Here is a 57,963-nt window from a genome sequence, read left to right as displayed (position 1 = left end):
TGGTGCTCCTCTTGGGGAGCACTGTGAATGCTCAACTTCTGCCAACTTTTACTCCAGATCTTGCCCTCACCTCCCCAACATTGTCAACAACGCTGTGCATTCCGCCATTGCCAAGGAAGCACGTATGGGTGCCTCCCTCCTTCGCTTGTTCTTCCATGACTGCTTCGTCAATGTAATTTGTCTCTTCAACTTTTCTTTCATCTTCATTTATTATCCCATGTACTCTGAACCCAATTGACTATGAATCAAGTTCCACGTGTCATAGTTAATGGAGATTGACCCAAAGAATCTCATTTATGTTTTCTTCAACTTATTAAAAAAATAATTAATAAATACTCTAAGGATTTACACTTGTCGTCGTTATCTTGAAGGAGTCTCCATCCTCTTCCTCATGTAAGTTGTGTTGTAAGTTTTATGAGAAGAAATTCACCGTGAAAAACATGAAAAGCATCATTAAAGTAGTGAAGATGATGGTGACAAATTATAATGAAGCTCATAAAGGGTTGGTTGGTATGTTTAATTATGGAAGGGATGTGATGGCTCGGTTCTGCTGGATGACACCTCCAAGTTCAAGGGAGAGAAGGGCGCGGTGCCCAACAAGAACTCAGCTCGTGGCTTCGAAGTGATCGACGCCATCAAGTCGGAGGTTGAGAAAGCCTGCCCCGGCGTCGTCTCCTGCGCCGACATCCTCGCCGCCGCTGCCAGAGACTCCGTTCACCTTGTCAGCCTCTCTCTCTCTCTCTCTCTCTAGTCTCTTCTCACATTCTCATTAAACATTTCATGATCCTCACATACAAATGATACTTTCAGCTTGGAGGGCCTTACTGGGACGTGAAGCTCGGAAGAAGAGATGCAAGAACCGCCAGCCTCTCTGCTGCAAACAATGGAATCCCAGCTCCCACATCTAACCTTAACCAGCTCATCTCCAGATTCTCCTCCCTCGGCCTCTCCACCAAGGACTTGGTCGCTCTCTCTGGTATTTTTCCTTTCCTTTCTTCCCAACATCATTAATTTCCTCGATCGTCACTTTCTTGAGTTTCTTCTAACGTTAATATATATATAGGTGGGCACACGATTGGACAAGCGAGGTGCACCAATTTCAGAGCGCACATATACAACGAGAGCAACATAGAAGAGGTGTTCGCTCGCTCGAGGCAATCCAACTGCCCAAGGGCTTCGGGTTCTGGGGACAACAATCTGGTGCCGCTTGATTTACAGAGTCCCACGTACTTCGACAACAGCTACTTCAAGAACCTGATTCAGAAGAAAGGGCTTCTTCACTCTGATCAGGTACTCTTCAATGGCGGATCCACCGACTCCATCGTGCGAGGCTACACCGCCAACCCCAAATCTTTCTCTGACGACTTCGTTCAAGCCATGATCAAGATGGGCGATATTTCTCCCCTCACTGGCTCTCAGGGCGAGGTCAGGAAAAACTGCAGGAGGGTCAACTAATTAATTACTTTCCTCTTTATGCCTTGATCCATTTGCCATCTAATAATCGAGTTGTTTTTGCGCTATCCTTCATTTCTTTGTTCATTTTATTTGACTTAAGTGTGCTTATTTTAAGATGTAAGCGTCCTTCATTTTGATTTTACAATACGTCATATGTTCTCTCTTAATTTTCCTGATATTGCGTTCGTGTGTTTTTCCCTTCTTAATTAACTGTAATTTGAAAGAGACAGTTACTTTACCCTCTATTTGTTTTTATTTTGTTTCTTTCATAGCAAGGAACTGATGTGATGACATCAATTTCTACTGTATATATGATAAGTGACAAAAAGAACAAAATTAATGGATTGCTTTAGAGATCGTTAGCTCCTTACTTGGGAACTAAAAGAACCAAATTAAAATTATGATGATATATTTTCAACCAGAAAAAAAAAAATTCTGATGATATATAAAACTAAAGAGGCGAAACGTCTATTCAAATCTTCAATTTATTTAGATCGATTTGATGCATAAAATATATTGTTGTCGTCTTCTTTAAACCAAAAAAACTGAACGACAAAATTGTTGGCTAGATCTAATGGCTGAAGAGGATGATCTTGGACCTTCAAATGCTTGGTTCAGTGAAAGCTGTAAAAGGCCGAATAAATTGGGCTGAGGAAAAGCCCAATATGTTGGGCTTAATTCAAACCCAAATTATTGGCTTTAGTCATGCCTAATCCTTACACTGAACAAACCCTGTAAAAAAAAAAGGCAGTGTGCATGCCCACACACAAGCGTCACATTTCATATATATCCATCCAATAACAAAAAAATTAGAACGCTTGTGTGATCTGAGATATTGGTTTCCCCAGGGTCATGACCAACAAATATGCTATTCATTTTTGAAGTTACAAGAGAATCTTTTCGCGGTTTGATTTTTTTTATTGAAACATATCGGTCAGATCACAAAGTGATGACTTTTTTTTTTTTTTTAAAGGGGAAAAAAATTGCATTTGGAATCTTACATAAATATGCATCATAATCAGTGAAGCTGTGTTTTTGTTTAAGTGAACACTGGAAACTGCCGGTGAGATATTTAGTATGATTAACGGTGACAACTCCAGATGTATATTTTATAATTATCTATTAGTCAACCCTCATGAAAGTAAATAAAACCATACATGGCGCTGCAGGAAAACCTCAGATTTCTTCCAGGTCATGTGGCCACGAAATTTTTAAGTCCATCGTCATTAAATAAAAGGATCTTTAGCCTGTTTGATTAACTGATTTTTTTTTCCTTAATTTATTTTTTAAACTGTTTTTAAATACTTTTTTTTTTTATTATATGATACTCATAAAACATCTCTCGGTTATGTTCCTTCTCTTTGACTTTTGTTTCGACTCTGGGGCACTGTATTCATATAGGTTGGAGTTGGGCATATGTATGTGACTTTAATTGCTTTTACTCACCTAACCTAAAAAGGTTTCAATAAAGAACTAGCACCCGCTCTACTTAATTAAAACTAATCAATCAATTTAACAGCAATTTTCGTTAATCATTACTCAGAAATCATGGTAATGATTGAGATGATTGCCTCAATAAATATATATATATATATATATATTCACGCTGCTCGACTGATATAACAGTTATATAAAATTTAATTTGGAGCCAATTGGTTCCCACGATTTTCAAGAGAAATTTCATTTTCAAGATGAAATAAGGACAAATTGCATCTAAGTTTTGTAGAACAGACTTATTTATAAATAAATCTTGTGAGTTTTAAAAATTATAGCAAAATTTTTTAAAATTTGAGTGTAATTTAAAATTAATTGCAATACTTACATTAATTAAATAATTAATTTATAATTAATTTATCAGTAATTTATAAATATAATTTTAAATTTTTGCAATTGTAATTTTACATATTTAATAGGTAATTATTTTATTAGTAATTTACAACTACAAATTCTTGGATATATAAAGTTACAGTTATAATTGTAAATTATTGATAAAAATATTGTAAATTATTTGACTGATATAATACATATATGATTAATATAGACATTTATTATCTTTTCATCTCAATTTTAAATTACACTTAGGTCTCAATTGATTTAGTTGTGATTTTAAAATTTTATGGGACTTATTTATAAATAAGTATTCTTCAAAGAACTTATATGTAATTTTTTCATGAAATAAGTTGTATAAGAAGGTTCCCAGTTGGGATCGACCGTGGACGTATGCATATAATCTAACGTGATACTCTGTCTTCATATTGATCACTTTCAAATATGACATCAATACACACACGTATATATATTCTCTCATCATCGAAAGACAGATGAAATAAATAAACTAATTAAATTAAAAGAAAAGTTACTTGTTTGCATCATCTTTACTGGACTCCCTTGTTGTTGAGGGCTTGCTTAACTTCAATCTACTTTATATCTTAAACTTATAATTTTTTTTTAAACTTATTCTTATTGATTGCAGACATTAATTGAAGGAGGTCTCCATCAATATATATAGTTTTCAGTATAAATGATTAAATAATGTATTTTAGAAAAACTGGCAAATATTATGTACGAATAACTAATTAACTGAACTAATTGTCTTAAGGGAAAATTACATATAGAACCCCTCAAGTTGACTTATTTATAAATATAAGTCTCTTAAGACTTGAATGTAATTTAAAATTTGGATAAAAAATATAATAATTTATAACTATTTTATCAATAATTTACAACTATAACTTTAACTTTTTATAATTATAATTTTATATATTCAATAATTAAATTAAATTGATTAATTTAACCACTGAATATGTAAAGTTACAATTATAAAAAGTTAAAGTTAAAGTTATAAATAATTAATGTTAAAATTTATTAGTAACACATGATTGTTTAACCATTGATTTTGTAAAGTTATAGTTATAAAAAGCTAAAACTATATTTGTAAATTACTAATAAAATAATTATAAATTAATTATTTGATTGATGTAATGTATGTTTAATAGAAGTATTATTGTCCATGCAATTTAATTTTAAATTATACTCAAGTTTCAAGGGACGCTTGGCTGTGGTTTTTAAATTTCATAGAATATATTTGTAAATAAATCTGCTCCACAAAATTTGTACATAATTTTCTCTTGTTTTAATCTCTGTAAAACTTTTCTAGTTTCCACACGTTTTTTTTAATAAATTAAGAATGACGTGACCATGTCACAGTCTTAGCTTTGCAATTAAGGCATAACGATATGACAAAACCCATTCAACCTTTTTCTTGTCCTCTTGTAATTCCCAGTAATAGAGAGTACATAATATATGTTGCGCATATCGATTGTCTACCCTTGTGATATTATTGGAAGCATATATTAAATTTAATCTTATATATTTTTTCCTTTAACCACCCAATATTTATCGACCACAAACTAAATTTGAGCAGCACCACGTCCTAAAGAACATCATATTATATTTGTTCTACTCAACTCAATTAATGACAACATTAATATATGTCAATCTTGTACTTTTAAATTGTCATGCAGAGAATATGAAAGCACAAATAGAATAAACAGGTCATGGATGGATTAAGTATATTGAATTGATGATTCATGATCGATAAACATAGTTAATGCCTCCAAATCTAATTGCATGATCCGTTGATGAAATCAATGTAGTAATTATTATTGATAATATGCTGGCAATAGGAATGAGAGTTGAGTGAGATCCAAGAGTATGCATGCTCTGTGATCAATAGCTTAAACCTTGGGAGTCCTCCATCACATGCATTCGACTGGTTCGAGACTCAAAAAATAAATGATCCAGCTAAACCCAACTCAATCTACCCAATTAGCTTAGCTTGGCTTAGAAATTTAAATATCAATTCAACTATATATATTATTTATATCTTTCCTAGCTTCCGAACCGAATATATACTGATATTTACAGTCATACATATATATTATATTATATTGTTCAAGGGCGATGACTTTCAGATTCATTTCCCTTAGTTTTCCCAGGCAGGCAAATGGAGAGAAGGCAAAAAACCTATATAATAGGGTTAATTTATAAGGAAGAAAGTTACATTTGGTTCAAATACAAGGAATGAAGTAGGGTTATGTCAACACCAGAAAGATGCCACGAGTTTAAGCAATCATGACACGGGACCAATACATGTCACATCTCGAGAGAGAGCCCTTTAATAAGGAAAATTATTCTGAATCATCAGCTAGGTATTTGTGTTATTATTTGAATTGTTCACATCATGCTGAAAAAGAAAGGTCTCTGTGTGTGTGTGTGTGTGTGTGTCCTGGATTAATAAAATAGAAAAGTGTAATATTCTTTTCTATGTAGTTCTTGCTTATACGATTAGGTCTTCCTCTTCGGAAGCTGGCTGAAATCCTCACGCCAAGGAAGCCCTTATATGTAGCTGACATCAACATGCTTGTAAATTGATATTTACTGTAACATGGAACCTTGCTGTTTGTCTCAATTATAATCATCAAACATAAATACATTCACATTATATGATATACACCAAGTAAAATTATTTCTTCTTTTTCGTTATATTCTGAGAGAATATTTTAGGAAATTAGTCGATGTACATATATATATATTCCAAGTTAACAGGAGACAGGTTTTCAATGAAATCTATCCCTAATATATGTTCTAAATCTAAAGATTTCGTTTAGTCAATTAATTAACAAAGCGAAGTTCTCATTAATTTTCAAAAATGTCTCCTAGTGCTACTGCTCTATATATACTGACATTTCATGTCTGATTCGCAGGTGTGAATCCCACTTTTATCGGTGCTAATTAAGAATATACAAGGGAACTTTGAAAGATAGTTGACATGCGTAAGCAAGAAAGTAAATCAGTAGAAAACCATTAACTGATATATGAAGATTTTGCTAGAGACGCATTAATATCTGCGTGTCATTTCAATGATCGCTATCATATAATAAGCACCAAAAGCTAAAAATAATTATCAATATCGCCAACTCTTTACTGTTAAGAACAATAAAATAAGAAGGATGGAAACAGTGAAGTGACAGCTAGTATAGCAAGCTATCTAATTAATCTGGAACAGAAAAAAAAAAAAAAAGCTGAGCTGTTTGTGCTTCCCATATTAACATATATATGGTGAAGATCACAAGTTCACACAACCTTACCTTTTGTCTCCCGCAACTTCAGACAGCAATTTAGATACTTCAATGGCACGGATTAGCATGCTTGACGGTCCATATTAAACCAGAGAGTCAGAGATGGCACGTGCCAATTTATTTCCAAACCCAACAATACAAGCAAACTCTCTCGCCCGTACATGGTTTCCAATATTCAAATTGCAATAGCTTCTGTATCATTAATTGTGCAAGGTTTTTCCTTTTTCTCGCTTCATCATGAAGTAATGAAGAGACTATTTGTCTGCCTGAATCTTGAATGGGACTGTAGGGAAAATAATGCAGAAGGGGATGGACAGAAATCACAAACAATGAGGCAAGTAATTAAAAGGAGAGAAGAAAATTTACACTAAATTAACCATGTATAGAGGGGAAAACTTGGGCATAATCATGGATTAATTAAGACAGTATAAATAAAAATAAGAAGAAGAAAAGTTTACAGCCCATAACAATTAATCTCCAATAATTATATTCTCATCATTTTCTCCCTTACTTTATTCCCCCAGCTGGTGCCTAGTAGAGATGGAAAAATAAATGGAATATTATTATTTGATGTCTGGAAATTTAACCAAAATAGGAAATATTATCACTTGAAATTGTGGTATAATTGGTGGGAGGCCTCTGCTGGACTTGGGTATACATGGAAGAAGAGGAATCAGAAGCAGAAGGAAGAGAAGGCGGCGGCGGCAGAGGTGGTGGAGGTGGTGGAGCGGCGATTGACACGGCCCGAGAGGAATTAGGGAGGACAGGAATATGATGAGGGGAGGGTATGATGTTAGTAGCTTCCCTAAGTTTGTATTTAAGTATTTCAGCCCTTACTGCATTAAGTTCAGCTTGTAAAGATTGAACTTGTTGCTGCAAAGCAGAAATTGCGCCCATGCATCCGTAAACTGGGTCTCTAAGCCTCACATTTGCCTCATACACTAGACTATTTGCTGCGTCCGCTCTTTGACTCTCTGGTACCTCCTATAAAATAAAACATATACAAGCCATATATATTCATTAATTTCTTTTTGCTCATAGAGAAAGTTTTATTCTTAATAAAGCAGTTGGTAAGTATTAATCTGGATTGTATATATGGTATACCATGAGCATCTTGGAGACGTTGCTAGCACCGAAGACTTTGTGAACAGAAGCAAATTTCTGGGGCTCATGAGGGGAAAGTAAGGAGAAAAGGGACATTCCTGAGCACACCTTCGCCTCAAGAGCTTACATGCTGCACAAGGGGTTATGGTGTTTAGGGTTCCAGGAGGGCCCAACATGTGTCTTCTTCCCATTTGCGATGAAACATCTCCCTCCCTCTTGATCTTCTTCCCTATCTCTTCAAAATTTTCCCTGCATAAAGAGCAATCACAAGATTAATCAGCAAAATTAAAAAAAAAAAAAAACCCTATATCAGACTGTTTTATTTGTGTGCAGTACATAATCTTAATTATTGTAAGGGGAGAAAGCTACTGGAACATTAGTTTGATCGCCATAGCTATATCCATCATAAAAAGAACTAAAACTTAGGTCTAAATATATACAATAGAGTATCCCATATGTTTGAGAAATTTTGACTTAAGATGGAGGGATGAAAGGTTTCTAGTAATTAAAACAGTAGGAAGGTATCTGTTAAGAAGGTATAATTAAGAGATGGAGGGAGATCTATCATGCTTGTGTGACTGATTACCTTTCTCTGGACATTCAGGCATGCTCTCTCGGTTCGGACTATGAAGTAGGAGTGAGCTTGGGAGAGAATAATTAGAAAGAGAGATAGAATCCAAAAGTGTAGAGGAGAGGAAAGGAAAATAGGAGTAGAAAATGAGTGTGCTTAAAAGGCAAGGTATACATAGCGGTCCAGCTATTTTTAATTTCAAAGAAATAGACAAAAAGGAATATATATTACATCAGTTGCATAAAAAGACATAGATAATATAAATAGTTTGCAAGATAGCTTAAAGAGAGTGAGAAGCAAAAGATGAGTGTAATTGAATTTCAGGAATTATAGACTTTTAACTATCAGAATATTAAGTTGTGTACTCTCTGAAAAAGTTCAATCATGAAGAGGAAGAGGAAGAAGAAGAGAGAGGGAGAGAGGGATCGAAGCGTTTTTTTTTTTTTAAATATATATAATTGTTATGGTGTATATATGCCAGCTCTATTACTGGTTGCTCACGTGTGAGTTCTTAAATGTGTTTGACTTTCTTAATAAACTTTCTGATTCGATTGCCGCCATGCATGTGGTACTTGCTTCTTACTGAGGCCAAACCTCACCAACTTGCTAGTCTTTTTATATACTATATATTATCAAGAAGCTGAGCATGTTTCTGTGTTCATATATTGCCTTCCACTCAGACTTCATGTGTCATATGTTCAAGTGATTCGCCATTAAAATATCAGTAATTAACCAACTTGGATCAAGAGTGTATCAACGTTGACCTGGGATTTTATCTTTATTCAAAGGTAATTTAGTGACTCCATTTTAGTTTTAGATCAGTAGTTTTTAGTATCCTCATTCTTACTGAGGAAATATCTGCTGCCATATATATTTAGAATTCTACTTGGGACATAGAGATTAGTTGAGTATTTTTTTTTTTTTTTTTGGGAACTAAAGTCTTCAAAGCAAAGTAATTTCTTAGTTGGATTTCGATTCATACATCATAAACTTCCTGATGGATATAGTTTTGGAATACAATCTACTATTATTTGGGTCTCAGAGAGAAATTAAAACAAGAATTTCCCCTCCCTTGTTTTATTACATATACTTATTCTTAATTTGCAGAAGTTTCTAGTTTTCCTCCTCCTTTGATTGATATATCTTAAGTTCAATGATAATAGATACACTAGCAGCAGTTCATGATTACTAAATTACTTATTTAAACTCTCTGATTGAGAACAATTCTTCTTTTAAATGATCACTGCATTAACATACAAGCATATGACATTAATTAAGGGTTGAGGGAAAAGATTGGACACCTTTCACGATAAGTTGATAATCTTGTTAGTGATAGAAAATGACTTTTGCAGTGTGATGGATAATTGATGGATAGAGATATGCTAATTCGAGACATCTCACCCAGCAAGTTTTTCATATTAGAGAAATCATTAGACACATGTAAGAATCTATAGCACAGTGATTCTTATTTCAAAAGCTCTAATTAATTTTTTTTTATTGCAGTAATAGAATTCCCAATGTTGTATAATATGACTGAGACGCTTAACTGCTGAACTATTTGTCCACTACACTCACAATCACGAGTAGTTTTCCCTTGAAGCACACCTTAACATAATACAAAGGAACCAAAAGCACCATCCAGCTCCTTTTATTTGATATGTGTCATTCAGAATCAATATAGTTAGTCTACCTAGCAGTAATTTATATCACAGAAAAAAGAGAAACCAGAAGAGTTGGCTCGCAGACTCAGACCATATATAATTGTTACGGATTACGAAAACAAGAGTTTCTCTTAATTTCTGGGGAAGGATATTAATTGAGAAGTACTGATCTATCAGAGTGGGTGGTGAAAGAGAGGAGTGTATTTGGAAATTGAAATGGAAAGGGTTGGTATTATATAAGTAAATTACATAAAAGCAATGCTTAGGCTCTAAGCAAGGTGGCACCATCCATTCTTGTTTGACCCCGTATTTTGAGCTTACAAGTCGCCTTATATTTCTCCTCTCAGCTTCCCAAACCTAACTTCAATACACCCCCCCCCCCCCATACAAGCTTGAAGGGAGGGGGGACCAGTAGAAATCACAGCTCCGCAAGTTTTTAAATTTTTCTTAATATTATATAGATAGTTCGTCAGGCCCCCAGAATTTATGAAAGTTTTGTAATACATATGCTTTTTAATCTTGACCCCTCATAAATAAATCACTGTGTATATATACTATTATATGATTAGTTTTCTGCATTACTGCACGTAAACCCAGAACCTATACCACCACCACTTCTACTGGCTGGCCTGTTAAGAAATGCCAAGTGAGACCTCATAGAATCAAGAGATTCTTCAACGGTGTTTGAAAATAAACCCTAAAATTAAAACTCTTGCTTCTTTCCTTGGGTAACATTTTCGATTTTAAAACATGAAACAAACATTCGGTTGAAAATACTTGTCTTTTATGGGATCAATTATGCGTATTAAAGTCTCGACATGGTGAGTACTAGACTCCAACCCTCAACAACATATATTGACGTATGGTCTTACTCTAGTATCACTATAAACCTTGGATCGTTTGGATTTCAATGGCCGGGTAGCTCTTTTCTTTTTCTCTCCCTCTCTCTATGTCATTAATGAATTGGAGGAGATGGGTTCATCTACCATATCTAATACAACGTACATTTGACCCATAAGGACTTAGATTTATAATGTCATTCAATTCTATTCATATGAAATTCTTTCTATTTATTTCTATTCAGATGTATAAATGCGAATGGATTTAAATTAACATGACAAATCTTGCATTGAATAAAGTTAAATCTAATAAGTAACATATATATATATATATAAATAATAAAGTGAAAAGACTTATAAACTTGAAATCTCGAGATGTGGTGCTATCTTTTACCAATTTTAACCTGTTTGTTCTTTCTCTCATTTCTCCATATTTTAAATCAACTTATAAATAATGCAATTTGTTTTTTTTTCCATCATGTTAACAAGTTTATTATGGAACTCCTTTGAACGAGTTTTGTATAATATGTTCATGTAACTTTTTGCTCCAATTTCAAAGCATATATAAGCATGTCAACCTAAGCAGAAGACCTCTTTTTAGCCTACGTTAACAATTAGTTGTAAGGTTTTCAATCAAATGATGAGTTGTGTGTGTGTGTGTGTTGCCTAAAATTGTAAGTCTGGGATCTATCACTTCAAAATGTGAGCTAATAAATCACATAATCACAAGGAACATCTTGACCTAAAAATTATTCGTATAAATGCACCAGTTGATTTGAACACGTACGAGAAAATACTCTTCATACGGACCAGACGCGCCATCGAATTGAGAGTCTCTTGGACCTGTGTTGTCATGTGGATGCCCAACAAACAACTGAAATACATTGTCCATAATTATTAAGAATTAGCCATATTGTTGATTGGTAGGAGAAAGGGCTCTTTCAAAGCAAAACATAAGAAAAGAGAGACACCCAGAATACAAATATCATTCAAGCCCACAAAGTATACTATTTTTAAGCATCATTTACTGTATGAATATTTTGAATTTTTATTATTATTTGCTAATACTAAAGAGAAATATAATTACATACTGTGAGAGATCAAACTTTTTTCTTTTTGTTAACTTGATGAATACTTGTGCATTCTTTTCTACTCTTACTAATATGAGACCAACCATTAAGAGGGTGAGAATGAAAATATATGAAATAGCCTGTCATGAATGGGCCCAAGAGTAATAATGGAGGCAGTGGGCTTGGAGAATTATGAATGGGCCAGGAAAAGGATTGATGGACTAGGGTATTATATTATTGAGTGAAATATATTGATATATATGCAGAAGGAGCATCGAGGAAGGCACAGAGGGAACATTTGATGATTTACGCCTAGTATTAGAGTCGAAAATTTGGGCCGAGCCCGACGGGCTAGCCTGAACCTGTCCGAAAAATTTAGGGCCAAGCCCGAAAAAAATTATTTTTTATTGTTCGGGCCTATTCGGGCGGCCCGAATAGGCCCGAGGAAATTCGGGCCAAGCCCGATCGGGTTCGGGCTTGGCCCGAATACCTGAATAAAAAAATAATTTTTTTAAAAAATATATAAAATATGATAAATATTAATTAATTTTTCAAATTTTATATCATTTTATACCAAAATACTATATATATAAGTGTTTTAATGTAGTTATTTTTTTAAAAAAATTAAAATAGTTATATTCATATTTTTATTATTTTTAATCAATAAAATATCTCAAAATAATATTTAAAAATATTTTGATATTGATTTTAATATTTTAAGACCCAATTTTGGTTAAAAAAAATTTTGAGTCCTATAAATATTTGCATGTAAAAAAATAATTTTATATTTTTTATAAATTAAGAGAATTAATTTTAAAGTAAAAATAAAATTGAAAATAATTTTAAAAATAAAATTTAGGCATGTACGAATTTCTGACTCTACTACTAGATAAACATAATAAATAGAATAATATTCTTGAATAATTACTTGGTTATTGTCCATGCTAGATTTGGTTAAAATTAAGAGTAAACTAGAGTAAGAATCCCTTTTATATAAGAGTTAAACAATATAAAAAGTTAAAGAAAAATGATTTCAAAAAAATAATATTTTACTCATAATTAAATAATTTTTTATATAATATAACGATGGCAATTTTTTTATATTCATAAAAATGAAAAGTATAATTTACCTAAAAGTTATTTAAAACTTTGAACTAATCGAAATAATAATTTAAGTTAGTAGTTTAACTGTGATTGAATTGGGATCAGCTTAATCATAATTAAAATAATATAATTTAATTTAAATATATAAAATATTTATATATGACTATGATAAGAGCAATATTTAAACAATTAAGATATTAATTTACAAGTAAAGAAAACATTCATGAATAAATTATACATAATACAATAAAATAATAACAGAGCTACTTAAATACAAAGTTGATAAATTATTTTTATTTATTCTTTTAAAATTAAGATAATATTTTACGATTAATAGAATTATTTAAAAATTAAAATTGGTTTAAAAAATACAGAAAAAATATTTTTAAAAAGTTTCGGGTATTCGGGCCAGCCCGAATAAGCCCGAAGGTGTTAGGGCCGGGCTTGACTATATGGGTTTTTTAGAAGAGGTAGGATGCTTTAAGCCCGATCCGAATAAGCCCGGCCCGAATAAGCCCGGCCCACCCGAATTACCGGCTCTACCTGGTATCGACTTCTCTTCTCTCTATCCCCTTCTTCTATTTTCTTCTGCAATTTCGTTTGCGTTAGACTCAGCCTTTTGGCTAATTTTCCAGTTGATACTGTCATTGAGTAACGTTTTCATGCCATAATTTCCCAATTTTGGGTCCCTATCAATCTCTTAGTGTAGGCGATCGTGACATAACCCCTTGCATTTATTTTTTCTTAATATTTTTTTTAAAAAATTAAATAAATTATTGTAACATTAAAACTTCATTTAAGGATCAACTGCTTCAATTCATTATTTTATAATATGCTGAGATTAGATTTAGTTACTTCACCAAGCCGTCATAACTGTCTCCACTATACATTCCATCAGTCATGAATTTTTCCAGCTGGAGCCTTTTTTATTTTTTTATTTTCTTTATTTGTTTCCAGCCAGGCTTGGGATGATTTGAATAAAAAAAACACATGAAAATTAGTTCATTATAACTTTATACTTAAAATAATTGAAGATATCGTTTCCTTATCTATTTGTTGCCATACAATTTTAATATGAGAGATTCAATTATTCATGAAAGGGACAAAACTTGAATGCTCTACAATATAATTAATGAATTCGGTTATCCAATAGCAGCTTTGCTACCTTTTTTTTTTTTACTTTTTATCTAAAAAAAAAAAATCTTGCACCCACAGGTTCTGGACTTGCAGATACCAAACATAACCAGATTTGGATCATCTCTATACTCTTTGAATACATCCTTATATATCTAATTATATCCATTCATTTAATTATTTATCTAATAATTTAATGGTGTCAGATTTATTATTATGATATTAAAATAAATATACTATTCATCTACTGATTATCATAAATAAGTATTATAAATTTATTTTCAAAAGCATTTAAATAATAATAGTAAATAATCTATTTATTTTAATGCCAGAATTAGCAATATGACATTATTAAATTAAATGAATAATTAAACAATGAATGGGATTAAATATGTAGAAATGTATTGGGCAAGAGTATGAAGAGGACCCAAATCCTCATATAACACTATTTGAGATATTCAATCACACGAACTCATAGGTCTTGCAGACGGAAATAACTTTACGGGAAATCAACTGAGAAAATTTCATGCTCTTAGAGCGTTCAACATTTCATATTCAATAAATCACACTTATTTCTATGTTTTTTCCTCTCCGCTTGCCAGAATTTGTGCGCACAGGAAGTATCGAAAAACTTGGTTATTGAAAATTCAAATGACTCGTGATTCTAAAATAATAACAGTTTCTTCAATGACACATGATAATGGGGGAATTGGATTCTTGCATATACATTGTTAATATTGATCATGAGCTATGATCCCCCACACACACACTTTTTTCAAGTGCACTCATCAACAACTCAAGAGACCTCTACAATAAGCAAACCAGGACGTAGAAAATTTCACTAGCTCCATCATCATGCCCCCACCATTTTCAGAAACAAACTCTTTGCATTCCCTAAATTAGGAGCGCAGCTTCTAAATCCACCTGATCTTCTATTTTTGTACCTGAAAGCAGAGCCCAGTTTTGATGTCGCTGACCTCACAGAGAATGAAGAAGGAGATGAATATCCCAGCGAAAGCGACGATGACGACGACGACCAGTAAGACGAAGAAGGAGACACGTGAACCTTTCCAGAGCCTGCGAGTAGTGCCCTCGAAATGCCTGAGATGATACTGCGGGTAGTCTTCTTGTTTGGATTTCTAGGGTTTGGCTTGGACTTGGAGGTATAGGAAGGTGGGGGTGTTAATGGAGGAAGAGAGGTCTCGCTCAGAGGATGCTTCGGAGTTCCTGGTTTTGATTCCCACCTGAAAGGAACTCCGACTGAAGCTTCTCCGTAGTACAGTACCCTCGAAGACGAGTTAGCCATGGAAGCTTCCTTCGCCACAAGCCTCGAGAAGAACCCTCCGTCCTCCTTGATTCTGAAAGACTTCTCAGCCAAGCCATCAGTACTTGGCATCTTCGTCTTCACTATTCTCTCTGCAGATCTCAGATCCCTAAATGGACGTCAATCACGAACCCAGTATTATATTGAAACACACACACACACACACACACACACATGACATGTAAAACTCAAGGAGAGAGAATTAAGGAGGGGTGGCTAGCTCACTGGCTTGGCATCTTTCGATTTTAAAATATGAATTATTAATTGCACGTACCTATTTAATTGTGACCACATTTAATGCCCTGGTTTGTGGTAGATATAACTATACAATTCCCTGGGTTTTCCTCTATTGTTTTTGGAAGCATCTCTTGTGAGAGAACGAGCAATTAGTCCCACATGAGAAAGCTTATTTTGCGTTGAATCTTGGAGTCCTGGTATAGACATCATATTCGGATTTGCTTTTAGATATATAGTTCATACATAAACAAGAGTTAATGAGAAGGGCAAAAGAAGATTTGGTTACAGATGAACTCTAATAAATGAGTACTTTTGGTGGTCCTTGCTTCATGGACGAAAGGAGAAACTTGGTTATAAATATTGGCAGATGAACCAGCCACAGTATAGTCTACTCTATCGCTCTCTGCACTAAATTCAATATGTAGTTTGTTAATATTGTAGTACATTATAATATACACGCACCTCCTATTAGATTAATCAAATCCCACTATCACCATTTGAGCACAAAGTTCAAGAGATGATGAAAAGCATATAGAGAGAATACTAATCACTGATCCTCTGTTATTAAAGATGATTGAATCGCTGGCTATGTATAGGTTCAAAACACTTGCATAACAAAGTTTGAAGCAAGAGTTTGATGTAATAATATTCATGAATCGTGAGAGAATTCAATTCTATATATCTTCTCCCAAGCATGTGTGAAAAGAAAAGAAGCAAACCATACAACTACTTGTGGTCTAGCTTTGTTATTAATATTGGTTGGTTCTTGATGACGAGCCTGATGCTAACAATTCAGCCTCATTAAATTGCAGAGCTGAAATTTCAGTCTACTTCATATTCGGACAGAGACAGTAAAAAGAGGGAATTGAACTCTCTGATTTTTTTCCTTCCGCGAGCGGCGAGGGATTTTGGTGCAATTATTGGTCGTGTCAATAGTCTAAACCTTCATATTCGTTTCGAAATGTCAAGCAAGTGATGATGATCAGATTTCAAAGTGCCCCACAAGATGCATGGCTTTAAATATTGTTCTGATTGATCCAAATAAAGCTACTCGCGATCAAGATGATATGTATATATATGATTGATGTGTCTGCATTAAAACAAGCGTTAATCGAGTACATTATTACTGGTTCAATAACGCACTCTGTTATGTTAAAACTAAAAGCATTGCTGTAATCTTTTTTTACAGTAGAGTATGGGTGTAGTGTATACCAAGGACCAGAGGAAGCTAGTGGTCCAGTTCTGAATTTATGCGCACGAATTTCTTCTTCTTCTCTGAGCTCTGAGCCACATGCCACATGCTTGGGCGGGATCATAAATGGACGATCATTAAGTTCTCTGCACCACTTTTGGGCGTGATGTACGTACTCTGGACTATTGTCGATCCTAGCGAGGGATTAGATCCCATGACTTATATATGGATCAAATTCTTACTAATTGTTTGTAATTATTTTTACTTTAAATGCCGAGAATTCACGCCAAAGAACATTTTGAAGCACTTTTTCTTATTCTATCGGCTGACGACTTAACTTTTTGTTTAAAAGGAAAAAAAATTGGTTTAAAACAATAATAAATGTGCGCGCTTTCTTTTATTTCCCCACCGTTACAGGATCTGTGCTTTCTTTTTAACGAAATGTAGCGATTGACAAAATCATGCTGGAAAGAACGAAGCTAGTTGCTTGGAGGGATCAATTATAAGGAAAGCCATTTAACAAATAAGTATTGGTGATTGCTAGGTGTATAAAAATTGGCGATAATGAAACTTTTGATATCAGCTATTGATCATTTGGTCCTTAAAATCTAATAATTATGAACCGGGTCCCTAAACTTTCAAAACCATGCATAATTAGTTCTTGTGAGATATTATATTATTTTTTTCTTTTAAACCTAAATGACTATTCGTATATGATTTTTTAAATTTTAAGAATTTATTAATTGATAGATATTAAATTTCAAGAACTAAATTATAATTAAAACAAATTTAGGGAACTACAAATTGTATTATTGCTTAAAATTTAAAAGGTTGCAAATTGACAAAAACACGACTAACATTCTATATTAGCTCATTTAATATATGAAAACTTTGTTGCCGGATAATGTGTAAATAATATTTTTTTATTATCAATTTTTAGAGTTTATCTAGCATTAATGAGTGCACAAAAAATAAAGGGCAACAAAAAAAAATGGTGCAAAACAAAGTTAAAGTACACTACATCAATTCTTAATGTAAGATGAAGTTAATTAACTTTATGCTTTTAAAAATTGTTAGTTATAATCTTGAAATTATGGGGAAAAAATTATATAACTTTTCAACTTTACATTTATCTGCAATTAATAACCATAGTAAATTATTATTTAAAAATAATAATAATAAATAAATAGGGATAAAATTAATGGAAAAAAGAAGCATGAATTACTATACTTTGGTCTTATATTAAAGATAAGTAGAAAATTGAGTAAAAGAGCAAAATTGACCCATAAATTATAAGTACAGGAGTGCTTAGGATCATAAACTTATTTTTTAAGATAAAGAGGTAAAAATACTCACAACGTTATCAGCTAAAGGTATCTAATATTTTAAAGTAAGAAAAAGGGCAAAAATACCCATAACATTATATGGGTGGGTGCAAAAATGACTAAAATGTTAACTTTGACCTAACACTATTAACTTTGATTGTTAATGTTGACTGTGCATGTTATGTGTCAGTCTTTTCCGATACGAACTAATAAAAGGGCAAAAATATCCACAAAGTCATCGACAACAAGCAAAAATACTCACAAAGTTATTGGCTAAGAGTAAAAATACCCATAATATTATCAAAATTAGTGTAAAAGTAATCAATCCATTAAATCCTTTAAATATTAACTGTTTAGCTGACATCTAAATAAAAGTTGACTATTTTTTTTGCTATATGGGTAAAAATATTTTCAAATGAAATTCTTTAGAGGTTAATCGGTCACGGTATGGATATAAAATGAAAAAAAAAAGTCATTTTAGTTTAATATTAAATTAAATCATTTGTTTCTTTACTACAGTGGCGAAAATCATTTGAAAATTTTGAACCTATCATGAAGAAAATTTCTTAAGATTGTGACAATGTTCTTAAGGTAGGGCGGCATAGGAAGTGTGCTCATTCTCGATATTCGATTATGTACAACTTATCTTACTATGTTGAATATCAAGTTTTATAAACAAAAAAATTGGGTGGAGAGGGAGGAAGGAAGGGGGCAAGATACGTGGAGATGGAAAGAAATCATGTGGCATGGATTTTGACAAAGGTAACGTTATGGATACTTATACAATGAACAATCAACATCTATAAAAATTTATTTGGAAATATTTTTTGTCTACATCAGTAAGAAATAGTCAATTTTTGCTCATGTGTCAGCCAAATAGTCAACATTTAAGGAATTTGATGGATTTATTACTGTTACACCAACTCTAAAAATGTTATGGGCATTTTTGCTCTTGGTCGATAATTTTATAGGTATTTTTGCCCCTTTATTAGTTTACATCAACAAAGACTGACATGTGGCATGTACAATTAGTATTTAATGGTCAAAGTTAATAGCATTAAGTTAAAGTTAACGGTTTTATTACTTTTACACATACCCATATAATATTATGGGTATTTTTATCCTTTTCCTCACTTTAGAAAACTAAGTGCCCCTGGCTAACCATTTTATGAGTATTTTTACCTCTTTACCTTATTTTTTTATATCATGTTCGCCTTCAAATTTAAAAACAATAAAATTTGTTTCCTACTGTAAATAAAAGTAACTTTAACTATTGATTGACTATAAAATGATAACTAGAAAAAGGCTTCAAAAATTATAAAAAAATAATAAAATTTTCTTGATATTTTTATGTGATTTTGGTATTTTTATCTATAATATTTGGATCATTTATATTAATTTTGATGCCCATTTCTATCATTTTATAATTAACTAATAGTTAAAATTAATTTTTGTTAATAATTAATTAATAATTAAAATGAATTTTTATTAATAATAAGTGTTAGATTATATTATTTTTAAAAGTTGAAAAAAAAATTATATAAAAAATAAGTTTACAATCACAGGTGCTCTTTAACTCATAATTTTGGGGTCAATTATCAACAGGAAATTGGGTTTATTACTAAATCTTAATACGTGGAATTTTGGAGCATGAGTTTGTGAATGTAGAGTGTGGCCGCGATGTCAAAATAAATAAATAATGCAGCTTCTGCGGTTGTAGGCCTCAAAACTTGCGTGACAGCTCCTTGAAATAAACACTCCTTCAACCGAACACTGACCCCTTTCATCAATTATCCCCGAAATTTTGTCGTCTTACATGTTATCAATAAATTTTGAAAATCCCCAATTTATTAAGTTAGCCCAATTCTTTTGTTGTTGTTTTTTTCTCAAGGAAAGGCAATTTTGCTTAAAATATAATTAGACATTAAATATAAATATTTTTTTAATAAAAATTTGAAGTTTTGAATTTTGGTCATCCTTTTGGAATTTGGATTTAGTGATCATACTCAAATAGACATTAAATGACTGCACCATTTAAATTATTAAAATTTAGATTAACGATTAAGATAAATTCACTCATTTATTAATCTTAAATGAAATATAAATTCACAATCATTGATATAAATTTTAATAATTCAGATAATATAAGCATTCAATGTTTGAATTAAATACAGTCATCAAATCTAAATCCATCATATTGTGAGAAATTAATCCCTTCAGCTTCATCTAACTCTTGTTAATTAAGTTAGCCCAATTCTATGTAAAGTAAATAATATTATTATGTCTCATCCTTAATACATATAAGATAAATAATAATGAATTTTTTTGTCTGTAATGTAACGTGAAAGTAGAATAATTATTTTTTTAAAATTCATGCTTTATTTAGTTATTAAAAAATGTCAAAAGTTATTAATTATTAGAAAAGAAAAGGCTTTCAACATTGAAATTTGACCTTTTCTGTTTTTTTGAGCAAAAGCATGTTTTATTTTTTTATTCTAATAAGGATAAATGAGTAAATTATTTACTTTATTACTTGTAAGTGAGAAATCATGTGTCCATGTATTTGTACATCCTTTCTATTTTAACCACCAAAATTTTGATTCTATTTTTAAAACTTATATGTGTGTGTATATATTTCAAAATAATAATTGCGTAACACACCTTCTCTTTATTTTTAAAATTTCATTTTTCATAAATCCAACCATTATTTAATTATTAAATTACATGTTTTGGACTAAAATATCTATCTTTGACACAATTATTGTTTTAAAATCAAAATATACAACCAAATTTTTTATATGTATATTTAAAAAAATTAATCATATTTTTTACTTGCATAAAATTTATCTATTTAATAATTTTCTTAAGTTAAAATGTATAAGTTGGATAAAATAATATTTCAAACGTATATATAAAAAATTGATGAATTATTTTAATATAATAAATTATTAATTAGAAAATATGTTTATTTTACATTAAATTTTATTAATTTTAATATAATATTTAAAAAAATTTGTTTAAATATTATCATAATAAATTATTTATAAATTATGCAGGTTGGAGAGAAGGGGAGAAAATTAAAATACGAGGAAAAACAATAATATTAAAATTTCTAACACAATTTCAATTCATGAAAATCAAATATTTTATACTAATATTTAACAAAATAAAATATTCTCAACAATGTTAAATTTTTACTCTTAAATCTATTAGTGAGAGATACCCTTTGAGTTTTTATTTTTTTACGATTTATGTATCTCAGTGGGTTATTAGATAATAAAAAAAGACACTATAACCACTTTAAGGCATTTAATAATTCTAAAGCATACGTACAGGAACAATGCTATGCTTGGTTGATCTATTATAACTAATCGTGCAAACAAAGTGTGTGTTTTAGAACATATTAGTGTTGGTAAACTAAAATAATGCTAGAGTAATTTTGTGTTGAAAATTATAAAACCCGGTTAGAAGTTGTTTCCTTTCTTTCTTTCTTTCTTTGTTTTTGTTTTTGTTTTTGTTTTGTTTTTTTTTTTTTGAATAAACAAAGGAGCAGTTAACTAACTGCTGAAGCTAATACAACTTTTCCTAAGCAAATTACTAATCTCCGAAGGGTCACTAAAGCGAAAGAGTCTGAACCTTGTCAAAGAGCGTTCCGATCCGAGAAGTCAACGATCTTATTTGCCGTAACTCGGACATGCAAGAAGATATCCTCCATTCACCCTGCACGAGGGTGCAAGTTTCCTCAGTGAGATCCTCCTCATGGTGGAGACTAATATTGCCCCAAGTCACTAGTTCCACATTGCCTCATGTGATTCCGACACAATCATAACTTGTCTCAAGCCACTGTCCAAAGCAAGCTTAGCACCCATCGAAATTGCCCTGATCTCAACACTTAGGCTATCGGTATCTACTTGTCCAAGCAAGAACCCCGTGATGAGCTTCCCTTGATGGTATATGAAAACATCCCCACAGCCACCCTTTGTCATTTGTGGAGAAAAGGATTCGTCTACATTAATTAAAATTCAGTCTTTGGGGGGGGCCTCCACCTATACATGCTTATGCTTGGCTTTCAACTAAACCAGTTCAAGTGTCGGCTTTCATCATTGATCACCCTCAAGCTTTGAAGGATTGCAATAGCCTGAGCTAGTATCCCCTCATTGAAAACATGTTTGCCATCAAATATTCGAGTATTCCTGCTTTTCCATATCAACTAACAGGTTGTGGTGAATAGGGCAATCCAATGCAATATCTTCATTTCCTGTAAATCTCGAGTTCCTCCTAAACCACTGCTTCAAGTCCAGGCTAAAGAATTCGTGCTTTCCTGATTTCACTATGGAATCCCAGAGTTCAAACGTATGCGTACAATCGCGTAACACATTAAGAAGGTCCTCTTCACTAGCTCAGCAACACATACAGGTAGAGTCATCAATCATCTTCTGTTTCTGCCAGTCCACATTCGTTAGGAGTCGATTATGAGCACATAACCACATAAAATTCTTGCATCTTTGGGGTACTTTAAGTTTCCGTATTTTCTCTCAAGTGAAATCATTGTCATTGCTAGTTGCCTGTAAGGTGTTGTATGCAGAGCGAACAGAAAAATTACCACCCTTCTCCCACTTCCAATGTACACCATTTCCATTCACTCTTTCAAGTGTAACTTTCTTCCAACTTCTCTGCCCGACTAAATGTTAGACCTCGAAAGTGCAATTTGGATTGAAGGGAGGAGATCGGACCTACATTTATATTTTGCTTGAGTAACCCGCACCCAGAGGTCTTCGGGCTTTTTAATGAGATTCCAAACAAAGCTTCACCATGCACGCTTGGTTCTGAGATCTAGCATGTTTAATCCCAAGACCTCCTTGTTTTTAACTCTCACACTTGATTCCATGACAGCAGGTGACATTTACACGCTCCCTCCGAATCACCCTAAATAAAATCACGGTTGTATCGGTCTAAAGATTCACAAGTGCGCACCGATAGAAGAGAAGTTTTCATGGTATAGCCCGAAATAGCAGTAGTAACAGAAGAAGCTAAGGTCACTCTACCAGCCATGGAAAGAGATGCGTTTACTATGTAGAGAAACTCCAAGGTATTTACCCAAATTATCAGCCCTCGAGAAGCCTATATAGGAAGGAGCTTGGTTCCTCACGTCGGCAATTATGAACATTGTTAGAGAAATAAATCCTAGTTTTTCTAGCATTCACTATCACACTAGAGCTCTCACAAAAAACATTTTCACTTACTCTTTGATAACAACCACTTGAGAAACTGAGGCTTCAGCGAAAGGCAAAATATCATCAGCCAAAAAAGAGAGAGGGAGAGAGGGAGAGAGATGGGAGGTTCGGGCTTACCTAATCTGATAGGCTTCCAATCAGTCGTTCCCATCTTTGGCTGGATAAGATGAACAAGTCTCTTAATACATATAACAAAGAAATAGGGCAAGATTGGATCCCGTTAACGAACCCCCCTTGATGTGTTGAAAGAATTAGTTTTCACCCCATTCCAGATAATTTGTATAGATGTAGAGGAAACAAAACTTATAATCATCTCAACCATATGCTTAGGAAATTTTAGATCTTCCATACACGTTTGGAGAAACTTCCAATTAAGACAGTCATAGGTAAATCCTCGCTTTTCCCTTATAGCTCTCGTAAAAAGTGTATGACTTCTTAAGCAATAATAATATTATCGGAACTATGTCTACAGGGTACAAAACTGCTTTGGTTTGGGGAGATAATATCAAATAAAATTACTTTCATTATGCTAGTAATCATCTTCATAATGATCTTATAAATTACATTGCAAATACTAATGGGGCTGAGATCAAAAACCATGATAACAAAAGAAAATTTGAATTAAGAAATTCTCAAAATAACTAGGCTACCATTTTAGTATTGTGACAGAGCTTCTAGGTTCTATAGAATGACTTAAATTTGATTTCAGCACTAAATTCAATAAAATTGATATCATTTTTATTTCATGAAAGTTCTACCACTCATTCAGCATAATTTTTTTGAAAGTCATTCTTATAAGAAAATTATCAAAAAAATCAAGGATTTTATCATGGATGATTGGATAGTCATATTTGACCACATGTATATGTTGACATAATTTTTTAATTTTGAGTATTGAATAATAAGAATTATTGTTTTTCCAGCCTCATCTCTCTTTCTCTCTTCCTTCTCCTTTATCTTTCTCTCCCTTCCCCTCTTCCTCTGCCTATTTTTACATCACTTGTATTCCAAAAAAAAAAGAACTTTGAGAGTCCAATAGCATAAATGGGTTGGATTCTTGTACTCGGTTGTGTGACTTGATTATCGTGCTCTGGTTCGACAATCAATTTGTTGCTATATGTGGTTGTTCCTGGAGGGTTTCCTCTCATTGCATTAATTCTTACCCTAATGCCAATTAATCTCATCTGATTGAGGTTGAAAACAAGTCATGCATATTTTTTAATAACCTTCGTATCTAATTAAAGATGCCCTTATCTTTGTAAGGATTGGCATGTAACCATTCACTTTGTGTACAAGGATGCTTTAGGCTCGCCCTATTAGTAAGCTTACTAGCTAGCTAAGTTTGCTCACCCAACTTCCATTTTTTAGAGAAGGCCAATGATGAAAGTTAAAAGCTTGTTTGAAATTGTTTTTGTGTTATTGTTTTGAAAATTGATATTTTGTAAAACATGTTATGAATACAAAAAAAAATTAATGAAAACAAATGTTTTTTTTTTTTTGCATTCTCCTTTGATGTTTTCATTTTTCTATTTTCTATAAAAAAATTTATTTTTTTATTTTTTAAAACACTTTTTGAAAATACATTACCAAACAATGTTTTTTTGGTTCTAAATAACAAAAACTGTTAAACAAGCTTTAATTATCTTTACCTTGTAACTATTTCTTTTGTTTTTTGTTTTTTGGATTCTGTCTGTTTATATTTGAGTGGTGGTTTTCTCTTTTCCTTTACAACAATACGTCTTTATCGTATTCATTTCACCTAAATACTTCCGGAACATCTAATTTATTAAATACTTCAGGAACATCATTATTATTTGAGCGCACTTAATAGACTTGCCAGCCGAAAGAAAAGAAAAGAATGGCCCGGATGTCACTGTTCTAGTAATCAAGTTAGGCGTCATAGCAATGGTTCAAGTATGGTAAAAAAAGAGTTGACAATATGAAGAAAAATACAAAAATAAATTAAAAAAAAAAAGCACTAATAATGATCAAGTTGGCTTGTTAGTTGCTAACAGTCACTTTACAAATTCAATGTTTATATTCTTATGCACTCTCTCCTGTGTTAATATAAAATAAATTTAATCAACTCCGCGTTTATACAGAAATATATTGTAATTGTTTAAAAAATATACAATTTTTCAATTCTATCATTCTTTACCGTTAATAATTATAATAAATTAACATCCATGAATGCGAACAATATAAATATATATATGGGGTAAAATTTTAAAAATAATAATTACTATAATTTTATCATATATTATAGATCATAGCTTTTTTATCCGGAAAAAAGATCGTACATAACTGATAACTTCTAAAATTTGTTTTATATTAAAAACCGAATGAAATATATTACTGTACTGGCATTGGTTTCAACCCCTCATGATGGGAATCCTATTCAGTCAATAAATATATAAAGACAAAAAGATAATTTTGAATTAAACCTCGAAAAGTATATGAAATATTTGGAAAAAACATGCCTATGGATTTCATATCTAATCAAAAAAGTAATAGAAGAGACCGATATAGTAATTTGTTGGCCATGCCAACCTCCAACATTGCATGTCTTTTTCCCCTTACTTCTGAGAAGGGTTAATAATTACAAATAATGATTCACGGCTTCTAATGATAAAAATTCATCTTCATCATTTTGGTATGCACGTTTTACCCGGCCTCCTCCGGTTATAATTTTCCTCTAAAAAAGCAAGGTTATACTCCCTCCACTTTCAAATATAAAAAAATAACTAATTCACATCATTTAAAAAAGTTAATTAAATATAATAATTATGCCTGAAATTAAAAAAATTGAATTGAATTACCCTTGTAATTAATGAAATTAATTCATCTAGTGAAAATAAATATTAACTTTGTGAGGGTTAACTTGAGAAAAAGGCAATAAGTGTTCCTAAAAATTTATAATTTTGCTTATAAGTAAAAACAAGAAAAAACATGGCAGTTTCTCTCATATTTGAAAATGGAGGAGGGAGTATGATATTTTCTCGCCTGCGTATATCATTGTCACAAGGAAACTAAATGCCATTTCTACTACACATATTTACGTTAATTAGTCTTAGGATTAATATTGCAATTACTTTCATCACGCACGCAATTATTCAATTTGAATGTCAAGAAACTTTACATATGACTCAAAGAAATCCCGTCCCATGCCCTGATAAACGTAAAATTTTGCCCCTGGATCCTTCATTATTTGCAACAAGTAATAACTTCCATTAGCTGAATTTGAAATATTTAACATGAAATATTAAGAAAAAATAACAATAAAATCCCTCCGAAATATGCAAATGACATGTAATCTCTCAAAATGTTATAATTTTCCTAAAGTCCTTAAAAACTTTTATGTCATTAATAAATTTATATAAATTATCAAATTATTCTTATTAAAAATAAATGATTTACATGTTTCCTTCTTATATTCGCAACTTTTTTTAAAAAATTTGCAACAATGCAGCAAAAAATCACCACATTACATATTAAATTTTTTATTTATTGTTACATTGTTATGAATATAAAAAGGAAAGTTATAAATATAAGAATGAAAGTTATAAATCATTTATTTTCAACAAGAGTAATTTGATAATTTATATAAATTCATTAATAACAAAAAAAATTTTTAGAAACTTTAGAAAAATTATGACATTTTAGAGGATCAAATTATCATTTATATATTTTAAAAGAATTTTATTATCATTTTCTCAAATATTAATGCAGTAAATATAGGATGTAAATTTATTTTATGTTGGAATTTAAAGTTATGAATTATGATGATGTACTTTATAATTTTCTTTCCTATAAACCATGTTTAGAAAATCAAAACCCACAAAAGTGACCAAATTCATGGGCAGTGTTACAGATGTTGGTTATTTTCTCGGGCTACTTTGTTTCTTGTTTTTTCCGTTCCTTCTTGTTATGGCTTCGTACCATATCAAGTTTCCCCTGCGCGTTTGGTTTTGTTCTCTCTTGTTGATGTGTTGTAGGTTTACTAGCCTCTGCCCTTGGCTTGGCAGTGTCTTTTTTGTTCTTATCGCGTTGAAGAAGTTGGATCCTATGAGGTTCTAGCATATGGTTGTTCCTTTTTGGCTTTTATGGCTGCACTTCAAGAACCTTTGACCCTATTTGGTAGGCATACTTGAGTTTGAAGAGATGGGGATTAACATTGGTATTGAGATTGAAATTGAGAATGATGCTTTAAAATTATATTTGGTATAGAGTAATAATTGTAGGTAATACCTCTCTTTATTTTATTTTATAATTAAATATAAATTATGAAAAAATCATAATACCTTTTATATTTTAATAAAAAAAATTGTAATGCTGGAACCCATCTGGCCATCTTTTCTATTGTATGCAATTGAACCCAACCCTCCCTCAACCTTGTTCATTATCACTCTCTACTCATCTGCCATGCTACAATCACTCTACTCCAAAGATGAGGGTTTGTGATGCTGTGTGATCTTAATGATGGAGATTGATTGATGGAGATGGAGAAGAGCGCTTCGCAGCTGCTATCGTGATGAGGTTTCTGCTCAATATAATGAAGTATTGTTGATGGAGGGAAAAGAAAGGAGAATGGCTGAAGATCATTATCGTTAAAAAAGGAAGGTGGAGTGTTGGAGGTCGTCGACGGCAAAGAAGGAAGGTGGAGTGCTTCCAGTCCTTAACAGAGGAGAAAATTTGGATTTTTTACAAGAGAATTGTAGTTAAGAAAATTTTACTCTCAAGATTAATTTTGTAATACCAAGGGTGGTGAGTTTAAATATTTTCACTTAAGTGATGTCGAGTAGTCCCAAGAATTGCTCAATGCTTCGTACCAAATATGCCAAATCTAATATTACCCAAACCCAATCCTAATCTCCCAATATCACGTATCAAACAGGGCTTTTGGTTCTCTTGTCTGTGCCTGTTTACACCTAGTTCATGTAGATGTTGCATTGTTGGATCGATGCTCTCCGCAAAACCAAGAAGGCAGTGAGTTTCTTCGGGCTAATGGCAATTTGAATCTATCTTCGAGCCTTTTTATTATGTTTTTATGGTTCTTTTGTTGTTATTTGCTTTACTTTGTGATCCAGTTCCTCAGGATTCGATTTTCCATTTGTAAGGGACTATTAACTTAATCAATTGTCCTCTATTCCCAAAAAAAAACAAAAAAAAAAAAAAGATATGCGTGCTACACAGAATGACGTTTAAGGCTGAACAACCACATGAATGATGATAATGATAATTTATTCTAAATGTTGTTTTAAAGCTACGATACATAGTTATTAAAATCATAATAATGTTTTCTTCATTGTGAGATTTCTTATCTAAACATAACAATAAATTTAAAATTCACTTTAGCATTAAAAATAAAAAATAGGAACAAATTTTAAAAAAATAATTGATGATAATGTTTTCAAGGAAGTTTTTTAACGATATTATTTTTGAATTAAAAACACACCTGTGGATCCATCTAACGGGCCGCGTGCAAGGAGCAACAATGCAACACGTCGTCGTTTTGCGAGGGTGACTCTGCACAATCTCACAATCATCATCACTGCAACTTTGACAATGCTTTTCCGTAACCGCATATCACGCCCTAAATCAACGCAATAATATCCACGTTACAAGCCCAGAGTGATCTATATCCCCTTTCGTGCTACGTTTTCATTGGTTCGTATTCCACCAGCATTTGACTTTTCCATTAGCTGACCAACCACATTGAGAGGCGCACTCCAAACCTAATACTTCAGCCTCACAATATTATTATCGGAGAAAGGCTTCATAAAAGCGAAAGGCCTTCTTTTTGGTTTGCCTTTCCTGCTTTCCAGTTTTGTGCTCACTTTTATCCGCCGAGTGGGCTATGGAGTGTGTGGACCCTGTTACCTCACTCATCCCTGACTCGCCTTCTTTTCAGCCGAGTTGTGACTCGCCCATGAGACACCATCATCATCCTCGGAATTGCATAAATTGCAGGATGGATCCGTCCCGGAAGTCCAAGCTCAGGCCTTTTGGCCCTTTTAGCTGTGGGTGCTTCTCTGAATCTCGCTTTCACTTTTGTACCAGTTGGTGCAATGGCCGAATCCCAGGAAGTAACTGTCGAGGGGGTTCCGGGAACGCCTGCCATAAGGGAGGTGAGACCCGAGAAGGTGTCCGAAAAGCTCAATGCTGGAAACGCGTCAAGTGGGAACCCGAGTTTCGGGATCAGAAGAGTTAATTTAAGAGCTGAGATTGACACATCGCCGCCATTCGGGTCTGTTAAGGAGGCAGTGACCCGTTTCGGAGGTAGTGGACCTTGGCCACCTCTTTACAAGCTTGGAGAGGCTTTTGTAAGTTAGCTTGGTTCAAAATTCACATAGCTGCTTTTTATTTTGTTGTTTTTCAGTTACGAATATAATTTTTTTAGGCCGAATGTTGGTGACTGGGCATTTACATGCTAGTGTTATGTTGGCAATTTTACCATTAGATTCAATGAATGAAGCCGAAGCGGCAAATCATGTCGTGGACTTAACTGAAATACACTGTTTCATCTGAATATTTAGACAATTTTAGGACGGAATTCATGCTTACGAGCTGTAATGTTCTAATTGTTCTTTTATGTCATTATTGCACACGGTTATTAGAGCAATTGAGCAATTGCAGAATTGTTTTACCGCTTATGGTTCAAAGCCGGTCATTGTCAAAGCTAGGTGTTAGTTTTTCTGTATGATTGTTTATCTGATACAGATATTGAATGTAAGAGTATATCCTCAATTTAGATTTATTTTCAGTCCTTTCCTCCGCTGCCATTTTCAAAGACAGATTTTTCATTTTTTCTGATGGAGTTTCAATTTGGTAATTTTGTCGCAAAACTGTATCGTTATGTCTGACTCGTTTGATGTCTCAGACTAGATGGGGAAGTGGTGGAGTACAGATCATTTTGAGATTCAAAAATCGAATGCGCCTTTCAGAATTTTCGTGGAAGATGCTGACGCTTTGCTGGGAACATTTTCTTTTTTCTTTTTTCTTGATAAACTGTTGGACACATTTTGCATGTGTACTTTCGGGGTTTTAACTACTAGTGAAATGAGTATCTTTAAATTGCCACAGTAATTATCCTAAAGGATTAAGGAAGCCATTCATGTCAGTCCTTTGAATTTTCTATGATCAGGTTTCCCATGCATCACCCTGTCCATTCTTACAAGCATTATTCTTTATGCATTCTTGATATCTCTGTACTTCTTTGGCTTACTTTCTGATATGGGAGAAGATGATCATTAACAGAACGAAATTGATGGTTTTGACATCAAGAAAGTGGAGGAGCAAGCTGCAGAGTTGGAGAAAGATTTGATAGTGAAAGAACTTGAAACACTTGATGTGCTTGAAGAACTTGGAGCCACTAAAAGGATAGTGGAGGAATTAAAGCAGCAGCTACAGAAAGAAACCTTGAAATGTTTTGCAACTCCTGAAGTCCATGCCTATGGGCCGGCTGGACCTCCTGTCATTAAGGAGATGAATAAGGAAAATTATGGAAATACTGTCAACAACCAAGAACAGATATTGCATGGTTCAAGCCCCTGCTCTGTCTCATCACCTGATCTGATCTTAATGGAGTTAAAACAAGCTAAACTTAATCTTGGTAAAACTCTAAATGATCTTGGGGTGATACAATCTTCGGTTGAATCTTTGAATAAGAAGATGAAGAAGGAGAAGATTTTTCTTGAGAGGACACACGACATGCAAACATCAAAATATGCCGCTGTTTGTATTCAAGAGAGAGCTCAAGAACAAAATAGATTAAGTCCTCCTGTAGCTCCTGTAGAAACAAGTGGCATTTTCGGAGATCCCATGAACATTATTAAGAGTTTCAATTCTGACACTGGGCAGTACAATAGAATGGTTGAAACGAGATCTGAAGTTTCAAGTCCCTTCAATATGTACGAAGAGAATGGATTTGGTATCAAAACTGCAGAGATGAGGTGGTTGGCAGCTAAGAAGATGGAAGAAGCTGCGATGGCAGCAGAAGCCTTTGCTCTTACTGAAATCAAGGCACTATCTAGCACTGAGAGACCATCTGCCTTTGTCCTGCCAGAGCCCGAGAAAGTGACTTTTCCTTTTGGGGAGCAATCTCTAACCCCGGAAGCTGAAATACCCGAAGAGTCAACCACAAAGAATGTCATAGATTCCAAGTTTCAAATGGATGATTTAAATATTTCTAAACTGACTATTCTGAGAAGGATGGAGGAAGCAACAGCAGAAGTTCGGCATAGCAAGCAAATCTTGACAGAAGCTCTGAACAGAGTTGAAAGTGCAAACAGGAAGCAACATTCTGCTGAAGAGGCTCTGAGGAGATTGATTCCTGAGAATGATCTCAAGGTACAAGCAATGTATAACTCTATCAAGTGCAACAAATTCAATTTAGCCGGAAACTGTCAGGATTCTCCTCTACCAGGTGTAACAAGATCAAACCCAGCGAACAACAATCCAAAGCCTGCTTTAAAGCCAACAGTTTCAATGAGAGATGTGCTTAGCAGAAAGCAAGTTCCTGAAGAATATGCTACAAGAAAAGATATGGAAGAGCATACTGAAAGACAAAAGGTCGCTTTGAGCCAAATGCTGCGTGCACTAAGGGAAGATCTTACGCTTCCTCCAAAATCAGAGAAAGATGAGAGCGATCAGAAGTACATAGCCCAGAGGAAGAAGTTTGGATTCATTCAAATATCACTCCCGCTTTCAAGGCCGAGTAAGAAAAGGGCTTGAACTTTTTAAGCTCATTACATATTCATGCATGAATGACCACCGTTAGTGTGTTGATGTGTAACGGCTGTTGTCATTTTTTTGTTTTCCGTAGTACATGATATAGAAGATGTTTGAATTCAAAATCTCTTGCTTATTTCTCACATGATATCCCTTACAACTAGACTCGGGGGTTAGGTATGTTAATTCTGTAGAAGATTGTATTGGTGTTTGATTTTGTAAAGGATTGTGTGCTTGAGCAGTTGGTTTGCAATGAATTATGATAAAGGTATTGAGACTTTACTATCAGGATCAGCTTACTTGTCGATGTACTTTTCGCTTCCGTCTAACGTACGGTTCCGATATGCTTGTTGGATGGTGGTCAGTGCCTACTCGTACGACAATATTTGATAGTTAAAACATACCCTTGGTTTTGGATTAAAGTAAATGAACTTTGCCTTTAAATGTGAGAATATCAAGTTTGATTCTGAATAATTTTATCATAGTTAATTTAGTTTCTTTATTATCAAGCTGACACACGTTTGAGTGAATAGTTAACTCGCTGTGATGTTAATATAATGTAATTGTAACACTAATGAAGCGACCATATTTGATGTCAACAACAACAACAACAACAACAATAAGCCTTTATCCCACTAGGTGGGGTCGGCTACATGGATTGCAAGACGCCATTGTGCTCTATCATTTATTAAGCTTTTAGAAATATTATTAATTAAGAGATCACGTTCAACAACTTCCAAGAGTGTTCTCTTAGGCCTTCCTCTACCTCTCTTAATCGGACTCAAAGTTATATGTTCCACTCTTCTCACTGGTGCCTCCCTTGGTCTTCTTTGTACATGCCCAAATCATCTCAACCGATTTTCTACCATTTTTTCCTCAATAGGTGCCACCCTCACTTTTTCACGTATGTGCTCATTTCTACCATATTTGATGTCAAACAAATGAAAATTTGAAGGGAAAAAACTATTCTGATAGTCTTTTATTTCAGATTTTTTTTTGGGGGAAAAACTAAACCAAAAGGATTGGGTGGATAATTGAGATTTTTTTTTTTTTTAGTTTTCCACATGATATCTTGAAGAGTGTGGGTATTTTGGATTCATGCCCACTCATTTCATTTCAGACTAATCCGGATCCCCGTGTAGGTTGAGCCTTTAATGTGGTGATTTTGTAGGTACCACTAATGGGACTTACTTTATGTGCTCAACTTGAGCCTGCATATCCGAGGACTCAAACACGAGATCTTAGGTTAAACTATTTGAACCCCTAATTGCTAAAACAAGTGTCCGTTGGTACACCTTGGTGTTGAAAAAGTGTATTTTTTTATTATATATAGATATGTAAAATATTTTACATATATAACTAGATTATAAACTTATGCTTTGTATATAATTTAAGGTAAACTTCATTCTTTATAGTTTATTAAATAGCTTGTGATTTTTTATGAATTTTATATTATATAGATGGACAATAATATATATATATATATATATAAAAGATGGTGCTTCTAGCTTATATATATATATATATATATAAAATAAAAGATGGTGCTTCTAGCTCAAATAATAAAAAGTGGATTGTAGTATAAACAATCAGGAAAGGTTTAAATCTCCGAGTGCATTTAAAACCCAAAACAAAAAAAACAAAAAAAAAACAAAAAAACACAAGCGAAGTGGTACTTCCTTTTACATAACCCAGAAAGGGAAAGGTAATGCATCCGAAGTCTCTACGACTGTAACGACTCCAAGCGACCAATATGAAGGAACCATTTGGCTGATTCAGTGCCACGTGGAGCATAATCCGTAGGGAACGAGTCCTAGAAACGGAAAATGAGGTTAACTCATAAATTCGAATATCTTGATTTGAACCGGATTGCGTTGCCCAAAAACAATGGGTTTTTTATATTATTATTATTCCATTCGTTAAAATCTAATTCATTTTTAATTCGATCTCATTTTTTAATAAAATAATTATTAATTTTAAATTAATTTTATTTTTTATATTTATTTTTATTTAATAAAATATTTCACTTTAAAAATTAAAATAATTTATTTAATAGAAGTATTTTTAAAAAATTGAATGATTATCTATTAAAAAATAAAAAATATCTTATATTTTTAATACACACTCCCTTAAAAAATATCTTATATTTTTTAATAGAGAAGGTATATATTATAAATATAGTATACTCATTTTATCCAAAATTATAAAATACTTTTAAGAGAAATTTAATTCCCCCAAATATAAAATAATTTTAACAAAAATAAGGTCCATTAAAAATGCTTTTTCAATGTTACGTTTTCTATTATATTCTCTTTTTAATATTCTTGAGAAAATCACTTCAAAATCTCCTTCAATAATTATAATTATTCTAAAGTCTTACTAATTGTTGAAATTAGTTTGCAATCTAATGTCCCTAACTGTGAATAATATTACCCAAAAAAATGACCCGCTTGCCCTTAGCCTCCCCGCCCTCGATTATTTCTCTAGTTTTCATTCCAGCATAGTTTCATTCTCAATTTATTCATCTGAGTATCGCTTCTTTTCATAATGATAATGTTCGACAGGACACCCACACATTTATATCCATATAAATGGAAAGTCCCAAAATCTTTCCCGCACAAAGGTCATCATTTTGTTACTTGAGGATACTAAAGGTGCATATATCAAAAGAGGGTAAAAATATAAATTTAATCATTAACTATTTTTTGAGGACTATTGAATAGCGTATATTTTAAGGTGTTACAAAATAAATCATCAACTATTAAGATCGTTGCATCTATCACTTGATGTCCATTTCTCATTAACATTTGTTTATTTTTAATAATATGGGACCCACCATGTTTTAAGGCTTGGCTGCTTCTCTCTCTCTCTCTCACTCAATGCTTCATCCCCACTTTCATCTACTTCACACTATCCATCTGCTTCACTGACTCTCCCCCCACTTTCTTTATCTTCACAGCAGAGGCTGTTTTGATGTTAAAGCACTCTCCGGAGTTGGCTTGCTGAAGGAGCCATGCCCGAGTCACTCCTCTCCATGTCAATGTCACTCTTCTCACCCTCCCTTCAAGTTCTCTCAAAAGAGCTTGCCTCAAGTCTTAGTCTCATGACCACTAATGATGACGTTTTCATCCCATCCTCTCTATTGTAGAGCCACGTACAATGGGTCACGTTTCTCCAGTGAAACCCATGATTTATCAACCACTACCCTTATTTTTAAGTTCTTAAATTAAAGCTCAATAACTCTTCCTACCAAGTTTCATGCATAAGTGAATTGAGAGTTAAGCTCCTAGATAGTAGAATTTCGATAAACCTCCATCATTTGCATGAGAGTTAATGAAGTTGAGCTCATGGAGATGGTCACTTGGTCACCAGTATTTCCATTAACGATGGCAACATTGTTTAGCACTACATGTTGAGCTCCCAACATTCACGAATGGCGAGGGGATAAAGAGAGAGAATAAAAGAGAATACATACTAAAGGCGAGGGAAAGGGAGGAAAGAGATGCAGTTTGATGGAAGAACAATGCCATGTGTTAAATTTTATGTGGGGTTCACAATATTAAATGAACGTTTGTCAATAGCAAATTAACGGTTGGTGCTAGGTACTACCATTTCATTAATTGATGGTTTATTGTACACCACCTCATAGTAAAGTCTACTTAATAGTGTTTGAAAAATAATTTGTGGCTAAATTGCACCTTTATTTTAAAAAAATAGGTGCTAAAAATATTAGATTTCTAATAAGAAATCAAAATATTCTTTTACATAGAGGATTATATATTCTTCATATGATAGCATGTTTGAACCTAAAATATTATAGGATAAAGGACAAAAATACCCATAAAGTGGTAAGTTGGGGGCCCCAATAGCCTAAAGTGAAGAAAATGGCATAAATACCTATAACATTACGTGAATGGGTGCAAAAGTGATCAAACCGTTAACTTTGCCTTAATGCCATTAGTTTTTGATGTTAAATGCTGATTGTGTATATCATATGTTAGTCTTTGTTAATATGGGCTAAAAAAAAATAATATTACCCATGAAGTTGTCGGCTAGGAGCATCCAATAGCCTAAGGTAAAAAAAGGCAAAAATACCCATAGCATTATCAAAGTTGGCGCAAAAGTGATTAATTTATCAAATCCCTTAAATGTTAACCGTCTAGTTGACACCTGAGCAAAAGTTAATTATTTTTTTACTGATGTAGATAAAACTATTCCTGGGGGAATCTCTATAGAGGTTGATACGATTATCGTATGAATACCCATAATGTTATTTTAGTAGGTACAATAGTAACCTATCTGTTAAAATTTATGCCATGTGGTTTTATTGCTGCGTATCCCACCCCCTTTCTCCCTTGCTCTCCACACATTTTCCTTATCTGCAAGACTTGAGATTCAACACAGTGAGATATGTTGTACACAATTGAAGATCAATACCAAATATACCTCCTGTGCTGCCTACTTTAAGAAAATTGTCACAACTTTAAGCAATTTCATTCATTATAGGTTCAAAATTTTTAAATGGTTTTTGCTAGTACTGTAAAGAAATGATCGATTTAATTTGATGTTAAATCAAAATGACATTTTCCACGTGATATTATATAATGACCAATTAATCTCCATAGAATTTTACTTGAGAATATTTTTTGTCAACGTTATCAAAAAAATGATCAATTTCTATTTAGGTGTCAATTAAACGGTCAATATTTAAGAGATTTGATGGATTAGTCATTTTTGCACCAATTTTGATAACGTTATAGGTATATTTACCCTTTTTTTCTTACTATAAGCAACTAGATGTTCCTGATTGATGATTTCATGGGTATTTTTTCCTTATTTTTAGTCTATATCAGTAAAGACTGACATATGGCATGTACAGTTAGCATTTAATACTGAAAACTAACATCGTCAAGGCAAAGTTAATGGTTTGGTTATTTTTACATCCATTCACGTAACGTTATAGGTGTTTATACCAATTTGCTCACTTTGAGTTATTAAACGCCCTTGGTTGACCATCTTTTTGGGTATTTTTATCTCTTTACCCAATATTATATATTCTTTATGAATAGTATATTTGAACCAAGAAACTAGGGTGAAAACCTGTAAAATTAAATGCAATCCGATTCAATCTTATATAAAGCCATGATCAATGCCTTGAGAAGTCGTCTTTGGTCATATATTCAAAGCTAATGTACAAGAAGAATTATTTTTTAACCCATCAATTTTACTGCCGGTTGTCACCACTCAGCTTCTTCAAACTCATCAAGCTAAGTAATCGATATTCTCATTTTCTAAATCCTCCCTCAATCCCTCATGTATGGATAACTATTCCAATTTTCTAAATTTAAATAGATTTTCAAATGCTCTCGCAGTGGTGAGTGAGTTGCTTGACTCGTTGGTTCTAGCCTTTAGTACTGCCTCTTGGTTTAGGAATTGGGACTTAGCTAAGGCCAAATCTGGGTTCGATCCAACATTAATAATATAATCGCTAAAAGCAAAGAGAATGCAAGTCTGACATTCCATATCCTCAAGTAACTGAATAGTGACGGAAGAAACTCAAAGAAATGATTGGGCAGTTAGTCTTTGCATGGGAAAGATTTTGGGACTTTCCATTTATATGGATATAACTACGTCAATCTCCTACCGGACATCATTGTTGGGAAAAGAAGTGGAACTCGAACATGAAGGAATTGGGAATGAAGCTGCAAGGGAACGAAGACTAGAAAAATAATTGAGAAAAGTGGGAAAAGTGGTCATCTCTTGAGCAACCACTTATTTATTATGTCAATAGAGGTTTCTCAAGAATCAACCAATCAGAGTTAGTTAGTCGGCACCGACTACCTAATGGGCAGTGGAATGTCAATAATTGGCTAAATGTTCTTTCGCGATGGGTGATTGAGAAAATTAAACAAACAAAACCTCCAAATGAATATGAGATTGATCACTTCCATTAGAGGCCTGTGAATGCTGGTGTCTTAGTGTTAAAGCTGCCTACAAGTTTTTACAATCCCAAAGCCAAATCTCACCGGAACCTTTATGGAATAAGATCTGAAAATGGCCTATTTCTGAAAAAATTATTTTTTTCTTTTGGAAAATCACTCACGAGAGATTACTTACCAATTCACTCAGAGTATGATATGACTTATCCATCAACTATGAGTGCCCTTTTGAGTGTGCTTGTGAATAGACCATTATACACATACTTCGAGATTGTGAAATTGCTAAAACTGTGTGAAAAGGGATTATTAATCCTAACTTTTATTTTTTTCTTCTTTATTGATTTTCAGGTTTGGCTATGATGGAATAGTACTCACAACTAGGAATCCATCAATATCACAAATGGCTTTGGATCAAGATATTTGGTATTATATGTTGGCTCTTATGGAAAAATCAGTGTAGAAGACTCTTTGAAGGTATTCATAGCACAGCTCAAGAATTAATTCATTAGGGCCTCTACCTTCTCAGGGAAGACTTTAGTAGTCACAGCTTCAAGCATATAATATTTCAAGACCCTTCTGACTCTACTACAAGATGGAAACCTCCAACAAATGGCTACATACATGTGGACGTAGATGCCTTTGTCAATCAATAAGGATATGTTGCATGTGGGGGAGCTCTCAGAGATGAACATGTGGATTGGATACTTGGATTCAAACGGGAGTTGGGTAGTATATCTGTCATAGATGCTGAGATATTAACTGTTCAAACAAGTTTAGAGGTATGCAAACAACAAAACTTCAAAAAGATCAAGATGTTCTCTGACTCTTTGGAAGTGGTGAACATACTCTTTAGAGATGGTTGCAATAATTTGACCCTCAGGAATATAGTGACTCAAACTAGAGAGTTGATATATAAAGAATGGGATCTCACCATAAACCAGATTTCAAGAGATTTTTTGGATTATGCTGACTACCTAGCAAAGAATGCTCATGGAGTGGGTGAAGACATCATCCTAATATGGCATTGCCTATCAGACTGTTTTGCTATTTTATTGTCAGATAAGGGCAAGTATAGTTAGCCCTTTTTTTTTTCCTTTTCAAGCTATTGCTTGCCTTTGTAACTAAAAAAAAAAGAAAAATAAATGAGAGTAAGGAGGAGAAGGACATGAGAGTCATTTTCTTTTTCATAGTTATTTACGACTGAAGACTTTGGGATTGCAGACTAATTTCAAAAATTGGTAAAATTTTAAAGTAATTACAGCTGTTGTGGGGGATTTTGGAGTGATTTTTTTAATATTTTTTAGTCAATTAAATATTAAATATTAAATAAAAGTTATTTTTAAAAGTTTATTTTTTTATTTTTTTAAAAATTGTAAAATATATTTAATAAGTCATATTAATATATGAAATTTTATTTAAAATATCTTATAATTTGATATGGAGAAAATATAACCACAGATTTGGACAAATTTAACATATAAAAAAATAAATTTTATGACTGAAAAATATGAAAATATCATGGTAGTGTTTGAGAACTTCACGATATGGGCACTGCGGCATCCATACATGGTACATATACCTGAAAATCTTTGGCGGCCCTGACAATAACGCCTGTGCAATTTTAGCCGTTAGATCTGTTCATGAGCCTTCTTCTCGTCACGTGTCGATCTCTTATTATCGCCCCTTATCTTTTCTTTTTAATTTTCCTGAAGAAAGGAAAAACAAATATGCCAGCAACAGGTTTTGTGGGTTTTGTGACCCCAGAATATTGGATTACAGCGCGAAAAGCTGTTAAACTTTTTATTTTCCCCCCACTATTACAAACTTTCCATACAAATAATAATAATAATAATAAAAAATAAAAACCTTTTTTGGGCGGAAAAACAAATTTGCAAATTCGCAATCTCGCGGTGATGAAATTTCGCAGGGCGCCACTTGCAGCTTGTTTGCGGGTCTCCGAACCAAAGAATTACTCACTTAAATGTCTAATTGCCAGAAGACCAGAACCGAGTCGAGCAAGCTTGACGTAGCGCCTTAATGGCGACTTTGCACAGAAGCAGGAAAAGGGTCAGCGCCTTTCGCCGTGCTCCCGATGGAAGCGCTTTTGAGATGTGGTATATACAATATAGCTGTGTTATTTCCTTTTCGTGATTTATTTTGTCTTATAAACTAATCAAGGATCATTGTTCCTATCACATTCTTAGTTTTCAATGCTGTACATTTCAGTGAGGGATGTGGGACATCGGTGGCCATTGCGTTGGCTGACATGCACGAATGTGAACCGAAGAGGGGCGTCAAGAGGTTCAGGGAAATAAATGTGAAGCAACTGATGAATAAAAGTTTTGAAGATTTGAACCAACACGTGCCGAATAGAAGTCCTGAACATGTGAGCCAACATGTGACGAATAAACGTTTTGAAGACCAACCCAGATCACCTTTCCGCTTGTTTATGTAGAATCTCATCCCTGAAGTTTTTCACTGCATGTTATTGGTTTTATTAGTGACACTAATTTTAAATGGAGTTCTTCTGTTTGGAATAAGGTAAAAGTGATCGTATATTAATGAGGTTTCTTTTTCAGGGAAAGCTTCGTCAAGATCAGCAATAATGGAACTTTGCTTGAAATTGATAGGAAAGGGTTTGAGACCTGGAAAAGCATGACGAAGGAGGTAAGCCCAGTCCATTCTTATTGTGTAAGTTGGAAAATAGTATCCTTTTAAGACTTAATTTTCCTTTCTCTTCAGGAAAGGCAACCATATGTTCTTCAAGCTGAAAAATTAGACTCTGCATACCAACGAGCTTTGAATAAAGAGGTTAATGATATGATACAGGTAAATGGACACTGTTTTTATACAAGGTTTTTTTCTTTTGCCCCTTTAAAAATCTTGTTCTATCTTGGGAACGTAAGGGAGGGTCCTTGGAAACTCTGAATTGAGGTTTTGGAAACATATCATATATGGGCTTTTGAGACACACTCCTACAAGGGCTTTTGTGCATCTATCAATCTAAGAAACTGAGGAGTCATTTTGTTCAGGCCTTACCCGCCACATTGTTTTTGGACCTTCATTTGATAGAGGCTTTTTTTTTTGGCCCCTTTTGGATCGTAGAATTATACATCTTTCTTGCTTGCAATAAAAAATGAGAAGGCAATGACTTTGGAGCCAAGCTTTTTCTTTACTTTACTGATGGTAGCAAGGAGATAGATATAAGGCATGTGTGATATGGTGATGAACTGCTTTTTGTTCACACTTGGTCATATGAATTGCGACCCTCATCACTTTGCTTGTCTTATTCTTTCAAAATTCCTAGTCCCTACAATATGACAAATGGTTGGTTTCAGGTGGATGATGAGGCTGATTCAGCAATGGTTGGGAAGATTGACATGGTTTGCCTGCTTCCAAAGCTTGAAGAACATTTTAGATTTACTGTGTACTCACATATTTATTTTTCTAGTTCTAACTATTGCGCATGGGTTTGTTCAGTTTTATCAGTTCTGTTGTGAAGAACCCTCGGATTCCTCTGAATACTACTCAGAATTCTCAGATGATTGCTATACAATGGAGGTATATATCAGTCTTCCATTCTCTTTGAATCTGAATCCTTCCTGCTTAAGAGTGTTCTGCTTAAAGTGTTCTCACTGTTTCGTTATGCACAGAACAATCAGCTTCCTGGACGGACCTGACTGCTTTATTAATTATTATTAACTTCGAATTAGGAATAAGGGAATCATGGATTTTGGAGGAGATGCCCCTGAGTAAACTCGGAGGCGGCATTTTACGTTGAACATTCTGTACAGTGGGACCCCCATCAAGGAGGCACTGTTGGAAAATTCAGTTGCACGCAGTTTCTCGAAAGGAAGTGTGTTGGATATTGTACAGTGATAGTCTACAATTTCTACTTCTAATATATTGAAGCTGGAGGAGTTTTGTTTTGGGGCTCTCCTTGCTGACATGTGAGTGTGATCTTGGAATGAGAAGATGCTGATTAACATTTGATTTTGTATGTTTTGGTGAAATGTTCCGCCAGTGTTAATTTGTTTTTGACAGGAGATTGCATTTTGCTATAGAATTCTATCTTTGATGGAGACGGTTCAGTTGGCTGATATTCAATGTGAAATATGAAAACGATTCATGGCACTTGGCTTCTTTTACTGAACCTGAAATTAACCAGGAAAAAAGCTCTTTTTTGGGCTGCCAAGCAACATGGAAGGAAACTAGTGCACGGAATCAAGACATACTAGTAAAAACTATATAATTGTAATTAGGGGGCCAAACTTATCATGATTTATATCATGCTTATCTTTTCTCACATTAGAATCTTTACTAAATGTGGCCTAAAATATTGCCAGCATATTAATGATGTAATTGAACTGGTAAATAAATCATGCATACAAGTAATTGATTTATTTTCACCTCATGAAATTTAGTAATATTAATTTGGATTAACGTGCAAAAATATCCATACAATTTTTCTACAAGTGCTTTTGACATCTTTAAGTTAACTATAATATTAGATACTTATTAACTTCATAAAAATAATCAATTTTCTTCAATTTGTTAAAATAGTTTAAGGGTTAAACATTTGCTATTTTTATAACTTTAACAATTTCAGGCAATTTTAATGTACTGAGAAAGATTAGTGTCCTTTGTAAATTTAATGGATATTCATGCATTATTATTAATTTAAAGCTACCAGAAATTCTTGGAGAATTTTTTAAAAATGTTTTTGCAAATAAACACAAAAATTTAAAACAGAATATGGTTATGTTAAATTTTAGGGATAGTGAAATCTTTTCCCTTATTTTAATTATTAATTTGATTCCAGAAATTTAATTTTTATCTATTAAGTTTCTAAAATTCCATAACCACACACAACTATTCCTTATGATTTGAAGGGAAGATAACACCATGAGGATTCATTGTATATGGTTATGAAACTTTAGGTATTTAATTAATAAAGATTAAATTTTAGGTACCAAATCAATAACTAAAAATCTAAAACAAACTTGAAGGAAAATTTTTTTTTATATTCCATGAATTGAAAATTATCACACGTCACAATAACTGTGTAATGGATGAATTTGAGGATGTTATCATTATTATGATGATTGTTTTTATCATAAATCATTAACATATTAACATACCAAAATGCATGCACCTATTTACAATTACTTAAGAATTTGTTATATATTTTTAAACAAATATAGGATGGCAATTATAATTTTTTAGAAAATACTAAAAAAACATCAATGTTTGTTATACGTTCGTTCATAATTTCTGGAGGATTGGAAGTGAAAAAGAAGGAGAATAAGAAATTCTTATCCACAAACACAGTGAAGGAGCTTACCACGTGAGTGGCAACACGCCTTGGTCATCAAAAACTCTGAAACTGATGCCGAATGAACCGGGAAAATTGAGCAGCAGCTAAAGGCTCTAGCTTCTTCTTCTTCGTCTTGTTTGCTCAGCTGTCTGCTTCTTCCCCAGCATTAACGCCTTGCTTTGTTGCCATGGACTGCGTCGCTTATCACAATTTTGGAGCCTATTCTCGTTTAATTTCTCCCTCACCGTCGTCTCGTCTTCAACCTTCTTCTTTCCCCCTCCAGCTCAACATTTTGGTATGCAATTTCTTCTCTTCATTTACGCCTTTGTTTCTTTTCTTCATTTAATTGCGATTTTATCTTTTTTCTAATATGTGCTTTTTCCCAGAAATTGAAGCGATCGGGTGTGGTCAGGAATCGTCTGGTCGTTCGGTGTTCTTTTGGGCCCGAAGATGATGGCTCTGTGAATGGTAATGGGTTGCCATCTACCCCCAATAAACTTTTCATGCAGGAGGTACAGATTCTTCTCGTTTTCCTGATTCAATATGCCGGTTGTCGAGTCTTTGGATTCCTGCTTTTTTGTTTTTATTATTTTTCTAATTTCTCTGCTTAACCAACATTGAAGGTTCATCTTTTATCGGCCTGGGTCATCCTTATGCGATCTTATTGGAACAGTGAATTTAATCATGTTAACTTAATTAGAATTCCAGGACTCCAAGGTTTCTTATTCCCATAACTCTTCCCAATTTATGTTCTCTGCCAGGCAATAGGAGCTGAATATGGGGAAGGCTTTGAGACTTTTAGAGCTGATGGACCGTTAAAAGTTGATGTGGTAATGAATTTTGTTTGCTATGGTCATTTTAAGTTTCCCGTAAAATTAAGTTGAGCTGCTAGTTTATGAATCAATAGTTTTATTTTATTTTATTGAAATTAGGACTATTTGAATGAGAAGTTGCAAGATGGATTTCTTCAGCGAATACGCTATGCTATGAAGCCGGATGAAGCTTATGGTCTTATCTTTTCTTGGGACAACGTTGTGGTCAGTTTTAAGCTTTTAGGAATGTTTTTGAGAGTTATCAAGCTAGACATGCTTTGGAAATGTTATGTGGTGCGAAAAGATTTTAGGGTCTTTGTTGAACTTGTGTAGACTTGTATTGCCTCAGTTATTAACTACTTATGGGGGCTATTGCTATACTTCTTGAGATAAGTAGAGCACAACAATCCATGATGTTGTGCAACTGAATTATATTTTTCTCCATGATAACTGTATGTGATGTATTTCAGGTTGATACTCGAGCTCTTAGATGGAATGCTTGGGAGCAGCTTGCTTTAGAAGAGGGTAAGTTAAGTTCTTACTGTGGGACTTTAGTGAGATGATCTTTGGAGCTTGACTGTGTTGATTTTAATGGACCATGTACTGAACTGAATAGAAAGAAAAATTATCACAAGTGCAAATAGTGTGATAGAATAGAATCATTTGATTGGATAGTTTATGTAAAATAATAGAAAGGAAAGGAAGGAATTTCATAAAATTTTACCATGTTAACGGTACTTGTCCCATTGCTGGTGTTGGTGTATAAAAATGGAAATTAAGAGAACTCAATCAAGTGATTTTCCATATCCTCCTTTTTGCCACTTTTGAAGGAAAGAAGTGTTATATGCTATTTGAAGGAACAGATCATTTCCTTGGCTTTCTTTCCTTCCTCCACAAGAGATCAGGCCCCTTGTTTTCCATTTTGTTCGCTTTTATTTCATCTATATAAACAAATAGCTACTAAATGGCATTGCCATTTTTAAATTAAACAGGTTCAATAAACTGTGAAGTCCATGCACCTTGTTTTCTGGGAAGTTTTTTCATGCTTTGGTACAAGAAACAAATACACTGTGGATCAGTGTATCAAATTGGACCTGCCTTGGATCTGAGATTTTAGAAAATTTCATGTTGACTTGTGTGCATCGTTCTAGAGGTAAGATTATTCTAAGTCTTACTTTGATTCTCATGCAGGGAAGGATATTCCTGAAGATGGTGATGTGGAAAGAGCAATGCTATATGCTGGTGCTGATCACGTGTTGCAGAAGGTTTGGAAACTTGCATTTGCTTATCTAAACATGTATTGCATAACTTATATATCACACAATTTTTAACTATTTGATTATAAATTACAGATTTCTTCATGTCAATATAGTAGAGATTTTTTTTAATCGACAACTAGAAGCAACTGATATAAGAATGAAGAACATTGCAGTCATGACAATAAATTCATGATCATGTTTATTATGACTCTGAAACTAATGAAGTTATTGCAGTTTGTAGTTTGTATCATTTTAGATACATGTTATTATTTTGGACTCATGCCAAAAAGTTTCATTATGTGAAAATCACAAATATATTCAACTTCTGAAGATAGCATGTGCTAATTTGGGAATAGACAGCCATAAAATGTAATCTTTTTTTACTGAAGAGAGTGAGCAGACTGGTTTTACAGGGCGACTTTAGCCCAATGAATACCTTTTTTTAAAAAAAAAAAAAGAAAGAAAAGTGGTGTTCAGGTTGCCCAAAATTCCATTTTGTGCTTGTTTAATATTGGGTCAATTAGTCCAGAGCCTTGCTGTTAGGAATGTAATTCCAGGTTTCTCATCATGAAATCTGACATTGATCTTCAGGTTGTCTTAGTTATCTGTATATCCCATCATCTAATATCCTCTTTGCTTCTGATCTTAATATCTTATTGAACATTAAGCTGATGAAACAAAGGGGAAAAATATTTTCCACAACTGGGAACAGGAAAAGGAAAAATTAATTTTTTTCTTAAGTAGTGGTCTGTTGAATGTGGCCTTCAATTACTAGAATATCCTTCTGAAGGTGTTATTATCAAGATTCTCCAATCTTGCTTTGAGCACACATTATGTTTTCTGACTCACCTTTCTAAACTTGAAGCATTTTCTATGCGACGCGGCAGAAAACAAACTGGACGAATTGAAGTTGAGGTTTTCACAGTTATATTATGATAATCTTCTCAAAGTAAGTCCCCCCCACCCAAAAAAAAAAACACCAAAAAAAGGGATGTGTTTGGCCTCATAGACCCAAGAACCTGACTTTTTTTTGCACATGTTTTAATATAGCTTGAAACACCCGTTGAAGGACTTAAAGACTGGTTGGAAGCTGTTGTACACAGCTCGTATCCCCTGTGCTGTCGTTTCAAGTCTAGATAGAAGAAGCATGACAGAAGCTTTGGAACGAATGGGACTCCAAAAGTATTTCCAGGTTGGTAGTACATGAGAATGGTTAAAACAGGAACTTCATCTTAGGAATAAATAGTCACTATGCTTCATAAATGTGGCATTGCAGAAATAGTAATTTGATTTAAATAACAAATAACTCTTGATTTTAACTATTGATGTTGGGTTCACAGTAATGGACTCAAACATCCCTTGAGTGAGGTCTTGGGTTCAAGCTTTGTAGATGAGAGAAACCCACATTAGGACAATTTTTTCCCAATTAGGCAGGCTTGACCTAGTTCGAATCTTAATTGGTTAGTAGCATCGCATACCAGTATTTTTTTAGTTAATCTTATATGGACTCAAAAGATCGTAATATCTTATTTTATTTTCAGGATAAAAGTGTCATTTTAGAGTTATAATATATATATATATATAAATTATGGTTTATGGCTTGTATTCTAAAACTGTATGACCTTTTTTTCTAAATTTGACTGTTATTAAAAAAATAAAATAAATAAATTATGTTGCTGGTTGAATGTGGCTATGACTCTTTTCCTGTAATAAGCTTCCACTTCAGTTTGACTTTTGGTCTATGAAATGTTATGAAAAGCTTTAAATGCCTGAATAAAATCAATTGGTTGTCGCTCCTAAACAAAGTCCAAGTTTTGCTATTTAAGATTGGGAAATTTAAAAGGCTTTCACCGAATGTCCTACATATTTCCAGGGTAAAACAAATGGATAACATTGCCACTTTTGGATAGAACTAATTTCAACACATTGTTTGACTTGGACATTGAGGATGCTTGATATCTTTACATTTTTTTTTGAATCAACGATATCTTTACATTCTCTCATTATGTCATCTTTGCTGATTATAACATTTGAGTTGCAGGCAACTGTGACAGAAGAAGATGGAATGGAGTCGATAGCTCAGAGATTTCTTTCTGCTGCTGTCAAGGTATAGTCTAGTCAGATGATTATATCATGACAAAGCTTTTGAGGCTTGTAATATTTTCAATTATTGTTTGTATATTGATATTAAGATATACTTACCTGGTTTTATTTTAACGGAAATCATATTAGCACCTTACCTAAATACGGCAAATTTGGACACATGATTTTATAATGGAATTTTATGGCTGCCAACTGTCTGGCCTGAGACCTATCTCACAGTTTATTTGTTCATAGTCAGTCTGCAAGTGTTACACTTTGCCCACAAGACATTATAATTAAGGAAGTTAATTTTCTTTATTAAAATAAAAGGAAATTAATTGTGAATGTGCAGTGTGAACAAATATATACTCATTCGTGATACAATATTTTCCTTTCAGTTGGATCGGAAACCTTCAAAGTGTGTGGTTTTTGAAGATGACCCTCGTGGAGTAACTGCTGCTCACAACTGTACAATGATGGCTGTAGCATTAATTGGCGCACATCCTGCGTGAGTAGTTCACTTTTATGTACAATAGTAGCTAACAAGATGTTCCTCGGAAAGTTAAATGCACGAGACTTGGATAAAGTTTTACTTGGGTGTTTTTTATCCAGCTGTCATAAAAACATGGCAATGGAGGGATTCTTTAAAAGATTCAATCATGGGATACAAGTTGTAGAAATTTTACTTGCCATGTTTTTATTGGAGAACTTATAACAGATACATCGAAGTTATACCTAAATTTTATCCAAACTAATTTCCTTAAACATGTCAGGCATGCACCTATACAATTTGATGCATGAAATTGCAGAGACTTATAAACACAGTATCAGAATACAAGATGCGTAGGAGTTAAATCAATCTTATTCAAATTTAGTATTTGGGTCAGCATCAGAACTCAGAATGCATGGACTAAATTTAATCTATTATTTTTACATCTCATTGAAATGAAAAAAACTTGACAATTATCATTTTGCTAAGCACTTCATTACTGAAACTTTTGATGAGATTACTCATGCAGCTTTTGGACATTCCTTCATCCTGCAGGTACCATCTGGGGCAGGCTGATCTTGCTATTGCTAGCTTTAGTGAACTTTCTGTGATCAACTTGCGTAGACTGTTTGCTAACAAGGGTTCCTCATTCATGGATTTGCAGAAGCAGTTCATAGAGAATGCTCCTCCGAAAAGGAAACTCACAACTGACACCATTTTTTAATACATTTTTCTTCCCATTTATCTCCTCCCACCTGAAAATGTTTCTCTGTAATTATGTAGCGATAATTTTTGGTTTTTATGTAAAGGTACTTTGATTATATTGCAATAATCAGTTCGGTCTAATGTGACTTCTATATTTTATTCCTGTTTCTGCTTGTGGTTTTGCTGCATAGAAGTAGATGGGAAATGTGGCGATTCTTTCTTTCTTTTTTTTTTTTGTTTTTGGGTATAAAGCAAATATATATTAAAATTAAAATAAAGATACAGATATCTGAGGATAGATTGGGAGTAGATTCATGTATATATCTGAAATTGCGCCAGCTGCCAGGTTACCAATGAGCGAATATTAAACTTTTGCTTGGAGCGTAAATAGATGTTGTCATAAGTTTTTAAAATTATCATTATAGAATTAGCCAGTTTGTTTCATGCATTTATATTTTATATTGTATCTGGCCTCCATATTTCGAATGAAATCTTAAGTAAATCATATTGTTTTTTGATTTATTATAATTTACCATCAATGTTGTATACACAAACTTGAAATTGCAATGTCAAGCCAACTGTGATGCCTCTCTTTCTTTTTTTAAATAAGGTCAATTGAATTATGAAAATTCAGTAACAATAAAATATGCATTAAGGATTTAAAATTTGAAGGTACACATTAACTATCAGCGAAGTTTTTTCCTTATTTTGAATTAATGACTTGAGAATCCTATCCTTTTTTTTTTCAATTCTGAAAAATCCAGTGTTTTATCCTTAAGATTTCAGTCACCTTGAGTTAAGGTTCTTATATGTTTTTCATTCAAAAGCCAATCTTTATAATTATGAAAATTTTAGTCAAGGCTCTGATGACTTATCTCTTGTATAGCAGTGATGTGTGGTGAATTGGTAATGATATTTGTTACTCACGCCGGCTTCTAATATAATGCAAACTTTAAAAGCTTTTTTTGGTATTTAATATAAGGCAAAGTTGAAATAATTAATTTTTTAATTTTATCTTTTATTTATTTATTATCGTTTTAAATTTTATACAACAATTTATTATGGTTATTGATGGTAAAGAATGACCAAATGGAAAAGTTACATATTTTTTTAACAATATTAAAGATATAACTATCACCTATTAACAAATGTAGAATTGATTAAATTTGCCTTAAATTATGAACTGGACAAATAGACCTTAACTAAAATTGACAATAATTTGACTAATGAATTCACGACATGGTAAACTAATGGTAAATTTTATATGTTTCCATATTCACTGTTTGATTTCAAACGTGATTTTTATTGATAGTTAAGAATGATAAAATTAAAAGTTACATATTTTTTAACAATATTAAAGATATAACTATCATTTATTAACAAATATAAAGTTGATTAAATTTGCCTTATATTATGAATGAGAGAAATAGACTTTAACTAAAATTGATAATAATTTGATTGATGGATTCACAATATGGTAAACTAATAATCAAATCTTATAAGTTTTTATATTCACTGTTCAACCTCAAATATGATTTTTTATTGATGGTTAAGAATGACAAAATTGAAAAGTTACATATTTTTAACAATATTAAAGATATAACAATCATTTATTAACAAATGTAGAGTTGATTAAATTTATCTTGTAATATGAATGAGAGTAATAGACCTTAACTAAAATTGATAATAATTTGACTAATAAATTCATAATATGATGAACCAATAATTAAATCTTACATGTTTCTATATTCACTGTTCGACCTCAAACATGGTTTTTATTGATGGTTAAGAATGATAAAATTAAAAAGTTACATATCTTTTAACAATATTAAAGATATAACTATCATTTATTAAAAAATATAAAATTTATTAAATTTGCCTTATATTATGAACGAGAGAAATAAACCTTAACTAAAATTGATAATAATTTGACTAATGAATTCATAATATAGTGAATTAATAGTCAAATTTTATATATTTTCATATTTACTGTTCACCTCAAACATGGCTTTTATTGGTGGTTAAGAATGACCAAATGAAAAAGTTACATATTTTTTAACAATATTAAAGATATAACTATCACTTATTAACAAATGTAGAGTTGATTAAATTTGTCTTATATTATGATTGAGAGAAATAGACCTTGACTAAAATTGACAATAATTTGACTAATGGATTCACCATATGATGAATTAATAGTCAAATCTTATATGCTTTCATATTCACTGTTCGACCTCAAATGTGGTTTTTATTGATGGTTAAAAATGATAAAATTAAAAAGTTACATATTTTTTTAACAATATTAAAGACATAACTATCATTTATTGACAAATGTAGAGTTGATTAAATTTACCTTGTACTATGAAAGAGAGAAATAGACCTCGACTAGAATTGACAATAATTTGACTAATGAATTCATAATAGGAAAAATGACAATAAAATCTATTTAAATTAAGTAAATGACAAATTGATCTCACGAAATGGTATAATTCTCTTGGAGTCTCTTGGGATCTTTTTGTCATTGAAGAATTAAAGGAAATGACACTTTTGCCCAGACATGTATTAAAGTTGGAAATGCGCAAGTGTCCATTTACAACTTTGATTTCAATATTAACAAGTTTTGTCTTTAAATTCGTAATAATTTATTAGCCATTTACAAGTCCTAGTGTGCAAGTTCAGATACGCATCAGAGTTGAAAATTCGCAAGTCTCCATTCATAACTTTAGTTCTCAGGTTAACAATTTTGTCCTTAAATTAGTAACAATTTATTAGTCATTCACAAGTCGAGATGTGCAAGTCCAGATAAGCATCAGACTCGAAAATTCACAAGTGTCCATTCACAACTTTGGTTCCTAGGTTAACAACTTTTGTTCCTAAATTTACAATAATTTATTAGCCATTTACAAGTCATAGTGTGCAAGTCCAGATATGCATCAGAGTTAGAGATTCGCAAGTCTTCATTCATAATTTTAGTTTCAATATTAACAAGTTTTGTCCCTAAATTTGTGACTATGCAACAATAAATTGTCATTTATCAATACCCTCTAAGTAAGTATAGTACTCATGTTTTTTAGCTTTAAGCATGGAGAGAAAATGAAAATCTCAATCATTTACACATAATAACTCTCATCAACTTCAACTATCACATATGGGAAGAGAAAATTTCAAGGAGAAGAGAAAATTTATTCACGTACAGAAGATACAATAGAGGAAGAATATTTGTTTATATATACCTATGCACAACAGCTAAACAAAACAAACAACTCATATATAGAAACTAAAAAAAAAAGGAACACAAGAACAAGAAGAAGAAGGAGAAGGAGACTGAGAGGGAGAGGGGGAGGGACCAGAAGAATACTACGAATTAAAGTGTGAATGAAAAACCCAAGAACCTAAGACAGATTAAAAAAATTTACAAGTTTCTTCAACGAGGATTGGGGTGTTTGTTTACTTTGAGGGTAATTTGATCATTTCATTTGATTCCCCAATGACATAAAGATCCCAAAGAACTCTAGGAAAATCATATCATTTTGTGGACCAATCTATCATTTACCTAATGTAAACAGATTTTTCTATCATTTTTCCTTCATAATATGATGAACTAATAATTAAATCTTATATGTTTTCATATTTAATGTTCCGCCTCAAACATGGTTTTTATATTTGTGCATAATAAAAAAAAATTGTGAACCAATGTTCAAATCTCACCATGCTTATATTTAATATTTGACCTCAAACAGGATTGTTATATTTGTACATGACAAAAAAAAATTGATAATAATTTTAAAATTCGATTGCTTAATTAAGAAACCAGACAGATCTTTGAGCTTAGTTGAGCAGGTTCGTGGGGCAAAACCTAAATAAATTGGCCGATGAAGATGCTGACATGGCAAAAGTCACCATCCTAAGGATTCTTACAAGGATTAGGTTGCCGATATCCCTTATCTTTCCTAGCTCTTCATTGACCTCTTTCGCACCTTCGAGGGAAGCTGACCCAAATGCCATCGGCAAACTTGGCATCCAGTTTGTACTTCAACCACTGCATCAATGCTAGTTTCACTTCCATTACTCCAACCTCTTTTCCTTCGTCTACGCCTAGAGCATCACGGTTCGCTTTTTCCTTCAAATCCAGGTCCCTAATTCTCTGCTCCCTGAGAGGTAATATTTTGTATGCGCTACGACCCTTTTCGTGATTTGAAATGCAATCCTATGAGAGAGCCCATTGTAATCTGTGATTGATCTTTTTTCCCCTTTCCGGTATCTTTGAAACTCGTATGCCCGTCGAGCAAATCATGTTTACGTTAACATTCAGTTTAGAACTTTGTGAATTAGCCTTGTGTTTGTCAAATTAAAATGAATTTCTCCCTCAGTGATGAGTTTATGCGAAGCCTGAGATTATGTGTATTTATTATCTAAAAGCTGTTTCTTCTCTAACTCGATCTGATAATTTCCTGGGCTTTCAACTAAGTCAATGATTTGCTCAAGCCAACGGGGATTGGGCACCCTTGTGTGAGGATTTATTGGAATTTCTTTTGCTATCAAATAGTCTTGGGATTAATTAATAATGGTTGAAGTCCATTTTTACCTTTGAAGTATTTTCACATGAGCACCCATTGTGTTAAAACTATTTATTCTAAACTATTTGTCATGACAATATTGCCTTAAAGTAATTAAATCATAGCAATGTTGTCCTTAGCATTACATGGACAAAAGTTGGCTGTTAACTTTGCTAACTCTTAATGTTAGTGGCAATATTGCTACGGTTTAATCACTTAAAGGGCAATATTGTTATGATTTATTTACTTCAAAGGCAACATTACTATGATTTGAGCCAAACTTATTTCTGAGTCAGCAAAGTTAACAGCAAATGTTTGTTCCTTTAATGTCAGGAGCAACATTGTTAGGATTTAATTACTTCAAGGGCAACATTGCTATGAAAAAAAGTTTAGGACACTGAGTGCTCTTATGAAAATAGTTCAGAGGCAAAATGGATCTTAACCCTTAATAACTCAAAGCTGCTTACGATATTGTATAATATAATGCTGCTAACCGTGGTTGCATAAACATATTATTTCAGTTTTTCTTTGCGTTCTTAGTTTTTATTTTCAGTACATTCTAACTATCATTTAGCTTATATCAAACTTACATTAGCATATCGATTATTCCCTTCACAAAGCATACTAGTTTGAGTTTCTGAACTGAATTCTGGAAAATCACATCCAGGGACGATTGCTGAACCAAAAGAAACAGCTGTGGCTGAACCATTATTGGTTAATGCTGTTCGTGGGATAGATGTTGAAAGACCACCAGTTTGGCTCATGAGGCAAGCTGGGAGGTACATGAAGGTAGGTTTACACAGCTTACAGTTCTGGTTGCATTAATAAATTTGGCTGTTCTGAAGCTTTTCAATGCTGATGTTTTTGGAAAATTTCAGAAAGATAGCAGCTTATAGTGACTTTATATCATCCATATAGACCAAATTTAATTGGCTTGTTGTTACATTATTTAGAATTTACTGTTGGTACTTGGTGCATTTTACAATTGATGAGTGTACATATTCCTTACTGATAGTGGATCTTATTCATTAACCTTTTTCGACCAGAGTTACCAAGTTATCTGTGAAAAGTACCCTTCATTTCGTGAAAGATCTGAAAATGCTGATCTTGTTGTGGAAATTTCATTGCAACCATGGAATGTTTTCAAGCCTGATGGGGTAATTTGATGGCTCACATTAATATATCTATAATTTTTTGGGTTATTGCTATGCTTCTTCTACCATCAAGTTCCTTGGCATTTTTCTGATGCAGGTGATTTTATTCTCAGACATTCTTACCCCACTTTCTGGAATGAATATACCCTTTGATATTGTGAAGGGTAAGGGCCCAGTCATATTTGATCCTGTTCACACAGCTGCCCAGGTTGATCAATTGAGAGACTTTGTTCCTGAAGATTCAGTTCCTTATGTTGGGGAGGCACTCAAAATTTTGAGGAAAGAGGTCTGACTGATCTTTTCCTCCAACAGTTTCCATCTTTCAATGCTCATTGTCTATAATTTCACGGCTCTTCTTTTAATGACAAAAGCTTTTTAGTTTGGTCATTTACTGGATGTACTGGGAATTCTTCGTATATATTTGAGGATAAAACAGACTGTATAATAAGAATGACCAATGGTTATTAGGGGTGCTGGGATTTAGTGGCATTAAAATATTCATCGAAGGCTTATGTGTTATCTTAGGGAACAAATAATGAAAAATCAATGAACTATCCATTCTGGTATTCTACATGCGGCTATTAAGATGATGTGTTGAATCTGAATGTCTTGGTGGTATTAATTTGTTGTTGTTGCGTGTCTTAAAAGTAATTTGTGGAGCTTAGCAGTGACTCCAAATATCTAACCTACTAACCTTGGGAATTTATATAATTGTTGTTTTAATGCTATTCTATTTGTCCAAATGAATTATGTATAATGCCCTTTTGCTTTATTATCTTTTAGGATCTAACAGCTTTTGTGTTGATTTCAGGTTGATAATAAAGCTGCGGTCCTTGGGTTTGTTGGGGCTCCATTCACCCTGGCCTCATATGTAGTAGAGGGTGGTTCTTCAAAACACTTCTCAAAAATTAAGAGATTGGCTTTCTCAGAACCTAAGGTAATCTTTAACAATCTTTAATCATCACGCTGGCCCAAAACCGTTTCTTGCATTGGCAAAGCCCTTATCCTTATAGAACGTACTTCTTTTTTATTTCATTATTTGGTATTCTAAAACTGTACTGACCAATCCATCCCGCTCTGATGCTACAGCTATCCAGTCATTTGATGTAAAGTAACATGATATTCACTAAAAGATAGGAAGAAATCTAGTACTGAATGAACTTTCTCTATTTTAGCCTTAGATTTGGACTTGGGAATCCTTATGATCACTTGATAATCTTATCTATCTCAGTGGACAAATCCTGTCTTGTTTCTCGAAATCAATGAATTCTTCGATATATGTTGAATTGTAACATGTCCACAGGTCCTCCACTCATTACTTCAGAAATTTACATCATCAATGGCAAGATACATTCAATACCAAGCTGACAGTGGAGCTCAAGCTGTTCAGATTTTTGACTCATGGGCAACAGAGCTCAGTCCAGCAGATTTTGAAGAATTCAGCTTGCCTTATTTGAAGCAGATAGTAGATACTGTGAAAAAAAACCCACCCTCAACTTCCTTTAATCCTCTATGCAAGTGGATCGGGTGGCTTGCTCGAGAGGCTAGCTTTGACAGGTGTCGATGTTGTTAGCTTGGATTGGACAGTCGACATGGCTGATGGTAGGAAGAGATTGGGACCAGATATAGCAGTTCAGGGGAATGTTGATCCTGGGGTTCTTTTTGGTTCAAAGGAGTTCATCACCAAGCGCATAAATGATACTGTGAGAAAAGCTGGCAAGGGGAAACATATATTGAATCTTGGTCATGGCATTAGAGTAGGCAGGCACGCCCGAGGAGAATGTTGCTCATTTCTTTGAGGTCGCCAAAGGAATCAGATACTAAGAGGCAAAATTTTGATTCTTTATTATTTTCTAAATCTTATGTTTTCTTGTGTCTTTCTCGTTGTAGGAAGGAAACTGCCAGGTAAGGGTTTATTCTTTGAAATTCACGAGTTCATTGATGTGGTTGTATTTGTAGAATTAAGAATTAATGAAAGAGAAGAAAGTTTCTGAAGGCCTTTCGTATATGGAAATATCTCACCCATTAGTTACCTAATGCCATTGCCTAGCATATTTGTAGATCCGTTTGTTTTAACTTTTGTTTTTTTAAATGAAAAAATCACTTTCATTTTGTAAAAAAGAAATTGCTTTTGAGAAATTTTGTGGTGGTTGTTTAAAATATAACTAGAATATTCAAAAAAGGCAGATATTTTGTCATTGGGATGAGTTGTTTTGAATAATTTCTGATCATTTGAAAAACACCTCCTAACAAATAGTGCTTTTAATGATTTGACTAAACGCAGAATAAGTTATATTTTTCGAAAATCTCTAAACAACAAATTACTTTCTCAAATGATATGAAAATTACTTAACAATAGCCGAAACAAACGGTCAATTGCTTAATCACGGGTAGATAATCTTATGATTGGTTGGGAACGAAATATTCATTAACCAAACTTTTCATGATTAATTCACTATCAAAGCTGCATGAAACATTAATGAATGGAGAGATGCTTATTATGAAAGCATTAAAATTTTCATTCATGAATTATCTTTTTAATTTTCTTACCGAAAAAGTTTGGATAAAATAGATCTTGGAGATTTATCTTAACTTATCTTTCCTACATTTTAATATGCTCTAAAGAGAAAAAAGAAAAGAAAGAGAGGTTAATGGGAGTTGAGGTTAAAAAATGGTGGCCAATCTTTACAAATAATGAATCAAGATTTGAATTTTTATTAAAAAAATGCTGATATTTAATGTCTAACTGTGCTCGAAAATGATTGTTTTTAATAAGGGGAAACTTACATGTAATGAAAAAAGGAAAGAGAGACAATTTTTTTCTTTCTAAAAAATGAAACTCTAAAACAGTTACAACTTTACATGTGAACAGGAAAGGAGTAGACAAAAGAAAATTACCGTTTTTAAAGTTTATATATATCTTGAGTGATCTAATGTTAGTAAGGACATTTAAATCCATGCAAATTGGTAAAGAGAGTAATCAACAATGACAAATGTGAAGAACAAGATTTATCAAGGAACACGAGAATAAAAGAATGATAGAAAACAAAAATGAAACATGCACGCCAATAATGCATAAAAAATAAGGCATTGAAAGTTGAATCTGTCATTAAATTAATTAAAAATATTGATTTAAGAGTCAATGGCTAAAATCATCATCAAACCACGACAGCAAATATCTTCTTTGAGATACTTAAGATAAATGATAAAAACCTCTTAACTAAGTTGCTTTATATACAAATTGGGATTTCAATTCTAACTACATTTACTAAATGATAAGAGTGTCTATCATTTACACTAACATTAATTAGTATGGACAAACTTTATTAAATTAATTACGATATTAATTTTAACAGTTTATCTATCCTAATTCAACTGATCAGATTGGTTTTAATTTTAATAATACCGCAAAATAAAAGGCAATAGAAAGAAATATTTCAAAAATCCAACTTGCTGAGGAATGCAGGCTGGTGGGGGTGATTCGCAACCTAAAAAGGGCGTCACATAAACAAAATACATTTTCACTTT

The 57,963-nt window shown here is 33.0% G+C and overlaps 5 protein-coding genes and 2 pseudogenes across 8 annotated transcripts; 5 read left to right on the top strand and 2 right to left on the bottom strand.

Annotated features, from left to right (window-relative positions):
- Positions 1 to 8: 8 nt before the first annotated feature.
- LOC129296164 (peroxidase 52-like) lies at positions 9 to 1,693 on the top strand (annotated as a pseudogene).
- Positions 1,694 to 6,349: 4,656 nt separating this feature from the next.
- On the bottom strand, positions 6,350 to 8,540 carry LOC129296163 (LOB domain-containing protein 15-like). Its single transcript, XM_054934751.1, is given in 4 exon segments — positions 6,350 to 7,580; positions 7,701 to 7,774; positions 7,777 to 7,949; positions 8,287 to 8,540. Coding segments are annotated over 4 exon segments (663 nt in total). The 5' UTR covers positions 8,301 to 8,540; the 3' UTR covers positions 6,350 to 7,178.
- A 6,160-nt stretch (positions 8,541 to 14,700) lies between these two features.
- LOC129296166 (uncharacterized) lies at positions 14,701 to 15,800 on the bottom strand. Its single transcript, XM_054934754.1, has 2 exons — positions 15,678 to 15,800; positions 14,701 to 15,512 (listed from the first exon to the last, which is right to left on the bottom strand). The coding sequence occupies exons 1-2, from the start codon at positions 15,695 to 15,697 to the stop codon at positions 14,933 to 14,935; spliced, it is 600 nt and encodes a 199-aa protein (XP_054790729.1). The 5' UTR covers positions 15,698 to 15,800; the 3' UTR covers positions 14,701 to 14,932.
- Positions 15,801 to 29,173: 13,373 nt separating this feature from the next.
- Positions 29,174 to 32,415, top strand: LOC129296160 (WEB family protein At2g40480-like). Of its 2 annotated transcripts, none has more exons than XM_054934749.1 (2): positions 29,174 to 29,714; positions 30,676 to 32,415. In XM_054934749.1, the coding sequence occupies exons 1-2, from the start codon at positions 29,460 to 29,462 to the stop codon at positions 32,122 to 32,124; spliced, it is 1,704 nt and encodes a 567-aa protein (XP_054790724.1). In that variant the 5' UTR covers positions 29,174 to 29,459; the 3' UTR covers positions 32,125 to 32,415. The 2 variants fall into 2 exon arrangements, with proteins under 2 accessions (XP_054790724.1, XP_054790723.1); XM_054934748.1 differs by having other exon boundaries at positions 29,175 to 29,714; positions 30,649 to 32,415.
- Positions 32,416 to 39,943: 7,528 nt separating this feature from the next.
- LOC129296165 (high mobility group B protein 7-like) lies at positions 39,944 to 42,194 on the top strand. Of its 3 annotated transcripts, XR_008589707.1 has the most exons (8): positions 39,944 to 40,174; positions 40,287 to 40,511; positions 40,640 to 40,727; positions 40,803 to 40,889; positions 41,399 to 41,443; positions 41,541 to 41,621; positions 41,714 to 42,010; positions 42,125 to 42,194. XR_008589707.1 is itself a non-coding variant. In XM_054934752.1 (7 exons), the coding sequence occupies exons 1-7, from the start codon at positions 40,098 to 40,100 to the stop codon at positions 41,738 to 41,740; spliced, it is 630 nt and encodes a 209-aa protein (XP_054790727.1). In that variant the 5' UTR covers positions 39,944 to 40,097; the 3' UTR covers positions 41,741 to 42,194. The 3 variants fall into 3 exon arrangements, 2 of the variants coding, with proteins under 2 accessions (XP_054790727.1, XP_054790728.1); XM_054934752.1 differs by having other exon boundaries at positions 41,714 to 42,194; XM_054934753.1 differs by having other exon boundaries at positions 40,265 to 40,511; positions 41,714 to 42,194.
- Positions 42,195 to 43,406: 1,212 nt separating this feature from the next.
- On the top strand, positions 43,407 to 48,866 carry LOC129296161 (5-amino-6-(5-phospho-D-ribitylamino)uracil phosphatase, chloroplastic-like; annotated as a pseudogene).
- Positions 48,867 to 52,673: 3,807 nt separating this feature from the next.
- On the top strand, positions 52,674 to 56,441 carry LOC129296162 (uroporphyrinogen decarboxylase-like). Its single transcript, XM_054934750.1, is given in 8 exon segments — positions 52,674 to 52,883; positions 53,949 to 54,070; positions 54,328 to 54,438; positions 54,533 to 54,721; positions 55,247 to 55,372; positions 55,739 to 55,912; positions 55,914 to 56,198; positions 56,200 to 56,441. Coding segments are annotated over 8 exon segments (1,227 nt in total). The 5' UTR covers positions 52,674 to 52,723; the 3' UTR covers positions 56,260 to 56,441.
- Positions 56,442 to 57,963: the final 1,522 nt, after the last annotated feature.

Source organism: Prosopis cineraria, unplaced genomic scaffold, assembly GCF_029017545.1.
Source record: "Prosopis cineraria cultivar Desert tree isolate PC_DT_omini unplaced genomic scaffold, ASM2901754v1 PC272, whole genome shotgun sequence".
NCBI classification, from domain to species: Eukaryota; Viridiplantae; Streptophyta; class Magnoliopsida; order Fabales; family Fabaceae; genus Prosopis; species Prosopis cineraria.
Note: the sequence above shows the minus strand (reverse complement) of the source record. Positions and strands in the feature narration are given on the sequence as shown.

What these genes read in the sequence shown, in the direction of transcription:
- LOC129296166 (XM_054934754.1), bottom strand. Translation starts at nt 15,697, where the DNA reads ATGTGGTCACAATTAAATAG. An exon ending in ATGTGGTCACAATTAAATAG is followed by an intron (nt 15,513 to 15,677) that starts GTACGTGCAATT and finishes ACGTCCATTTAG; the next exon opens with GGATCTGAGATCTGCAGAGA.
- LOC129296160 (XM_054934748.1), top strand. Translation starts at nt 29,460, where the DNA reads ATGGCCGAATCCCAGGAAGTAACTGTCGAGGGGGTTCCGGGAACGCCT. An exon ending in ACAAGCTTGGAGAGGCTTTT is followed by an intron (nt 29,715 to 30,648) that starts GTAAGTTAGCTT and finishes GATCATTAACAG; the next exon opens with AACGAAATTGATGGTTTTGA.
- LOC129296165 (XM_054934752.1), top strand. Translation starts at nt 40,098, where the DNA reads ATGGCGACTTTGCACAGAAGCAGGAAAAGGGTCAGCGCCTTTCGCCGT. An exon ending in TCACCTTTCCGCTTGTTTAT is followed by an intron (nt 40,512 to 40,639) that starts GTAGAATCTCAT and finishes TTTCTTTTTCAG; the next exon opens with GGAAAGCTTCGTCAAGATCA. An exon ending in AGGTTAATGATATGATACAG is followed by an intron (nt 40,890 to 41,398) that starts GTAAATGGACAC and finishes GGTTGGTTTCAG; the next exon opens with GTGGATGATGAGGCTGATTC.